The sequence below is a fragment of the Nicotiana sylvestris genome, chromosome 9 (assembly GCF_000393655.2).
Source record: "Nicotiana sylvestris chromosome 9, ASM39365v2, whole genome shotgun sequence".
NCBI lineage: Eukaryota > Viridiplantae > Streptophyta > Magnoliopsida > Solanales > Solanaceae > Nicotiana > Nicotiana sylvestris.
This window is the reverse complement of record NC_091065.1, coordinates 17,951,014-18,023,102: the sequence shown is the minus strand read 5'-3', so window position 1 is coordinate 18,023,102 and position 72,089 is coordinate 17,951,014. Positions and strand designations below refer to the sequence as shown.

The 72,089-nt window shown below is 37.5% G+C and overlaps 2 protein-coding genes across 2 annotated transcripts; both read left to right on the top strand.

The window, feature by feature from the left end:
* Window positions 1–2,789: 2,789 nt before the first annotated feature.
* On the top strand, window positions 2,790–5,553 carry LOC104220452 (G-type lectin S-receptor-like serine/threonine-protein kinase LECRK2). The gene has a single exon (XM_009771328.2). It carries the CDS (start codon window positions 2,947–2,949, stop codon window positions 5,317–5,319), a length of 2,373 nt encoding a protein of 790 aa, XP_009769630.1. The 5' UTR covers window positions 2,790–2,946; the 3' UTR covers window positions 5,320–5,553.
* A 31,911-nt stretch (window positions 5,554–37,464) lies between these two features.
* LOC104241770 (DNA topoisomerase 6 subunit B) lies at window positions 37,465–52,672 on the top strand. Its single transcript, XM_009796705.2, has 19 exons — window positions 37,465–37,747; window positions 37,862–37,914; window positions 41,672–41,769; window positions 41,882–41,987; window positions 42,106–42,240; window positions 42,397–42,448; window positions 42,708–42,772; window positions 43,156–43,262; window positions 43,340–43,442; window positions 43,577–43,662; window positions 43,794–43,990; window positions 46,515–46,630; window positions 46,772–46,857; window positions 46,958–47,030; window positions 47,864–47,955; window positions 48,269–48,407; window positions 48,479–48,573; window positions 48,651–48,825; window positions 52,223–52,672. The coding sequence occupies exons 1-19, from the start codon at window positions 37,666–37,668 to the stop codon at window positions 52,367–52,369; spliced, it is 2,007 nt and encodes a 668-aa protein (XP_009795007.1). The 5' UTR covers window positions 37,465–37,665; the 3' UTR covers window positions 52,370–52,672.
* Window positions 52,673–72,089: the final 19,417 nt, after the last annotated feature.

Below are 72,089 nucleotides of genomic sequence, written 5' to 3'. Positions count from 1 at the left end.
TTGAGCAGGAAGACAATCAGTCTGTAGTTGGATATTGTGACTCAGATTTTGCGGGTGATATGGACAAACGAAGATCAACTACTGGTTATGTGTTTACTTTTGCAAAGGCACCAGTTAGTTGGAAGTCTACTTTGCAGTCAACAGTTGCTTTGTCTACAACAGAGGCAGAGTACATGGCTATTACAGATGCTGTGAAAGAGGCAATTTGGCTTCAAGGATTGCTAAAGGAGCTTGGTGTTGAACAAAAAGGTATCACAATTTTTTGTGATAGTCAAAGTGCTATTCAATTAGCGAAGAACCAAGTTTATCATGCAAGGACGAAGCACATTGATGTTCGGTATCATTTCGTACGAGAAATCATAGAAGAAGGTGGAGTCACGGTGAAGAAAATTCATACTACAGAGAATCCTGCTGATATGCTGACAAAGGTGGTGACTGCGGTCAAGTTTCAACATTGTTTGGATTTGATCAACATTGTTGAACACTGAAGATTGAAGATGAAGACACAACCAAAATTTGTTATTGAGAGAGAATTGAAAATGTGGAATTTTGCCAAGGTGGAGATTTGTTGAAGTTTGGCAAAATGCCAAAGTCCCACATTGGTTGGGAGTTAAGTTTGGAGGGGATTTTTCCCCTATAAAAGAAGGCCTAATGTTTAGGATTGATACACACCTCTCATTTGCCTTCTCATCTGTTTAAGGCATTTGTATCTTCTCTCTTTAGTATTATTTCACTTGTATTTTTGGAGTGGAATAAAATATTTGGTTGTGTCCGAGGAGTAGGCAAAATTAGCCGAACCTCGTAAATTCTGGTGTTCCCTTTATTGTTGTTTTATTGTCTTATTTATTATTTGGTGGCTGTCATAATTTTTGGTATAGTAGTTGTGACTTATTCACACTATATACATTTGGCTTCCGCAACAGTTGGTTCTGATTTCCTATGATGATTATAAATGCATGGAAGATACCTTTTAGGGTGTAATTTTTTCCTAGAAACTTTTAGCAATGTCCACAAATGGTCAGGGCAGAGTAATCAAAATGTTACAATAAAATATACATTAAGTTTAACATCTTTTTAATATTATAAAAAAATATTAAGTGAGATACAATAACTTTGCAAACAGACGATAAATTTAAGCGATAGAGTAACTCCATTACCAAGTAGAGCCTCCCGTATATCAGACACTGATTACATGAATCAAGTTTTTTAAAAAGAAACAGTGCCAAACATCCCACAAAAATAAAAAATGTCTAACTTCTCAAAATATTGGGAGTACCTTTTAAAAGGTGTATATGGACTAATAGAGTTAGATTATTTATTTTTAGATACTAGCGACATATGAAATTGACTGCATCGTAAATAGGCCAATATTCTATTTTTATGTAATTATCCAGTAATAAACAAACAATTCGCTAGGCGTATTCTTTTAAAAAAATCAAGTGATATGAACTAAAGATAAGAAATATAAAAAAAAATATTAAAAAGAGAGATAATAGTTAATACTAAGATAGATATTAACTTAGTTCAACACAAAAATTGGTAGTGAAAAAGAAGAGAAGGAATATACCAGACCCATGCGGAAGTATAATATTTATCAATAACAAATAATTTGTTAGGGTTAATATGATTTTTGGTGTAAGTGTTTGTCATGATTTATATATTTAATTTTCCTACATTAGATGCAATATGCTCATCCATCATCTGAATATTGTATACAAATTTTTCTTGTGTAAATGTTTTCGTCACCTGGATTCCTGATCATGACAAAGAAATCAAAGGAATAAAAGGAACATATACCAAGAATTTTGTTTATAAAAAAGTATTAGGTGGGATGTTTCATTGCATGTTTATAGTTTGTATCACATAAAAATAAACTAAATAAAGTAAAAACTCATATGTATTTGATTAAACTTTGATGGTTTATCTTTGTAAGTTCAAACCATATATCTAAGCATCTTGACTTTGATAGACAAGTAACATACGATGATCTACATTGATTATTTCCGTAAATTAAATTTATACTTTATGCTTCATGCATAATTATTTACTTAATAATTTATTGTAATAATATAAATATTATTTTATAAAATCAAGTGTTACGTGACTCAGTATACACGTGCAACGCACGTGCCGAGAAATTAGTTTATTATAACCACCAGAAGCGATAAGTGTCCCTTGAAAAGCCTTTCTAATGGTCTTTTGGTTAATTAGGCTAATAACATGGGTAATTAAGTAATTTAACTTTTAGTTTAGAGGGTTCCTGGTTTTATAGTAGTATACCAAATCATGTAATACGCTGTTTTATAAAATAATATCAACAATATTTGAATAAAGAGTTGAGTAAAAACTATCCACAAATGTATAAAGTATAGGTTTATTACGTGAATGATCAATATGAATCGTTGACATACTATCCACTTTGACTCTATGTTTTGATCTACATAAAGTTAAAGACAGACATAATTATTCTCGCTTTCTGGATATATAATGCATCCTTTACTTGTCTTGATATTTCATCTACAAGGAAATCATCTAAAAATTGAGTTATTATGACTTTTCAATATCATAATCTCAGAACATAATTTAAGAAAAAGTTAACTAATTCAAGAGGAAACAAGCAATTAGTTGGAAGATTACAAAAATAAAAAAATTAGAAGGAAGATTCCAAGCAATAGTTGATTGTGAAAGCCTATGACTAAGCCTATTATTTGTACAAAAAAGTAACGGTTGGCCTGCTTTCTCTTTTTAAGTACGTCTCCTCTTGTTCTTTATAGTCCTATGCAATTCAATTTTCCCCAAAAATGAAAACAGTAAATAACATTTACTAAAAAGAATGGTAGCCATTGACCAATTCAACACTTAATTAACTCGAGACTCAGCAACGTTTTCTTTGTAATTTATAGGTGTAATTCATTGTAATTTTTCAAGAAACTATCTCTTTCTTACATGGCTTTTGCAACTGTATTTTTTCTTGCTCTCTTGCTCTTTCCCCTTTCAGCCATTTCTCAATCTTACCAAAATGTTAGTTTGGGTTCATCACTCACTACAAGTGATGTTACTACATTTTGGCCATCCCCTTCTGGAGAATTTGCTTTTGGCTTTCAAAAAATTGGAAATGGAGGATTCATACTAGCCATTTGGTTCAATAAACACCCAGAAAAAACAATAGTTTGGTCAGCCAATAGGAATAATATTGCCCCTAATGGATCCAATGTTCATTTCTCCACAGATGGAAGACTAGTCCTCTTTGATCCAAATGGTCAAGAGATATGGGCTCATGGCACGGCCGGAGTGGCCTATGGAGCCATGCTTGACACTGGAAACTTTGTGCTAGCAAACAGTAGTTCAGCCATTTTATGGCAGAGTTTCGATGAGCCAACCGATACGATTTTGCCAGGTCAAGTACTTAATCAAGGAAATAAGCTTGTCTCAAGCTTCTCTGACACGAATGTATCGCGTGGAAGGTTCGAGCTCACACTTCAAATTGATGGAAATTTGGTGCTTTACACTGTAAATTATCCACTTGATGCACCAAATCGTCCATATTGGGCGACGAATTCAGTTGGCAGTGGTTACCAGGTGATCTTCAATCAATCCGGCTTTATTTTCCTTCGAGCACAGAATGGAACACTGTTAAATTCGATATCTTCTAATGAGGCAAACTCAACAACAAGTCAATTATACCAACGAGCGATTCTTGAATATGATGGAGTTTTTAGGCACTATGTCTCTCCGAAATCTTCCAGCGGGAGGCCCATGGCATGGTCTACTTTGCATAACATACCGGATAACATTTGTACCCTCAGGCAAAGTGTTGGAGGGGGTGCCTGTGGTTTCAACAGCATTTGCTCGATGGGAACTAACCAGAGGTCAAGATGTATTTGTCCATTCGGGTATATCTTGAATGATCCGAACGACAAATTAGGTGGCTGCAGACGAAATTTCTCTGAGCAAGATTGTAACCATGAATCGAGAGAAATTGAGGCTTTCACTTTCCGAGAAATGCCCAAATCTAACTGGTTTGACGGTGATTATGAGTCTTACCGGGATGTTTCAGAGGATTGGTGCAAACAGAATTGTTTGAGTGATTGTTTTTGTGCTGTTGCTATTTACAGTTACAAAGTTTGTTGGAAGAAAAGGTATCCGCTTTCAAATGGGATTCTGAATCCGTCAGATGATGGGAAAGCTTTGATAAAAATAAGGAAAGACAACTCCACACTAGGATCATCATCAACAACTACGCCGCCTCAGTTCCAAACAAAAAGGAAAAGTCAATCTACTCTAATCATTTCTGGTTCTGTGTTGTTGGGCAGTTCACTTTTCATCTTAATGTTGTTGGCCCTTATATATTTTTTCAAGTTTAAAGGGAAAACGCCAAAGAAACGTGTGCAATATCCAACGGTCCCAGGAGTGAACCTAAGAAGTTTTAGCTACAATGAGCTAGAAGAAGCTACAAATGGATTCGAGGAAGAATTAGGAACTGGGGCCTTCTCAACAGTTTATAAAGCAGTTCTTAATGACGAAAATGGGAAAGTCGTCGCTGTCAAGAAACTACACAAGATGGAAAGAGATGGAGAAAAAGGATTCGAAGCTGAAGTGAATTCAATCAGTAGGACTAATCACAAGAACTTGGTCCAACTCCTCGGATTTTGCAACGAAGGCCAACACCGGCTTTTGGTTTATGAATACATGAAAACTGGCTCAATAGCAGACTTGCTATTCAAAGATTCTAGGCTTAGTTGGTCCCAAAGAGTACAAGTTGCCATAGACACTGCCAAAGGGCTTTGCTATATGCATGAAGAATGTAGTACCCAAATTATACATTGTGACATCAAGCCTCAGAATGTGCTTTTAGATGAAAGTTTGACAGCAAAAATAGCAGATTTTGGAATAGCCAAGCTTTTGAGGAATGATCAGACTCGAACGACCACTAAGATACGTGGCACGAGAGGGTACGTAGCCCCAGAGTGGTTCAGGAACATGCCTATAACCGTCAAAGTGGATGTGTACAGCTTCGGAATCTTGCTCTTAGAGCTGATTTGCTGCAGAAAAAGTTATGAGCAAGATGTGGCAAATGAGGATGAAATGATACTTGTGGAGTGGGCTTGTGATTGCTATAGAAGAAAAGAGTTCCGTTTACTTGCGGGTGATGATGAAGAAGCAATAGAAGATATCAAGAGGTTTGAGAATTTTTTGATGGTTGCTATTTGGTGCATTCAAGAAAATCCAGCATTAAGGCCTAACATGAAAAAAGTCATGCTAATGCTTGAAGGTTCTATTGATATCTCAGTTCCACCTGAGCCTTTTTTCCTTTATTAGTTTTGTTTAGATCAGAAGGGAAGCCTTGGCATAACTGGTAAAGTTGCTGTCATGTGATCAGCCGGGAGCTTAGTGCCTTTCAGTTCTTTTTAGATCAGCCATATTTTTTTCCCTCATACTTTTGTTTGTCCCTAAATAATATTGCAATAACCTGTGTACTCATATACAATTCAGTATCTGTATCTTCGCTAAAAAAAGTTTCTTGTAATGTATGGTTTTCATTCTCCTATCTAATCATCAATTCATAACACTTGTTATTCTAACTCAAGTTCCCCAAAACATACAAGAAATGTATAAAATCCATCAATCTTTAAGCCAGTACTATTCCAAAGTTATGTTGCAAGATGCTTCAACAAGTACAAGCATGTCTGTTCTGGTATCTCTCTCCATAACTTGGTTAAACAATGCAATATTTAATAATTATCATGGTTTTTTATTCCATATACACATGGAAATGTACTTGGTTGAGGAGGCCCTAGTTCCTTCTTTGAATCCATTTGTGCCTTCTTCTAGCTCTTTGTAGTTGAAACTTCTTTAGTTCAATCTTGGAACATACAAAATGTAAGAATTTGAAAGACCAAAATTTAGGAGATTCCTTTTTTTCTGTATCTTAACCATTCTGAAACTTTGGTATTAATACCAACATAGCAACATGTCCACTACCTATTGTCTATTGAATACAAACAAATTAATGTACTATGTCTAACTTTATACAATATTTATATACACAACTATGTCTTATTATATTTACATAATAGCATGCCTACTATCTAATGGTTTCCAGATGGGAACAACTATATTTTGTTTCCAATTTGACAGCTATTGGAAGACCAATCAGATGTTGGGCCTGGGTCCTCAATTGTTGGGCCATTTCCATGCTTCTGGACCATTTCCATGTTGGGCTGCACAGATGAGGTTCTAACACCCCTCTCAAGTTAGAGGGGAGTGTAGCGAGGCCCAACTTGCCAAGAACCAAATTATGGGATGGCCCGGATAGGGGTTTGGTGAATATATCGGCTAATTGAGAGGATGATGGGACAAAGGACAGAGAAATCAAACCAGAGAGAAATTGTTGCCTCACAAAATGGCAATCAAGGTCAACGTGCTTTGTTCGCTCATGGAATACAGGGTTCCGAGCGATGTGAATTGCAGCTTGTGAATCAGAATGAACAGAAACCGGAAGAGACGGTGGTGTATCGAGATCTGTCAAGAGTCGAGTTAGCCAAGTGACTTCAGCAACTACCCGCCTCATAGATCGATACTCTGCTTCGGCGGATGAGAGCGATACTGAAGCTTGCTTCTTGGATTTCCATGAAATTGGAGATCCGCCGAGAGTGACAAAATACCCACTTATAGATCGCCGTGTATCAACACAAGATCCCCAATCCGCATCACAAAATGCAAGTAGTGTGAGGGAGGGAGCAGAGGACATGAAAATACCCTGTCCAGGGTTGGATCTGAGATATCTAACCACCCGTAGGGCAGCATTAAAGTGAGGCACTCGGGGTTGTTGCATGAATTGACTGAGGTGTTGTACTGGATAGAACAGGTCTAGTCTTGTGTGAGTGAGATAATTCAATTTGCCTAGGAGTCGGCAATAGACAGTTGGATCAGAAAGAAGGTCACCAGATTCACCACTAAGCTTGCATGAAGGGTCCAATGGAGATGTGGCAGAGGGCAAACTACTACAATCAAATTCTTCAAGAACTTCCAAGGTAAATTTCCGTTGACTGATGATTAAACCTTGTGGCTCATGAAGAGTCTCCAGACCCAAAAAATAGTGTAAGTCACCTAAGTCCTTGATCTGAAATTCCTGGTGAAGAAATTGTTTCAATTGATGAAGTTCTTCCTTGTTATTTCCTGTAAGCAGGATGTCATCTACGTAAACTGCGACAATTGAAATTGAATCTAGTGATTTCTTGTAAAAGAGTGAGTAGTCATTAAGAGATGAATGAAACCCTTTGAAACTTAATACGGCTGTTAGCCTGGCATACCATTGGCGCGAGGCTTGCCTCAAACCATAAAGTGATTTGCGAAGTAAACACACATGGTTGGGATTAGTTGGAATTTTGCCTGCTGGAAACATCATATATACCTCTTCCTGTAATTCACCATGTAAGAATGCGTTGTTTACATCTAGCTGTGAGATTCCCCATCCTTTCTTGATTGCAACAGCTAGAAGACATCGTATGGTAGTCATTTTTACCACTGGGGAAAATGTCTCGTTAAAGTCAATCCCTTCTCTTTGAATGTCACCTCGAATAACCAGCCTAGCCTTCAACCTCTCTACACTTCCATCTGCATTATGTTTTACTTTATAAACCCATTTGCAAGGGAGAGCCTTTTTTCCATGTGGTAATTCCACAATTTCCCAAGTTTGGTTGGCTTCTAGTGCTTTAAACTCAGTGTCCATTGCTTGTTGCCAACCAGGATGCATATTAGCTTGGGAAAAACTGGTAGGTTCAACTATATTTGAAATAGAGTTAATAAGATGTTGATTGATAGTGGAAAGTCCAGCAAAGGAAAAAATGGTAGGATTAACAGGTTGATTGAAACATGAATCAGTTAAAGTAGTCAAGTAAACATTATTGCAAACATAATCATGTAAATAGGCTGGTCTAGTATGAGGTTTGTCTGATCTTCTCAAAATTAGTGGAGATGTATCCTGTTGTGAATGATCTAACTCTGATGTATGATGAATTGGAGATTCTGATCTTTGGTTTGAAGTAGGACTAGGAGGAGAAATGAGAGTAGAAGAATGAACTGGATTAGGAGCATTACAAATAGGATGAATGGAATTAAAAGGTCCATTGATGGCATCAGAACTACTGTCAACCAAATCAGTAACTGGAAAAAATCCAGGGAACATAGGATGAGAACTGGATGGTAGAGAAAATGGATAAATAGATTCATGGAATTGCACGTCTCTAGAAACAAAGATCTTCTTAGTATTAAAATCTAGCAGTTTGTAACCTTTCTTACCATAAGGATACCCAATAAACACACAAACCTTAGCCCTTGCTCCTAACTTGTCCCTGTTGTGAGAAAGAGTTGAGGCATAACACAAACAACCAAAGGATCTAAGGAAATCATAATTAGGAGCTTTACCAAACAAAATCTCATAAGGTGTTTTGTTCCTGATGACTCTTGAAGGAAATCTATTGATCAAAAAAGTGGCAGTGAGTAAGCATTCTCCCCAATATGAAATAGGAAGTTTAGATTGGTGCAATAGAGCCCTGGATGTTTCTAAAATGTGTCTATGCTTCCTCTCAACAACTCCATTTTGTTGAGGGGTAGCAGTGCATGAAGTTTGGTGTATGATCCCTTGAGAAACTAAATATTCAGAGGTTGTTAAACTTGTACCCAATTCTAGTGCATTGTCTGATCTGATAATTTTAACTTTGGTGGAAAATTGTCTTTCTACCATGGCCAGGAAGTCCTTTAATACTGAAAAAGCGTTACTTTTTGTGCTTAACAGAAAAGTCCAAGTTCCCCTACTATAATCATCAACGATGCTAAGAAAATATCTATATCCATTATAGGTAGTTGTCTTATATGGCCCCCATGTATCAATATGAATTAGTTCAAAAATATGTTTGCTGGTGATATTGCTTGAATGAAAAGGAATTCTTGTTTGTCTAGCTAAAGGACAGATATCGCATTGATAGTGAACATTGGATATAGAAGGGAAAACAGATGGCATATTAATGTTTTTCATTGCAGAAAATGGCATATGACCTAATCTAAGATTCCATAGCCTTACATTGGAATTAACCTTTTCAGGAAAAGAAACTGAAGAAAGGGAAATAGCATGACTAGATTGTCTTGCTTTAGGTAATGAAACTACATTGTTGTCAGATGACTTCTTAAGCCTATGGCTTGAAGAATCTAGCAGATAAATGCCCCCTTTTGCTTCACCAAGACCCTGAGGGATCCTCATTGAAAGGCCATGTATCATGCATGTAGTAGCGGAGAAGATTAGAAGACAGTTGTATTGTTTGCAAATTTTTTGAACTGAAAGTAGATTGTATTTGAAAGAAGACACATATAAGACATCTTTTAGAGTCAAATTGCCTGGAATAGATACATCTCCAATGTGAGTCACTTTTATTCTATATGAATTAGGAAGATTTACCATTAAAGGTTTTGGAAGAGGTTTGAATGTGGAAAAAATTGTAGGGTCTGAAGACATATGTTCAGAAGCTCCTGAATCCAATATCCAAGAGGTGATTTTGAAATTAGAAGATATAGAAGGTGAACCATTAAATGCTTTACATGCACAGTTGGCAACATTTGCAACAACATCTGAGTTAGAAGACACTGTCTGACCACCCTTCACCTGTTGAAGAAGTTGAACCAGCTGAGAAACTTGGCTTTGTGTGAGTTGTTGACTTCCATTGCTTCCATTAACAATGCTCTGCTCTCCTACTTCACTGTCAAAATATGCTGCATTGTTCTTAACAGGTGCCTGGAACTTCTTTGACCTTGTGAACTTGAAGTCTGCTGGAAATCCAATGATCCTGTAGCATTTATCCACTGAATGCCCATGTTTTTTACAGTAAGAGCAGCTCAAATTGTTCTTCTTTCCCTGGAAATCAGAATTTCCAAATTTCTGACTTGGATGACTTTGATTTGCAACCATGAAGGATGAAGAATCTCCAGGGAATTGAGAGTTTACATAAACTTCCCTTTGCTTCTCATCTTGCATCAACAGGGAATATGCATGTCCCACAGTTGGAAGGGGTGACAACATCAAGATACTACTCTTCACTGAGGCATAGGTGTCATTCAACCCCATGAGAAACTTAATTAACCTCTCATCCTGGAGTGATTTGGACATTTTCATCTTACCTCCACAACTACATTCACATGAGCAGTTGACATGTGTATTCAAGGTATCTAGCTCATCCCATAGCCTCTTAATCTTAGTGAAATACCCTGCTATGTTGCTTGACCCCTGAACCAAATCACTCAACTCTTTCTGTAAATGATACATTTTTGCACCATTTGATTGACCAAATCATCCCACAGATGTTTGGCTGTTTTGGAATAGATGACACTTTCACCAATCTCTCTGGAAAGGGAGTTCAACAACCAAGATATGACCATGTCATTACACCTATTCCATAACTTGAAGTCAGGTGTTTCTGAGCTTGGTGCAAGGCAGGTTCCATCTATGAACCCCACCTTGTTTTTGGCAGAAAGAGCAATGAGAATGGACCTGCGCCACCCTCCATAGCTTCTACCATCAAAGTTTGTGTTTACTAAGTTCATTCCGGGTGAATCTGAGGGGTGAAGGAAGTAAGGATGACTTGAGTCCTTCATTCCACCTCCATTATTTGCAGAGGTGGTGACATTTGCTGAACTGACCTCAGCTGTTTCAAGAATAGAACCCATTGAAGAACAAGATATTGAAGATAAGAATGAACAGAAAAAAAAACTAAAGGATCGATACTTTAGAGCTACTGCTCTGATACCATGTAAGAATTTGAAAGACCAAAATTTAGGAGATTCCTTTTTTTCTGTATCTCAACCATTCTGAAACTTTGGTATTAATACCAACATAGCAACATGTCCACTACCTATTGTCTATTGAATACAAACAAATTAATGTACTATGTATAACTTTATACAATATTTATATACACAACTATGTCTTATTATATTTACATAATAGCATGCCTACTATCTAGTGGTTTCCAGATGGGAACAACTATATTTTGTTTCCAATTTGACAGCTATTGGAAGACCAATCAGATGTTGGGCCTGGGTCCTCAATTGTTGGGCCATTTCCATGCTTCTGGACCATTTCCATGTTGGGCTGCACAGATGAGGTTCTAACACAAAAAGGCAAACAAATTAACCCAAGGTTCATGAAAACGGAACTGCATGCCTAACAACACAGAATTAGAAATAATTGGAAGATACTGAATTTAACAGCATTCCATCCTTTGCTTGAAGGAATATAGAGTCAGATTGATTGAAGATCACATTATAACCACTGCTAATATTCATATATTGAACGCGGTTGATCAATACGCAGCATTTGTTGCATCACATTGGAGCATGAACTCGAACCTTACACTCGATAAATTCGTGCCACCAAGCCTGGTTTCTTGATTAATTAAGTACTTGATAAATTAGTGCAAAATTGTATCGGTGGGCTCATCAAACTTTGGATCAATTAGGACTAGTCTTCCATCTTTGTAGAGCTGAACTTTGGATCCATTAGGAGCAAAAGTATTTTCATTGGCTGATCAAATTATGATTTTTTTCTGTGAATTTATTGATCTACCTAATGGCTAGTAAAAATCCTCCATTTCAAATTTTTTTGGAACCAAAAGCAAATTCCTCAAAAGGGTATTGTCTAAAGAACATCACTTGTAGTGAGAGATGAACTTAAACTAACATTTTGGTAAAATTTAGCAATGGCTGAAAGATGAAGTAGTAAAACAGTAAGAAGAAATATATAAGGGGCAGCTGCAGAAGCCGTGTAAGAAAATTTTCTTGAAAGCATGGAAAAACTAGAATAGATGCATGTTACATCTTATGTTATGCGGACTCTCCGAAACACTGTCGTACCTGTATCTGATTCTTCAAAAATACACTGCTTTTGGAGAATCCAATACACACTCGACCGTATTTTTGGAGTGTCCGAACAACATAGGTTACATCTATAAATTACAAAATATTGCATGGGCGCCATAGTAAAATGTTGAATAACTAATTGGCTATCACATTTAAAATGTAAAAGTTGAGGACATATGGGGTCTTTACTGTTTTACCTAAAAAAAATTTTAAAAGGCAAAATTGACGCACAAGGAATCCTCCTGGAGGTTTTTGTTTATTTATTATCAGAGAAAAGAGAAGAAGAAAAAAAGAATCTGGTTTTATTTTTAAAAGCAAGACTTCTGTCTCTTGGGGCAATCATTTAGGTTCCTAGTTAATACTGTAATAAATCTCCACTGTATTTGGGCCAAGTGTCCTACTGCTAATTTCTGCCAATTTCCAATTCTGTTAAAAGTATGGTTGTCCAATAGGCCGTGCCGGCCAGGTCCCGTCCCGGCTCACTTAGTTCTAAATGGGATGAGCCCATATTAAACGGTGCACGGGATAGGATGGGACGGGCTGCCTATTTCGTCCCGTTTATCCCGTCCAGTCCAGCCTGTCCCGCCTGAATTGTAATTTTTTTTTTGAAATAGAGCCATTGGGCAACGGCCTTGTTTGCAAATTTAGCAATTTCCAACGGCTATAAACGGCCAATCCCCCCCCCCCTTCCAACTTTTAATTTAACCCCTAAGTTTATTAATTTACACTTTGTCCCTATTTTAACTATAAATACCCCCATCCTTTTTTATTTTTTCCCCAAAAAATCAATCATTCCCTCTCAAATCTCTTACATTCTATCTATATTATTCTCTTAATTTTCTCACAATAAACTACTTTTCAAGTATTTAGACAAATTTTTAGAGCAACTTTCAAGCTTCAAATTAATTCGTCAAGTATTTGGAGTAATTTTTTGGGTAATTTCTTCAAGTTTCAATAATTAATCACGGTTCGCTCGTCCCATCTCCTAATTTTAATATTTAATTTTTGTGTTTACATTACGTGTTCTATTTTCGTATTTCATTAGTGTGTTTTATTTGTGCTAACTTTTCTTATTTAATTTCATATTTAAATTATGGCTCCTAAAGTGTATTTGGCATATTTAAAAAAAAATAGTAAAGGTAATAATATTAGTAATCCTAATCCTAGTCCTAATCCTAATCCTTCTCCTAGAATAGAAAACATATAGATGAAATGACTCATATTGATGAAACTTCATTTTCCCCCCCCTTATGTTATAATATTAATTTCGGAGAACAACAAGATCATGAAACTTTACAAAGACAATTTGGCAATGATATTTTTATTGAGGACTAAGAAAATGAGGATGAAGAACTAGATGAAACCTCCACTAGTCCCGCAACACCAGCTCCAACTCATGGTCAATCTCGGTCTGAGTTTTACCCCTTATACCTCCTGTAAGGGGTACGCGTAATGTTGTACTAATGTTATGCAAACCCTCCATATAGAAAAATTCCAAAAGTTGTTTGTACTAGGTGGAATTCTACTTACGAAATGCTTAAAGTTGCTTATGATTATCGGATGCCTCATACAAAAGGTATTTAATATGCATAATGGTATTCTCGTTGATCAAATTGTTGATTCTGATTGGGATGAGATCAAAGAGCTTATTAAATTTTTAGAAAAAAATTATTATGCTAAAAAACATTTTTTCTGGTATATATATTATCTTACTGTTACACAAATATAATGGTATATTTATGGAATTTCTGTTGTATCTGGTAAGTATAAAATAAATCCAATTTATGCACCGGCCATTAATGAAATGATTGCAAAATGTAAAAAGTATTTTTCCCTATTTACTCTACTTAACCCATCTTTAAAATTAAAAGGTGCAAAAGGACTTGTTCGTAAAATTTATGAGAATTTAGAAATTCAAGAAAATGAACAACCATCTCTCGAATACTGTCAAGCTAATATATATTCTTATGCTTGATCAATGTTTGATAAAATATAAATCTATGGTAACAACAGGCGGTGAAAATGCTTCTACTACTTCTAAGACTAGATTAGAAGTTTTACGGGAAGGTATGGATGATATAACATGTTTTGATTCCTCTATGGATGATGAACTTAATTCTTATCTTAATCAAGGATTGGAAAATATTAAAGACGAAGAAGGTAACAAACAATTTTTGGCATGGTGGAGGGAGCGTGGCAAGGCATTTCCAACACTTTCAATAATGGCCCCGAGATATATTGGCTATTCTAGCATCATCAGTAGCATCGGAGAGTGCTTTTAGCGCAGCTAGATTTCAAATCGGAGATCATAGACATTCATTAGCGGAGGACAACCTAGAGATTTCCGTCTTATTCAGATATTGGATTAATTCAGAAAGAAGAATCTTGATTTTGAAAAATTAACCACTAGAGAAAAAGAAGAATACAATGAGATACTTAGCACTGGAAGCGTTGACGACATGAAACTCATGGAACATCAATCAACATGGCTAATTTCGGAACAATGTCCGAGAGACATTATAGATAAGTTACAATAAAGCTATATAAGAGCTTACAAATATTAGTATGAGAATTTGTAATTGTCTACTAAGAGGCCTAGTTCAAACATAACCCTTCCTAGAAGGTGGCTGCGTAAATTGGGTGCTCTTCAAAAGAATTGTATTTGTATGTGAAATTTAAAAGTTCTATTAATAAAATAAAAGGCTCTAAGCCTTGATTTTTTTTATGAATTGTCTTATACTCTTACTTAGTTACTTAATGGCTTGAAATTATATTAAATAAATTATAACTCTATTATAGTTACTAAAACTAGTCTTAGTGTACGCGCGTTGTGCGTGTTTCTCATCTCAATAAGTAATTTTTCGTAAGAAACTTACATATTTAAGAACACAATTGTGTTTGAGTAATAAAATAAAGTGTAAGCTTCTAAAATTGTTGAATATTGATCCTATATAGCTAACTTAATAAAAGAAAAAAAAATTATTCATGAAAGTCCTCAATCATTATTCAATATGTTCATCTTAAATTATGTTCCAATTTATAATTTTATCAGTTCAATTTCACAAGTTATCTTGCTTCCTTTTAGTTTTGGTAAAAACACATATCCTTTGAAGATTTAGAAATTTTTTGATTTTTTTTTTCAAAAGCTATTCTCAAGTTCATTCGAGAAGGCATAAACGTGATATAAACTTAAGACTTTTATTACGATTCTTTCAAAATTTGTCAAATAATATAAATTAAAAAATTAAGTCATATGTCTTCTCAATTTATTTCCCTTCAATTTAAATATTGCCCATGTAGTGAAGTTTAAGTTATTGAAACAAAAAAAATATAATACATAACTTGTCTAACGGATAAAAGATCAATTAACATTTTGTATAGAAGTTTCGTACTTTTATAATATAAATTTAGGCTTGTACGGTTTAGAGCATTGATGCATCGGTGAGGAGGTGTGAGCGACTGGCTGTAATGGACATGCGGAGAGGTAGAGGACGACCTAAGAAGTATTGGGGAGAGGTGATCAGACATGACATGGCGCGACTTAGGATTACTGAGGACATGGCCCTTGACAGAGAATTATGGAGGTCGAACATTAAGGTTGTAGGTTAGGGGAGAGTTGTGAATATTTCTACAGCACAATAGAGTGAGACTAGCCAGTTAGGAGTTAGACTAAGAATGTCATTGGTCGTCTATTGATGCAGGGCTTTACCTGCTAGTTTTACTATACCAGCCATCTATTTCGTATTTCGTATTCTGTATTTCATATCTCTTATATTGCTGTTATTTTATTATGCATTTTTATGGTACTAATATATCGTCTCCTGTTGCTTTTTTTTGAGACGAGGGTCTCCTGGAAACAGTCCCTCTACCCTTCGGGGTAGGAGTAAGGTCTGCGTACATATTACCCTCCCCAGACCCCACTTGTGGGATTATACTGGGTCGTTGTTGTTGTTGTTATTGCTTGTACGGTTTAGTATGATTGAATATGATATGAAATAATTATTTTGGGTGTTTAATTGAACACGAGTTAATTATTTTGTATGATTAAAGTAAGAACTATTAAATACATATTCAATTGTTCTACGTTGAAATAATTTTAATTTAAACATGTATTTTAATTTTAATTTTAATTTTAATTTAATATGTGACTTTATGTCCCAATATTTCAATTTCTTAATTAGAAATCAATTGGACTCACCATATAACATCGTTCTCATATTGATATATTCTACGTACACAAAGGATTTATTTTCAAATAGTACAATATATGTAAGGTAAAATATTTATTACTTTTAAATTTTTAAATATTAGGACTTCTTACATTTAAAAGATAAAATTTCCAATGACTTAAATTTAAAAGTCCTAAATATTAGGAAAATAACTTAAATTAGAATTTTGTCCATTGTAAAAGCTATTATAAAAGAGTAAAAAAGACGAACGATATTTCGCTCGAGGTGTTCGTGTTTTTAATATAGTATAGATAGATATAAATTTGTGTTAGTCAAGTACTTCTTCCTGTTCATCCTGTGATAGAATAGAATATGTTCTTGTTTCTATGTATTTTGTTAGAATTAGTTTAATATAAACAGTTATTTTAAATTAGATTAATAAAAAAGAAGAAGTGCACAATGAGAATTAAGTGAAATATTTATCATAGCAATTAACACGTTATTTAAGGACTTTAGAAAATATTTTTTTATAATGATCAATTTGGAAACGGTAAAAGAAAGTGTTAGTGTTACATTATGGTCTGTTAGCTTACTATAAGTATTTTATTGGATGTTAGCTTACTATAAGTATTTTATTGGATGCAAAAGTTTAGAAAATTAATCCAACGTTATGTTACATTATTCGAATAAGAAAGTGATTATATAAGATAAAATTTTAATTGATTTTACTTCCTAAATTGTATGATTTTATATTAATTTCAAAGTCCTAAATATTACTATAATTAAGCGATTTAATGACCTAATAATTCATTTCAATTAGCTATAATTAAGTGGATATATATATATATATATATATCATTTATTAATTAACTAATAATTTGCAAATAAAAATAGAAAAAGCTGTCTACCTCCATCCATCATTGTTACTTTCAGCTTAGAATTTTGATAAGAATTTCTGGAAATAGAAGCACTGCAACAAGAGTATAAATAGAAACATGGATCAATGGATGATTAATCTAAGGGTGTCAATGGATACTTAAAAATCGATTAAACCGACCGAACCGTACCGTACAGAATCGATTTTTAGGTTTCTTTTAATAATATCGTTGTTGACACCTAATTTTTTACCATATTTGAATTTATTCCCACTTTCCCCACTTATCTCATCAATACCTCACTTTCACCTATCTTTTCCACTTTCCCTTGCCCCACACCGGTCCCTCGTCCCACTATTCCCATATTCCCATCCCACCTTCTTTTGTCCCTCACTTTTCTTTGTCCCCTCTCACTTTATCCCTTTCCAACTCACCCACGTTACACTCCAACAACAACACAACTTTCACCTTACCCCTTCCCTCTCGTTCTTCAACTTCTTAAAAGATTTTTTAGACGGACAACACACAAGACCCATATCACTATTCATCATCTTCCTCTTCCTTTTGAACCTCTAAAAATCCAAAACCAAAACAACAGCAACAACCTTAGCGAGTCCACCAGTCCGTCGTCCCCATCTCCCCCTCGCCTGAAAACTACCTCCATAACCCCTTCGGCTTCGTCGTACACCACCCCAAACGACACGCCATCGGAGACCCCCCCTTCTCCTCTCTTCATCTTGTTCAAACCACCCTACCACTGCCCAGCTCCATCGCCAGAGAACACCCCTCCCAAAAACGCGGACAGAGTATACACTCGATATACCGCGGATATACACGGGCAGAACACCCCCTCCCCAACGTATCTCCTTCTTCTTTCTTCTCAAACCAGAAAATAACGACCCGTCCAGCAGCCATGAACAACCAGTGAAACGACCATCGCTGCGGCTGCTCAGCTCCCCAGTCGACCAGTCACGAACCTCGTCGTCCACCCAAACCACCCGTCGACCACACCACCAACAGCCCGTCGAGGTCGTTGGCAATCTTGGTTCGAGTTTTCCGTTTCCGTTGAGGTCGTCGTTGTTCGTCGAGGTCCGGTACGTCAAGGTTGCTGCCCGAGTTTCTGTTCCGTTGCGGTCATTTCCGGTTAGTATTCTAAGTTGTAATTTTGAATCGATGAAAGGTCTAATTCTTTTCCTTTCTTCTTGCGATTTTGTCTCCTAAATTTGTCGTCTAATGAAAGACTTTATGAAATGTTCTCGTGATTGACATTATCGTTTATGTGTTGATGTATTCTTAGTAAATGAATTGCTATGTTTGAATTGCTGTCTTTATTTGCAATATAAAAAATATGAACTGGTTTAATTTTGAGTTATTGGAATATAAGATTATGATTAAATCTCATGTTAAACCTTTGGATATATGCCTATCATTTTTCATTCTGAACTAGCATGCTAAGTGGTTATTTTAAATCATAATTGTGTTTTCTTGATTCACTGTGAGCATTTTATCCATAGTACAGTGAATGTATTTTGTCTTTTGTCATCTCGTTATTAATTTAGTACATTGGAATAGTGAGAGTGATTAATGAATTAATGAAAAGTTAGATTTGGTTGAATTGGTAGATGTTATTAATCAAGTTTCGTTAATTAAGTGCAATTAATAAATCATTGTGATTACGGGTACGGTTTCTGTGACGTAGTTGTGATACTTAATTTCTTAAATTCGGGTGCGCATTTATGTGACCCAAATCCCAATCTCAACGGAGTCGGAATGTATTAACAACCACGGGCGCATTGATTGCGACGTGGTTCGAGATGCATTTTCACGACGTTGCAATTCTATTAAAAAATAATAATAAAAGCGGTTTAAACTTAATAAAAGCACACAAGTTATAACATGTATTAAAATCAGATATTTAGCCATTATAACAATTTAAGTGACCGTGCTAGAACCACGGGATCCGTGAGTGCCTAACACCTTCCCTCGGGTCAACAGAATTCCTTACTTAGAATTTCTGGTTCGCAGACTTCATATGGAAAGTCGAAAATTTCCTCGATTTGGGATTCGAGATAAACCGGTGACTTGGGACACCAAAGGCCAAACCTTTCCCAAGTGGCGACTCTGAAATAAATAAATAATCCTATTTTCGAATAATGTCACTTTAAATGGAAAAACTCCCTCACGCATTTATCCTTCGGGGTAGGTGCGCCAAAAGGAGGTGTGACAGCTCTGGCGACTCTGCTGGGGAACGAACCCAGAATCTCTGGTTTAGGGTTCAAGAATTCAAGCTTAGAATAATTGTTATATTTGGCTTTATTATCTGATCTTTATTACATGTTTGGGCATAACGTGCTAGATGTTGCCTTTTACCGCTTTAATATTATCTGAACTGTATATAAATTGTGCCGAAACCCTTCTCTTCTTACCTCCGGGGAGGAGCTTGCTGGTCAAGACTCCCTATTCTGTTAGTGTCAATACCTAAAACAAGAAAGAGGTCGGACAAGTTACAAAGCCGGACGATCCCGCGGGTCCCCGGTACGTAGCCCCCTCCTTGACTCGAGTTATCTGCTCGGGTACACAGTCTAGAACATATACCCAAGATTAAACCTAGTATAACAAAATCTCATGTCGGATCCCTAGTAGGAACGCTTATTTGCATCATATTGCATTTGACATAGGGGACTCAACACAAGGGTTGAGTCCGTCTAGGACAAGCAACCTGAAATGAAAAAAGACCATCCTGCTGCATCATGTTTGTTTTGCACATTTATTTGCCGCAGACTTGCATGTTGATCGGTTTCTGAAAATATTTATTGAAAAAAAAATAGCAGTGTAGGGAGATAGCTATTTATTTTTCTAAAAATAAAATCAATGTCCAAGTAGTGTCAAAATCCTACCGAAATTTTTTTAAAAAAATTATTTAGAAAATAAAGAAAGGAGTCTTGTTTACAAGTTTAGTTTATGTTGACCGAACTACGCGGGTCTGATTCTCACCGGATATGAGATACGTAGGCAAACCTCATCAGTTCCGACCCCAATTTTCAAAAAATAATCCAAAAATATTTTCTTCCAGTCCCTTCTTTGAAAATATTTCCTTAAAAATTTTAAAAAAAAACAAAAAAAAAAAAGTAGTTTTTAAACTCAAAAAAAATGGTTTCCTTCTCTCTAATATCTTTCATACAAAAAAAAAAGAAAAATCAATAAAAATCAAAATCTAAAATACGGGTTTCCTTCATTCTGAAGTATTTTTCCAAAAAAATCAGAAACAAAAATCCAGAAAAAATTGCTCTTTAGCTGTCTTTATTTTGTAAATATCCATAAAAACTTTGAAAATATGAGTCCAAAAATATTTTTGCTTTTCTTTAGAAGTGCTTCTGTAAATAAATAAAAAAAACTCAAAAATCCAAAATATTTTCTTAAAAGTGCCTCTTTCGAAAATTAAGAAGCGACATCCAAAATCCAAAGAAAATATTTTCTTTCTTATTTAGAAAAAGAGAGAACAAATGAAAATTCAAACAAAAATATTTTCTTTTTTTTTTACTTCTAAAAATTCTCAAAGTTTCAATCAAAAGAAAATGGATTTTTAGAAGTCTTTCTTTCAAAAAATAAAAATAGAGTCAAATTCAAAAATCCAAAAAATATCCTTTTCTTTTTTTAAAGCATTTTTTTTAGAAAAATTCAAAAGAAACCAAAATCCAAAAAAAAAAAAACTTTATTCTTTTAAAGCATTTTTTTAAAAAAAATTATTCCAAAAAGAAATAAAAAAGAGAATTAGTTTACTTACTCTATTCACGATCACCCGAACTACGCAAGATCTGATTCATGCGGGGTCATGATACGTAGGCAATCCCCATCGGATTCGATCATAGCTATAAAATAAATTGAGTGAAAAAATAAACTGAAAAAAAAGAGAAAGAAAATTGAGTGAAAAAGAGAAAAAAAAAATGAAAAGAAAAAAGAAAAAAAAGAGAGATTGACAAAAAATAAAAGAGTAAAAAAAAAGAAAAAAAGAGTGCAAAAAAATAAAGTAGCGGCAAAAACAAGAGTGATTAAAGAGAGACAGAAATGAAGAAAAGAGGTACAGAGTGAAAAGGGCTAGTTAAGGCCGGGATGAAACATGCAACCGTTCAAACACACGGTAGAAACGTTTAACTATTAAGTGCATTGCATCCCAATGTGCGATTTTTTATATGTTAAATGTTTCAAAACTAACAAGGTTGTTGGATGTGTAAGCATTTAGCCAGGTTTTGGTGGTTGGTTTTGTTGGTAGTCTAGTCTCCCATCCTCACAAAGGAACATATGGCCTCCGCCGGCAATCTACCAATCATCGGTCCTGAGGATAGCCCAGCATCGACTATTCTACATCTAGAATCAGTAGATGTTGAAGAGAACAAGATGTTGCGTCTCCGCATATTGGAAATGTGGGACGCCTAGTCTAATGGTAGGGAACCGCCAAGTGCAATCCCTGGGTTCCCTGAATTGATCCCCAGGTCAGGTGAGGTTACCAATGCCCTTGTGGCTAACCCGCTCATCCCATGTGGGCACCCTCCAATACCTTCCGATGATCCTGGTATGCCTTCTGTGGTTCGCCCCCAGACATCGGCTTCAAAGGCACCGCCTCCAATGTTCATCTTTCAGGGTCCACAACTTCAACCAGAAATGACATATGTGACCCCATGCTCGGGCCATGTTGAGAATCCCGAGCAAGAGGAAATGGCTCGGAAGATGAAGAGCCTAGAACAAAGCCTGAAAAACATGCAAGGTCTGAGTGGCCAAAAGAGTGTGTCATACTCTAACCTCTATATGTTTCCCTATGTCCACGTGCCAGCTGGCTTCAAAATACCAAAATTTGAAAAGTACGATAGGCACGGAGACTCGGTCACTCATCTGAAACGATACTGTAACCAATTGAGGAGTTTTGGTGGGAAAGAGGAGCTGCTATGGCCTAGTTCGGGAAAAGCCTCACCGGAATCGCTTCTGAGTGGTATATAGATCAAGAAACTACTCATTGGCACGTGTGGGACAATATGGCCCGAGATTTTGTTCGCCAGTTCCAGTATAATATGGACATCGCTCCCAACAGAAATATTTTGTCCAATTTGAAAAAGAATATCACGGAAATCTTCCGCGAATATATTGTCAAATGGCCTGAGCAAGCTGCGAGGGTAAAGCCTTCGATGGACAAAGTTGAAATGGTCACGGTCTTTCTATAGGCCCAAGAGGCTGACTACTTCCAGAACATGATGGCCGCTATGGGTAGGCCGTTCGCTGAGGCTATCAAAATTGGGGAAATGGTTGAAAACGGTTTAAAAACGGGCCGAATCTTGAGTCATATTGCGTTTAAGGCCACATCACAGGTTGCTCAGAATGGTTTGTTGGAGGGTTTGATGAACAGAAATGGGTTCGAAGAGGGAGCCATGATGGTGTCAAGCTCGAGGGAGCCCGCAGGTCATTCAGCCAATCATATGTGCCTCCTATCGTCCCACCACATTATTATCCCCTTCAAGATGATGCTTATGTCGTGGCACCGCCTCCCTATGAGGTGATGAGTGTGCAATCTTACACGCAGCCACAACATTATACACAAAATCGAGCTCCAACTTCCATAAATGCCCATCCTTACCAAGCTCCATATAATCCCCAACCAGATCTTCCCCAGTACAATCCTCACCCAAGAGAGCCTTTCAGAAAGAATCAGTTCACCCCTATTGGTGAATCGTATTCAAGCTTGTTCCAAAAGCTGATTAGGCTAGATCTATTGCAACCAGTGGACCAAATTCGGCTGAACCCCGAGTCCCCACCGCACTGAGCTAACACTATATGTGAATACCACTCTGGAGCAGTGAGGCACAGTACAAAGGACTGTTGGACCTTCAAAAGGGCAGTTGAAGATTCGATTGAAGCTGAAAGAATCATTTTTCGGGATGAAGAAGCTCCTGATGTGATGAACAATCTGTTGCCCGCCCACAACAACAGGCCAATAGTCGAAATGATTTGTGAAGATGAGGAATTTGATCTGGCACTGAAGGCCATTACAACCATTGCCGAGATAGAAGAAAAGCCATAAAATGGTTGCCAAACATGAAAGTTCCCCATCAGACGGGAGTCTCAGTAGCCAGTCTTGCTATCCTTTTTGCATCCAGATTATCTCAAGGTATGATCCAGATGTTTTACTTTATTGTCTTACTTTCTTGTATAAACCATTCTATCTTCAAAAAATTAAAAAAAAATTCAATCAAAATCAAGAAAAAAAATGAAATTAATATTTCACTGTCTAGGAATGTCTCTTCTCTTAATCTTGTCATTTTTCTTTTTTATTCTCTTTTCAATTATCTTAAATGCAGATTTCAATAACGCGACATGCCTGCGGACTTCATGCCCGGATCCTGAAAGCCGTCAGACCTCGAAATAATGAATCAAGGATTAGATCGCAATGAAGATACATTTAAAAAAATAAAACAAAGTTTGGAAAAGCTGAAAGAAAATTGGGTCCAGATTGGAAAGGTACATACATTGCAACAAGAGTACTGCCAAAAGAGTACGTTGTACTTGGGACACATCGAAGGAAATGCCCTTGAAATAACTGTCAATGCAAATGCAGTCAAAAGGTACTATGTTGGATCCTACATATAGTTCTAATATTTTCCGGTTGAGATGACGAAGGCTTTCATTCTCGCTACCCAAACACTATCAACCCTTTGCAAACCCATTTGAGCTGGTTACTCTTCTTTGATTACCCTCTTTGGAACCTGAAAGTATTATTGAAAAATAAAATGAAAAAAAAATTGAAATGAAAAAGAAAAATGAAAAAAAGAAGAAGAAAGAATTGGAAAAATAAGAAAATATATATACAAAAAAAAGGGGAAGAAAAGACAATGAAAAAAAAAGGAATCGGAAGGGAAGAAGAAAGCGAAAAACAAAGCAAATCAGAAAAATAAAAGAAAATCAAAAACAAAATGATTTGCCTGAACTACGTCTGACTTGATTCCGAAAGGATACGTAGGCAACCTCTCCTTGGGGTTCAGTCACACCAAAATAAAATCCAAGAACCCCCCCCCCCCAAAAGTGAAACTGGGGCAAAAGTTATAGTGGTTCGGCGACAGTTCGCCAGAAAGGTTCTAAAGTTGTAATTCCATCCAAGCTCGTTTTACCCCAAATCCTGTTCAAGTCCTTCCGATCAATAGGTAAGAATGTTCAAGGATCAGAGAATGTAGTTACTTAGATCCTCGCAAGCAAAATAAGAGAAATAAAATGAGAGAGTCTTATTGGTGAAAACCCACACGGGCATCGTAAGGCGACGGTAAGTAAAGAAAAATGAAAATGAGAGAGTCTTGTTAGTGAAAACCCACACGGGCACTATAAGAAGATGGTAAGAAATGAAATGAAAAATGCCAGCTCGTTGAAAACCCACAAAGGGCGCCCATGATCGAAAATAAGATCCTCACAGCCATCGGCATCAACAGAGTCCTGGAAAGGTTCCTCGGTATTCAAGGCAAAGTTGTGATGAATTTTTTAGAGTCAGACGGTTTACACAGATCAGGCATCCAGTCCAAAAGGCATGTCATGTTCATTGAAGTCCGCATGTACTCCAGATAAGTCCTTCTCTCCTTTCCTGAAAGGGACACTTCTAGTTTTAAACTCATTCTCCATTCAATTATTTGTTTCTCTTTGAATCCCTTTTGGTCTAACACTGTTCCAAAACCAAGACAAAGAAAGGATGGCAAGACTGATTTACAGGGCTTTCGTTTGATACACGCTAATGTGCATAAGGCACCCAGCCTCAGCAGGTGCATCAAGTCGACCTCGACTGGCCATGGCGGTCGATGCTCAGGAATCAAAACTCTTGGGAGGAGAAAATCAAATTAAAGCGCCTATAAAGGCAATTGAAGTTGAAAGGGTTGAGTTTCACATGGCTAATCGCCTCAGCGAAGTTGAAGAAACCAAGGTACCCCCAAATGCTCTAAATTTGAAGTTGGAAGAAAGAAGACAGAAAAGAAAGGCCTACAAAGGTAAAATAAAGTTGGAAAGGTTAAGTTCCACGCGATTAGCCACTGCAGTTAGGTTTGAGGATCAAAAATTCCCTGATGCTCCGAAAAAAAAAACAAATGATTTGCCTGAACTACGTCTGACTTGATTCCGAAAGGATACGTAGGCAGCCTCTCTCTGGGGTTCAGTCATACTAAAACAAAAATCCAATTTTCCCTGAAGTTGAAACTGGGGCAGATGTTATAATGTTTCAACCATGGGCACACCAAATGGTTCCGAAGTTGTAATTTCATCCACAATTCTTTTTACCAAAAAACCGAGTACAAGTCTTTCGGATCAATTCCCTAAAGGAGGGGGAAACCAAGAAATAACATTTGTTGGAAGCTGATGCATTCTGAAATTGAGAGAAATAAAATGAGAGAGTCTTGTCGGTGAAAACCTTCGGGCACCATGAGGCGACGGGAGTAGAGAAACCAAGAATGAGAGAGTCGGTTTAGTGAAAACCGCAAAAGGTACTATCGGGCAACGGTGAGAAGAGAAATGAGAGAGGTCGACTAGCGAAAACCCGCAAAGGGCGTTGTTGGCCGAAAAGATGATTTCACCACAGAAAGTTCTGGCAAGATTCCCTGGTTGGGAAACATAGATCCGTTTGGGTTCATGAGGAAATGAAAGTTCGTGAGGTTCGGGCGTCCAATCCAAAAAAGCATGTCATGTCAGTTTAAAGCCAGCATGCACCTCAGATAAGTCCCTCTTTTCCCCCGAAAGGGACGCTTCTCTTTTAAATTCGTTTTTCCGCTCTTTGTTTACCTTTCCTTGAATCCCTTTCGGCTTAACCCTAAATTCCAAAATGTGTTAGAAAGAAAAGGTGGCAGGACCGGTTTCACAGAGCTTCGTCTGGCAAGAGGTGAAGAAAATACCCAGCCTCAGTGGTGCGTCAGTCCAATCTCGACTGATCATGATGTTTGATTATCTCCAAAGTAAAGGCATTGAAAAAAAAAAGAGAAGAAAGTCAAAGGCAAAGGTCTAGAAAGCGGAATGAGAACCAAAGCCTTACACAGGCGAGTCATCATGAAATCCTGAAATCTGAGTCTTATCAGTTTGAAAGGGGGTCGCCTTTGAAGCCAATCAATGGCAAAGTTTCTCAACAGAAATGAGGTCAGGACCAAGCAATTGGAATGATCAAGGCCACCGAACCAACCATCGTTTTCAAACTGACAATTGTTCTTTGTTTGGAAAATTGAAACAGGTGCAATCCAAAGCAACCGTGCAAGAAGCAGGTGCAACCAAGAGGGAAAAGAAATGCACAAGTGCAAGAAACAGCTTTGCAGCAAGGAATCAACCCAAAAGGGAAGTTTCCTCCAAATTCTTTCCTGCATTTTTACTGAACAAAAAATAATTAAAAAAAACGAAAAGAGAAATAAGAAGAAAATTCCAAAAAAAGGGTTAGTGTAGAATCCCCAATATCAACCCATTTGTCGCCAACATTAGGGCTCCAATCCCTAAGTTGAGATTTTAGACATAGGTCCTCCATTCCCTAGTCGCCTTTTGCCAACATTAGGGCTCCAATCCCTGAGTTGAGATTTTAGACATAGGGCCTCCATTCCCTAGTCACCTTTGCCAACATTAGGGCTCCAATCCCTGAGTTGAGATTTTAGACATATGGCCTCCATTCCCTAGTCACCTTTGCCAACATTAGGTCTCCAATCCCTGAGTTGAGCGATTTTTCTTTAGCCGACATCAGGGCTCCAATCCCAGAGTCGAGCGGTTTCCCCTTTTTAGCTGACATTAGGGCTCCAATCCCTGAGTTGAGCAATTTTCCGTTACCCGACATTAGGGTTCCAATCCCTGAGTTAAGCAATTTTCCTTTAGCCGACATTAGGGCTCCAATCCCTGAGTTGAGCGATTTTCGTTTAGCCGACATTAGGGCTCCAATCCCTGAGTTGAGCAATTTTCCTTTAGCCTACATTAGGGCTCCAATCCCTGAGTCGGGCAAGTTTCCTTTAGCCGACATTAGGGCTCCAATCCCTGAGTCGGGCAAGTTTCCTTTAGCCGAAATTAGGGCCCCAATCCCTGAGTTGAGCAAATTTTCCTCTAGCCGACATTAGGGCTCCAATCCCTGAGTTGAGCAAATTTTCCTTTGGCCGACATTAGGGCTCCAATCCCTGAGTTGAGCAATTTTCCTTTAGCCGACATTAGGGCTCCAATCCCTGAGTCGGGCAAGTTTCCTTTAGCCGACATTAGGGCTCCAATACCTGAGTCGGGCAAGTTTCCTTTAGCCGACATTAGGGCTCCAATCCCTGAGTTGAGCAAATTTTCCTTTAGCCGACATTAGGGCTCCAATCCCTGAGTTGAGCGATTTTCCTTTAGCCGACATTAGGGCTCCAATCCCTGAGTTGAGCAAATTTTCCTTTAGCCGACATTAGGGCTCCAATCCCTGAGTTGAGCGATTTTCCTTTAGCCGACATTAGGGCACCAATCCCTGAGTTGAGCAATTTTCTTTTAGCCGACATTAGGGCTCCAATCCCTGAGTTGAGCACTTTTCCTTTAGCCGACATTAGGGCTCCAATCCCTGAGTTGAGCAATTTTCTTTTAGCCGACATTAGGGCTCCAATCCCTGAGTTGAGCGAGTTCCCTTTAGCCAATATTAGGGCTCCAATCCCTGAGTTGAGCATTTTGCCTTTTGCAAACATTAGGGATCCAATCTCTGAGTTGCGTCTTTTAGACTTGAGGTTTCCAATCCCCTCATCAGGTATGTAGATTTTTATAGCAATTAACTCACGAAAAATTCCTAGCGAAACTGGGGCAGAAAAATTTCGTTCGTTTGTTTGTTTTGTTGCCTGAGCAGGTTTGACCTCGAGGCACAGGGATCGAGATGACCTACGGACGAGTCCCCATTCCAGAATAAAGAAAAGAATAAAAGAAAAAAAAGAAATGAGCTCAAATATTGGAGCAAACAAAGGTGCGGATTGCTTGAAATCTGATTGAAGTCACAAGCTCCGCCAATCTTGTTTTACTCAATGCCGCAGAAAGAACCAGCACCTACAGCTAACGAGCATCAAGATTCAGATCGGAGTCTGCACCAAGACCTAGCCAAGACTCAAGATCAAGCCTCAAGAAATTTATAAATAGGAATCTTGTAACTCGTAGCTGATAGGCTTAGTTAGTCTTTTTAATTTTGATTTATGTAATAAACGGGACCGCGGACCGGAACATCGACGGCACCTCGCTCGGATATCAACCTCGACACTTCAACGCCTCATTCACTTCTGAACTACACCTGACCTGATTCCCTTATAACCCGGGATATGTAGGCCATCCAAAACCATGACTCGGTTGCGCCTTTTCTTTATTTTTTTTCTTCCTTTTTTGAATAACGATATGGTCAAAGATTAGTCACATGGTTCAATTTATCTTTGCCCGAAAACTCTTCGTGTTTTCGAGCAAAGAGGGGCAGTTGTTGACACCTAATTTTTGACCATATTTGAATTTATTCCCATTTTCCCCACTTATCTCATCAATATCTCACTTTCACCCATCTTTTCCACTTTCCCTTGCCCCCACATCGGTCCCTCATCCCACTATTCCCATATTCCCATCCCACCTTCTTTTGTCCCCCACTTTTCCTTGTCCCCTCTCACTTTATCCCTTTCCAACTCACCCACGTTACACTCCAACAACAGCACAACTTTCACCTTACCCCTTCCATCTCGTTCTTCAACTTCTTAAATACACACACTTCTTGGTCAGATTTTTTAGACGGACAACACACAAGACCCATATCACTATTCATCATCTTCCTCTTCCTTTTGAACCTCTAAAAATCCAAAACCAAAACAACAGCAACAACCTTAGCGAGTCCACCAGTCCGTCGTCCCCATCTCCCCCTCGCCTGAAAACCACCTCCATAACCCCTTCGACTTCGTCGTACACCACCCCAAACGACACGCCATCGGAGACCCCCCCTTCTCCTCTCTTCATCTTGTTCAAACCACCCTACCACTGCCCAGCTCCATCGCCAGAGAACACCCCTCCCAAAAACGCAGACAGAGTATACATTCGATATACATTCGATATACCACGGATATACACGGGCAGAACACCCCCTCCCCAACGTATCTCCTTCTTCTTTCTTCTCAAACCAGAAAATAACGACCCGTCCAGCAGCCATGAACGACCAGTGAAATGACCATCACTGCGGCTGCTGCCCAGCTCCCCAGTCGACCAGTCACGAACCTCGTCGTCCACCCAAACCACCCGTCGACCACACCACCAACAGCCCGTCGAGGTCGTTGGCAATCTTGGTTCGAGTTTTCCGTTTCCGTTGAGGTCGTCGTTGTTCGTCGAGGTCCGGTACCTTGAGGTTGCTGCCCGAGTTTCTGTTCCGTTGCGGTCATTTCCGGTTAGTATTCTAAGTTGTAATTTTGAATCGATGAAAGGTCTAATTCTTTTCCTTTCTTCTTGCGATTTTGTCTCCTAAACTTGTCGTCTAATGAACGACTTTATGAAATGTTCTCGTGATTGACATTATCGTTTATGTGTTGATGTATTCTTAGTAAATGAATTGCTATGTTTGAATTGCTGTCTTTATTTGGAATATAAAAAATATGAACTGGTTTAATTTTGAGTTATTGGAATATAAGATTATGATTAAATCTCATATTAAACCTTTGGATATATGCCTATCATTTTTCATTCTGAACTAGTATGCTAAGTGGTTATTTTAAATCATAATTGTGTTTCCTTGATTCACTTTGAGCATTTTATCCATAGTACGGTGAATGTATTTTGTCTTTTGTCATCTCGTTATTAATTTAGTACATTGGAATAGTGAGAGTGATTAATGAATTAATGAAAAGTTAGATTTGGTTGAATTGATAGATGTTATTAATCAATTTTCGTTAATTAGGTCAATTAATAAATCATTGTGATTACGGGTACGGTTCCCGTGACGTAGTTGTGATACTTAATTTCTTAAATTCGGGTGCGCATTTATGTGACCCAAATCCCAATCTCAACGGAGTCGGAATGTATTAACAACCACGGGCGCATTGATTGCGACGTGGTTCGAGATGCATTTTCACGACATTGCAATTCTATTAAAAAATAATAATAAAAGCGGTTTAAACTTAATAAAAGCACACAAGTTATAACATGTATTAAAATCAGATATTTAGCCATTATAACAATTTAAGCGACCGTGCTAGAACCACGGGATCCGTGGGTGCCTAACACCTTCCCTCGGGTCAACAGAATTCCTTACTTAGAATTTCTGGTTCGCAGACTTCATTTGGAAAGTCGAAAATTTCCTCGATTTGGGATTCAAGATAAACCGGTGACTTGGGACACCAAAAGCCAAACCTTTCCCAAGTGGCGACTCTGAAATAAATAAATAATCCCATTTTCGAATAATGTCACTTAAAATGGAAAAACTCCCTCACGCATTTATCCTTCGGGGTAGGTGCGCAAAAAGGAGGTGTGACAATCTTAGGTTTTTATATAAATCTATAACTGTAGCGATAATTAGGGTATATTTTTTATTTTATGAAAATAAACTGAAAAAATACCGAACCGTGCCAAATAAATTTACATGTGAAAAATATATTTATATATTAAGTTTAAAAATAATAAAATATTAAATTTTCTTGGGTTTTGAAATTATGAAAACAATTACAAACCAACAAGTAACAAACGCAAAATTATAATTCTCAAACCTATTATGCTACTCCCATCGAAAATAAATTATTTCTAGCATATTCACTAGCAAGACACAAGGCATTATAGCGATTAGGAGTAACAAACTACAATGTATTGATTATATTTCTTTCGTATGATTTAAATTTATCTTTTTGAATATTTAATCTTTTATAAACTTTATTCTTGAGTCCCAATCCCAGTTTGGTTAATATCTTTCCACTCGTGTGATTTATATTTTCTTTATATTAATTTGTTTAGTTTCTTTTACGCTATTGTAGAGTAATTGATGGATCTATACTCTAGCCATCTTTCATATTTTCTTAATTCATCACCCTTTAAAATGTAAAAATGTCTCAAGAGTTTTGCCAAGTCCTATAAAAATATGTATGTTATTGCATTCTACTTCTACTAGTGACTTTTACATGACATTTAAAAAAAAATACCGAAAATTAACCGAATCGTATCGATACCGAAGAGAAACCGATATAATTGAGACGGTTTCGAAAAGTCTAATTTTGGTTATACATAATAAATAACCGAAAAATTGGTATGGTACAAAATTTACAAAATAATCGGCCGAACCGAATCATTGACACCCCTAGGTTAATCCGGATTATCAAAGCCCTATCCTATTACATAATCCAAAAATGGATAACTTGAATTTAATAAAGCAAATACTTAATTATCATTCCAATTTAAATAGATTCTTATAAATAGTAGAAGGATTACAATTTCTGTAACAACAACGATTGAAGAATGAAAAGATTAATAGAAAAATGTTATGATAAATATCACATTATGATGGATGTCTACTCTTCTTCCATGATTTTTCATCTCAAATGCTTAATGACATATTCAATGACTTATTTTGTATGTTCAATGACATATTCCATGACATATTTTCTTCACTATTTATGCCTATATAAAGGCCTTGTAATAGATAGAAAAATACACACAATTGAAGAAGAAAATATTTTCCTTCTCTATTTCTCTCTATATCTCTTAACTTGTTTTTCTTTGTTCTATATTGTTATTTTTGAGCTACAATTCTTAACACATTATCAGCACGACTCTAGCTTTGTTGAAAGTTAAGTGCAATTCTTCATCCGAAAGGTATAACAGGTTATCTTCTACATTTCTTCTTCTCTTCTTGCCATTCTAGTGGTATTGTATTGTATGAATTAAGTCAAATTGTTATCATGACAAGTGATCATTACGAATTAATATGAATCACACTACACTGTGGCAAACATGATAAATTGCTAGTTATTGGCGTTAAAATCCATCACCTTAAACCTATATTATTATGTATATTTTGTCTTCATTTATAGAATTTGTTGTTTGATATAATATGTAACCTTTCATTCTCAAATCTGTATAAGTACTAATAAATAGATTAATGTTATCATTATCACTATATGTTTTATATGGCAACACAATTTAAACATTCGTAATGTTTATATCCATTTATTTATTTTCACTATCATCTTAATCATTTCTAATTCACTTATTTTCTTTGATAGTTTTTACTATGTTAAATTTGTCAAAGCTTGAGTTTGTGGCACTTGACATTTTTGGAAAGAATTACCTATCATGGGTTCTCGATGCTGAGAGCCGCTAAAGGCCTTGGTAATACCATTACTCAGGGTAATGAGGCATCAAGCCAGGACAAGGCGAATGCCATGATTTTCCTTCGTCATCATTTGGATGAAGGTTTGAAGGTTGAATATTTAACAGTGAAAGATCCACTTGAATTGTGGACTGACCTGAAGGAAATGTATGATCACCTTAAGGCTACGGTATTGCCAAGGGCTCGATATGAGTGGATGCACTTACGATTGCAAGATTTTAAAACCGTAAGTGAGTATAACTATGCTGTATTTCGAATAACTTCCCAATTGAAATTATGTGGGGAAGTTATGAATGATGAGAATTTGCTGAAAAAAACTCTTACAACTTTCCATGCCTCAAATATGGTATTACAACAGCAATACCGTGAAAGGGGTTTTAAAAAGTATTCTGAATTGATCTTATGCCTTCTGGTGGCTAAGCAACATAACACCCTTTTACTGAAAAATCATGAAGCTCGTCCCGCAAGGTCAGCTCCGTTTCCTGAAGCAAATATGGCAGCTAGACGTGATAAGTCTGGAAAAAGACAGAATAATAATCATGGCCATATGAATGTACGTGGGTATGGCAATGGTAAGAGACGATATGATAGTCGTCATCGTGGTGGTAATAGAAAACGAGAGAACAATATGGGTTCTCAAAACAATCCTTCAAGAGGCAAAAGTGGTAACTGTCACCGCTGTGGCATGAAAGGTCATTGGAAAATTGAATGTCGTGCACCTGAGCATTTTGTCATGCTTCATCAAAACTCCATCAAAAGAAAGGCAAATAATGTTGGAGCATCTTCTGCTAATGCCCCAGTGGAGTCACACTTGACCTTTAAAAATGATTTTGAGGCAGGGCCTTCAAACAAAAATGATGACAATGCCGAGGCAAATCTTGCTTTGAAAGATGATGATTTTCAAGGCCTCGATGATCTTACTCATTTGGAAGTTGAAGATTTCTTTGGAGATCAAAACTAAAGTTTGATCATTTTATTGGGGAATGCAATTATGTTGTTATTTTCAGTGTTTTTATCTCATCTAAAGTTGTTTTTATTTTTAAGTAGTACTTAAGTTGTCTTATGTTGTTGTTGGAGATGTTTGTTTTCCATATTTCTCATGATGTACTTTTATTCTTTTTTTTATGAAGAAATTAAAATTCCCCAGTCTTCAATTGGATCCAAGATGAGTAATGAAGATTTATGTCTTTTGGATAGTGCTACAACTCACACAATATTAAGAGAAAAGAAATTTTTCTCTTATTTGGTTATGAAAAAGGCCTATGTTAATACAATATCCGATAGTACAAAGTTGATTGAGGGCTCCGAAAGAGCGGCCTTATTATTACCCGAAGGAACGATATTAACTATTGATAATGCATTGTATTGTAGTAAGTCTCAAAGAAACTTATTGAGTTTCAAAGTTATTCGCCAAAATGGCTACCATGTTGAGACATCAAACGAAGGAAAGGTTGAATACCTTTATATTACTATAATAAAAGCGGGTAAAAGATATGTGCATGAAAAATTACCTGCATTTTCTTCTAGGTTGTACCACACAAACATTGGTGTGGTTGAATCACATGCCATAGTAAACAAAACGTTTACTACTTCTAATGATTTTATCATTTGGCATGACCGGTTGGGCCATCCCAGTTCTAACATGATGCACAGAATAATAGAGAATTCAAATAGACACACATTAAATAACAAGAAGATTCTTCAATTTAAGGAATTCTCCTGTGCTGCTTGCTCTCAAGGAAAATTGGTTATTAAACCATCAGCAACTAAAGTTGGGATTGAATCCCCTGCATTTCTGGAACGTATACAGGGTGATATATGTGGGCCTATACACCATCCATGTGGACCATTCAAGTATTTTATGGTCTTGATAGACGCATCTACAAGATGGTCATATGTGTGCTTATTGTCAACTCGTAACATGGCATTTGCAAGATTGTTGGCCCAAATAATAAGATTAAGAGCACAATTTCCAGATTATGCAATTAAGACAATTTGTCTTGATAATGCTGGTGAATTTACATCTCAAGTCTTTACTGATTATTGTATAGCCACTGGAATAAAAGTTGAGCATCTGGTTGCTCATGTTCATACTTAAAATGGTCTAGCAGAATCATTGATTAAACGCCTCCAATTAATAGCTAGACCATTACTAATGGGGACAAAACTTCCCCTTTCAGTGTGGGGACATGCTATTTTGCATGCAGTAGCACTTGTGCGCATAAGACCAACCATTTATCATGAAGTCTCCCCATTACAGTTGGTTTTTGGTCAGGAGCCAAATATTTCCCATCTAAGAATTTTTGGATGTGCGGTATATGTTTCAATTGCTCCACCACAACGCACAAAGATGGGCTCCCAAAGAAGGTTGGGAGTATATGTAGGTTATGAATCTCTTTCTATTATTAAATATCTGGAGCCTATGACAGGAGATTTGTTTACAGCCAGATATGTTGATTGTCATTTTGATGAATCAGTTTTTCCAACATTAGGGGGAGAAAATAAACAGGTGAAAAAAGGGATAGATTGGAACGTATTATCTTTATCTCATTTGGATCCTCGTACAAATCAATATGAACGAGAAGTTCAAAAGATCATTTATATGCAAAATGTTGCATATCAATTGCCAGATGCATTTACTAACCTTCCACGGGTTACTAAATCGCATATCACAGCTGTAAATGCTCCAATTCGAATTGATGTCTCAGCTGGACAGTATGATAATGAAAAAGAGTCTAGGCCACACCTTAAACGTGGTAGACCAATCGGTTCCAAGGATAAGAACCTCCGAAAGAGGAAAGAAGCGAATGATCAAGTTGATCATAACATAGAGACAATTGCTCAAGAGGAGCATAAAGACATAATAATTGATAAGATCTCACATGAGGTTCTAGTACCTGGAAATGATGAAAATAAAGAGATCTCAATAAGTTATGTCTCTACGGGAAAAAAGGTAGAACCGAAATAACATTATTGTTGACAACAATTTTGCATATAATGTTGCAGTTGAAGTAATGCAAAAAAGATGGGGATCTTGAGCCAAAATCTATCGATGAATGTAGACGGAGAAATGACTGGCCAAAATGGAAAGATGCAATTCAAGTGGAATTGGCTTCACTCGAAAAACATGAAGTTTTTGGACCAATAGTCCAAACACATGAAGGTGTCAAGCCAGTGGGGTACAAATGGATTTTTGTGCGAAAACAAAATGAAAAAGGTGAAATCATAAGGCATAAAGCACGACTTGTGGCACAAGGGTTTTCGCAAAGGCCTGACATTGATTATATGGAGACATATTCTCCTGTGGTAGATGCAATTACCTTCAGGTATTTAATAAATTTGGCAGTCCATGAAAAACTTGATATGAGGTTGATGGACGTTGTCACAACCTACTTATATGGCTCACTAGACAATGAGATTTTTATGAAAATCCATGAAGGATTTAAAGTTCCTGAAGCACATAAAAGTTCAAGAGAAACTTGTTCAATAAAACTTCAGAAATCCTTATACGGATTGAAGCAATCAAGGAGGATGTGGTTCAATCGCCTTAGCGAGTATTTGCTAAACCAAGGGTACAAAAATGACCCTATTTGCCCTTGTGTTTTTATTAAGAGGTCTGGATTTGAATTTGTCATCATAGCTGTATATGTTGATGACTTGAATATCATTGGCACTTCTAAAGAGTTTCCCAAAGCCGTAGAATGTTTAAAGAAGGAATTCGAGATGAAAGATCTCGGAAAGACAAAATTATGTCTCGGTTTGCAAATTGAACATTTGGCAAACGAAATTTTTGTTCATCAATCTGCCTACATAAAAAAGGTATTGAAACAGTTTTACATTGATGGAGCACATCCATTAAGTACTCCGATGGTTGTTCGATCACTTGATGTAAATAAGGATCCGTTCCGACCTCAAGAAAAGAATGAAGAGCTTCTTGGTCTTGAAGTACCATATCTTAGTGCAATTGGTGCACTAATATATCTTGCTAACACTACAAGGCCTGACATAACTTTTTTGGTTAATGTCTTAGCAAGATATAGCTCTGCTCCTACAAGGAGACACTGGAATGGGATCAAACACATATTGCGATATCTAAAAGGGACTACCGATATGGGCTTCTTTTATGGCAATGATTGCAATCCCGATCTTGTTGGTTATGCCGATGTTGGGTATTTATCTGACCCGCATAAGGCTCGATCTCAAACAGGTTATGTGTTTACATGTGGCGGCACTGCCACATCTTGGCGATCGACTAAGCAATCAATCGTGGCTACTTCTTCTAATCATGCTGAGATAATTGCTATTCATGAAGCAAGTCGAGAATGTATTTGGTTGAGGTCTATAATACGCCTTATCCAAGACAAATGTGTTGAAGTGTGACAAACTACCCACAATTTTGTATGAAGACAATGCAACATGCATAACCCAATTGAATGGAAGATTCATAAAAGGAGATAGGACAAAGCACATTTCACCAAAGTTCTTTTTTACGCATGATCTTCAACAAAATGGTGAAATTAGTGTTCAACAGATTCGTTCATGTGAAAATTTGGCTGATCTGTTCACTAAGGCATTACCAACCTCAACATTTGAGAAGTTGAGACAGAAGATTGGAATGTGTCGTCTTCGAGAAATAAAGTGATGTTTTCATGAGGGGGAGTAAGATACGCGATGTACTCTTTTTCCCTTAGCCTAGGTTTTGTCCCACTGGGTTTTACTGGTAAGGTTTTTAACGAGGCAACAAATAAAGCGTATTACAGATATGTGTACTCTTTTTCCTTCACTAAGATTTTTTTCCTACAGGGTTTTTTCTTAGTAAGGTTTTAACGAGGCACATTATCTATGGACATCCAAGGGGGAGTGTTATAATAAATATCACATTATGGTGGATGTCTACTCTTCTTCCATGATTTTTCATCTCAAATGCTTAATGACATATTCAATGACATATTTTGTATGTTCAATGACATATTCCATGACATATTTTCTTCACTATTTATGCCTATATAAAGGCCTTGTAATAGATAGAAAAATACACACAATTGAAGAAGAAAATCTTTTCCTTCTCTCTTTCTCTCTATATATCTTAACTTGTTTTTCCTTGTTCTATATTGTTATTTTTGAGCCACAATTCTTAACAAAAAAGAAATTATCTATCCTTTTGCATCTACTCTAGTCATATCGGGCCAAACCCCATTGTATTACGGGCATCCGAAATTGACCCGATTGGTCCTCACATTTTAACAAACTACAGTCTGCTAATGGAGCTTCAATGGTGGATGCATTTAACAGTATATACTTCCTAAATGAGCAATGAATAGAGGCTTAGTTAGAAAAGGGGAACAAAAACCCTAGCTGATTTGAAGTAAAAACCCTAGTTCAATTTTTTTTTTAATCAGTTGAAATGGAGAGTGATAGTCCAGAAATACCGAAGAAGGGCAAATCAAAAACCCCTCGAAAACCCAAAGATAGCGTTCTCAAACAGAGTTTGTTCTCTCTCTCTTTCTACGCGCGTGTGTGTGTGGGGAGACTGCTGAGCTTAATCGTTTGTAGTTTTTTTTCTTGTTTAACTTTCGGTTTATGTTTTTAATTTTATGCAGAGTCTCCAGCTGAGTTCTTTGCAGATAACAAGAACATTGCGGGTTTTGACAATGTGAGTTTCTTACATGCTTATTATCTCTCTGTATTTCTAATGATACAGATTACAATCTCAAATAGTTTAGTGCAATCATAATTATATTTAATAATTTAAGGTTGTCAATGAAATATTATTGTCTTGTTGGCATTTTAAGAGTGATATACTATGGTTCAAATTCCAGTGAAAGCAAATACAGGTTATTTTTTCACAAAAGCCTTAGTGGACAAAGTTATGTGAGGTAACAAGTACCTAGATGAATAGTCGAGGTGCACGCAAGCTGACCCAAACACCTTCGTGGTTTAAAAAAGAGTGATTATTACTTGTAACTGAAGTTGTCATTAACTAAGGTGCAGTGCTACCTGCAAAGTTAGGTATGTACCGAATGAATCTAGGTGCACGTTATTTATGCAAATGAAAACATTCCCAAGTCTAAATATGTAGAGTTTCTAGTTATTACTTATTACAAACATTAAGTCAAGATCTGCTTATAACAACACCAACAATAAACATTAAGTCAAGATCTTAAGTATCAGGTTTTATTTTGAGAAAATTTTGCGCACCCAAGGGTATGACTTAGTGGTCAATTAAGTGTGTAAAAACCTTGGAGACCAGGTTCAAATCCTACGGGGACAAAAATCACTAGGATGGCCAATTAAGTGTGTGAAAACCTTGGAGACCCGGTTCAAATCTCACAGAGACAAAAAATATTACTCCCTCCGTTCCAATTTATGTGAACCTGTTTGACTGGGCACAGAGTTTAAGAAAAAAATGAAGACTTTTGGAATTTGTGGTCCTAAATAAGTCCAAATGGGGCCCAGAGTATTTGTGTGGTTATAAAAGCTTCTCATTAAGGGTAGAGTTGTAACTTTAAGCTAAATTGTTACAAAATTTAGAAAGGGTTCATTCTTTTTGGAACGGATCAAAAAGGAAATAGGTTCACATAAACTGGAACAGAGGGAGTAGGTGATTTCTTCCAATCTACCTAAGCCTTAGTGGACGAAGTTACCCAGTAGTTGTGCTGGTGAGAGACAGCATGTATCCGATGGAATAGTTTAGATGCACGCAAGTTGGTTTGGATATCACCATTATCAAAAAAAGTTAGAATATCTTGCATGCCTCAATGTGAGAACTTAGATCAAATATGAACTACATATTTTCCAAGAGAAATAATTTTCTTATAGAGATTTTCCAAGTGAAATAGTTTGATAGAGAAGCACAATAAAAGAAATGCACAAGTCATAAAAGGATTACTGAAAAGGGAAAATGAATGCAAACTAAGGTAAAAGAGAAAAAAGAGAAACAAAGTGGTGCAAGGTCTAGGTGGGTGCAAATTGTCCTAGATACCAACAACAACAACAACCACAACATACCCAGTCTTATCCCACACCGTGGGGTCTGGGGAGGATAGTGTGTACGCAGACCTTACTCCTACCTTGTGAGGATAGCGAGACTGTTTCCAATAGACCCCCGGCTCAGGAAAGCATAAACACCACATTAATGAAAATATAGACAAGAAGGGACAGTACCAAAAAGCCATATAAAAGCAGAATAAAAACAACAAGTTAATAATAAGGTAATCCACAATGAAAGAAAACAACGGTTAGTCATAAAAACCTACTACCCACGGAAAGCGAGACTGTGTGCCAATACTACTGTTATGAACAATCTAAATTACCTACTTTACTGCCCTAATCCTCGACCTCCATACCTTCCTATCAAGGGTCATGTCCTCAGTCAGCTGAAGCTGCGCCATGTCTTGCCTAATCACCTCTCCACATCTTTTCTTTGGCCTTCCTCTACCTCTCCGTAGGCCCTCCAATGTCAACCTCTCACACCTCCTCACCGGGGCGTCTGTGCTCCTACTCCTTACATGACCAAGCCACCTAAGCTGTGCTTCCCGCATCTTGTCCTCAATAGGAGCCACACCCACCTTGTCGCGAATAACTTCATTTCTGATCCTATCTAACCTGGTGTGCCCGCACATCCATCTCAACATCGTCATCTCTGTTACCTTCATCTTCTGGGCATGAGCGATCTTGACTGGCCAACACTCAGCCCCATACAACAACGTTGTTCTGACCACCACTCTATAGAACTTACCTTTAAGTTTCGGTGGTACCTTGTCACATAAAACACCGGAAGCAAGTCTCCATATCATCCATTCCGCCCAAATACGATGTGTGACATCTTCATCAATCTCCCCATTCCCGGAATAATAGACCCAAGGTACTTAAAACTCCCTCTCCTAGGGATGACCTGCGAGTCCAGCCTCACCTCCCCTTCCCCTCCTCCCCCGAGACTCACCACTGAACTTACACTCGAGACTCACCACTGAACTTACACTCCAAGTATTCTGTCTTGGTCCTGCTCAACTCAGGGTTGTGAAAAGCGGTCGCTTAAAGCGAGGCGACCCCATTACCGCTCCTGCTATATGAAGCGACTCAGGTAGATAAAAGCGTGCGCTTCCCACTAAAAAGCGAGAAGCGAAGCGAGGCGACCGAAGCGAGCGCTTCTCTGTTTTAAACACCCGCCAACCTATTTAAGTAAAAAAGAAAGGTGTTCAGTGTTCTTTTATTAAAACACACGGCCAGCAGCAACAGGTATGTGATGATTTCTTCCAAATAGAAGCGAAATGTTGACGATTTTTTTTTTCCCTTCGGTTCTTCTTCTCAGTCTTCTCCTCTTCGTTGAAATGCTGCCCAGTTTTTCTTTCACTGTTTTTATGCTGCCCAGTTTTTAACAGAATAGTATACCGCCCTTCCTCTTATTTTAATTTTTTTTTTAAAATTCCGCTTCACTTCAAAAAAGTGAGCGCTTCTCGCTTTAAGTGAAACGGGGGTTGTCGCTTTTCCTCGCTTCACGCTCTTCACAACACTGGCTTAACTTGAAACCTTTAGATTCCAGGGTCTGCCTCCATATCTCTAATTACTACCGTAATTTAAAAAAAAAAAATGCATGCCTCAGTGTGACTACTTAGATCAAGTATGAACTAAATATTTTCCAAGAGAAATTTTTTTATATAAAGATTTTCCTAGAGAAATAGTTTGATAGAGAAGCAGAATTTTTTTAAAAAAGAAGCAGAAATCATAAATGGATTACTGAAAAGGAAAAAACGAATGCAAACGAAGGGTAAAAGCAAAAGTGAGAAACAAAGGGGTGCATGGTCTCCATAGAACTATACATTGAATCTTTAGCTTTACGAAGATATTGCACTTGGTTAACAACGGTTATATAGGAGAGGAGAAGCTGGTACCTCAAAATTGTGGGTACCTTTTAGAATAGAAAAGGTTGAAAATTTAACCTCCATATGCCCCCTGCTTAGCATGTAATCAGACTGTTGATAACTCACTGTCATCAGTTAATTAATGTACCCCTTTTCAAGAGTTGTCCCCAAAATTCATAATTATAGTAGAGTAGGTGGAGGTTTTAAGGTCAGACATTGTTGCCATCAATCGCAAAAAATTGTCCATATTGAAGGGCATGTTGAGGGCGATGAAATAGGCTCTTCATTTTTTATAGCTTAAAATTTTCATGAGGTGGAACTTACTTCAGCAATGATACACTAATGTGCTTTAAATCACGCCTCTCTTCACCCTAACCAATGTACTTGAGGTGTGGCTGTACCTTCGAACCATGCACCTTTGCCAACGGTGAAGAATACTTCTCATTTAAAGTATATTAGCCAAATTGGCCATTTCAAATGTATGAAACTCGCATAAAACGTTCCTATATTTATAGGTTGTCTATAGTTACTCTTTGTTCAATTTTTCAGCCTGGAAAATGTCTTTACACTACTGTGAGAGAACTTGTTGAGAATGCACTTGATTCTGCTGAATCCATATCTGAACTTCCTGTTGTAGAGATAACCATGTAAGTGATTATTGTTGTCTATTTTAGTAACTGCTTTAATGAGCTAACAAAAATTCATTAATGGAGAACCATTCGTCATAGCTTTGTTTTGGTTTTTGTTATGCTCCTGTAGTGAAGAGATCGGCAAAAGTAAGTTTAATTCCATGATTGGTCTGGCTGACCACGAACGAAGAGATGAAGCTCTTTATGATGATTTTGAGACAGCAAAGGCTCGTGAGGTGTGTAAGCAGTGAATTTGGTCTCACTTGGATGGCGTTCTGATTTACATCTTATGCTGACTGTTTGACATTTAGCGGATTTCAGTAGTGAACTAGTTTTCTACCTGTTGTGCTACAGAAAAGGCTTGCCAAGGAAGCTCGTCTTCTAGAGGTTCAAGCAAAGAATGCTGCTCTTGGGAAGAAAGGAAAAGACCCTGTAGCTACAAAGGCAGCTAAGGGTAGGGAGGCATCGTATTATAGGGTGACATGCAAGGTATGACCTGTTTCTCTTTGTTCTTCTATATGCTGATGCTGTTCTCAGTATGGAAGACAACAACTGTACATTGTTGAATTAAAGCAATCTCACTAGCAAGTTAGAGGGAGTTTATTTCCGGAATGACTTAACTCACTGTACTTGTTTCTAATATAGGATAATGGAAGAGGAATGCCACATGACGATATCCCGAATATGTTTGGACGAGGTTTTATATGATCTCCATATCCAGTTATTTTACCAGTCGAAATTTTTGCATATTCCTGCCTTTTGTTTTTTTCCAACTTCTTTTGTTTTCTCTTGACCTTCTATTGGGAGGAGCGGAGGTGTTTTCGAGTGGCTTTTCTAGTTTAGTTATTAGGATTAGTTTTTCCTGATATTGTTGTAGATCCAAGTGGAAATCTTTGATTCTTTTTAACTGAATATTGCTGCACATGATCCTGTTCCTAAGAAAGTGTCTTCTGCAGTTTTGTCTGGAACAAAGTATGGATTGAAACAGACACGTGGGAAATTTGGTCTTGGTGCAAAGATGGTATGTTCAGAAATTGGTCTTGACCTAATCATTTGACTTTCTTTAACAATCACCTTCTCTAAATTGTTTGCACTCATAGTACATAATTTCTGTAACATTAGGTTAGTGTTGATCTTCTATCTCTTCTGGTCTTACATTTTAGTGTCTTAGTTGCTTGTGGTATCTTCTCTGCCTTGTTGCTATTATCTGTTTTAAGAGGTGGTTGTGAGGGTGAGTGGGTGGATAATTTCTCTGAACTAAGAGAATATTCTCATACTGTTAGAGTGATCCTCCCAGTGATTTTAGCCTGTAATTCTTTTTTCCAGTTTAGTTGTGTTCATCCAGAAACGGATTTCAATGGATGTCAACATATACCTTCATTTCCTTTTCTCTCATTTCTACAGGCATTGATTTGGTCCAAGATGAGTACAGGACTTCCCATTGAGATTACATCTTCCATGAAGAGCCAAAGTTATACCTCATTCTGTAGGCTGGATATTGATATTCACAAGTAAGCTATATTTCAGAATGCATAGTAACATAGAATTTTGTTTCGTGGTACCTCACTGCATTACGCCTTTGCTTCAGGAATGTTCCTCACATTCATGTACATGAAAAACGGGAAAACAAAGAATGGTGGCATGGTGCTGAAATCCAGATTGTTATTGAAGGGAACTGGACAACCTACCGAGTATGTAGTTTTTACATTGTCATTGTGACAGATGTCCTCCCAAGTTTCACCTCATTCAGGCAGTGAAAGCAACTTAACCAACTGATGCACCTTCTATATTTCTGAAAACTGATATTTTCTTTCTTCGTTTACAGTCCAAAATATTGCATTATATGCGACAAATGGCCGTCATTACGCCGTATGCACAATTCCTTTTCCAATTCATATCAGATTCTCCAGAGTACTCTCTCTCTCCCCCTCCTTGATTGAATTAATTTGTTTGTGCAAGGCTACAAGCACATCCACTATCTTTGAGTTCATAAACCATGTCCTGAATTTCTTCGGTTTCACTTTATTTTGAATTTATTGTAGGAAAAACGTGATAATTAGGTTTGCTAGAAGAACGGACATAATGCCTCCAGTTCCTCTTGAGACCAAGTACCATCCATCAGCTGTGGATATACTTCTTATCAAACGGCTTATAACGGAGACATCAAAACAGACCCTTCTGCAGTTCCTTCAGCATGAATTTGTAAACATTGGGAAGTGTCATGCAGAGCGTTTAATCGGTGAGAACTTGAAACTGATTGCATTCATCTCTTTGAGATCCCTTGATAAAACAAAATTAGTTGGCAGTCAAGGGTGTCTGGCTAAAGATTACGTACATGCTCTATGTATTGTTGACAATGGAAAATAGTTCATCTGTTGATTGCATTCCATTCAGCCACTAGCAGACAACAGTTTGTTGTTACTGCTCACCAACTTAATAGAGTTGGAAAAAATATAAATTTTTCCTTACTATCAGACTAACAGAAGATAAGTTTGCATTTCAATTGGCTTTTTATGCACGGAGATTGTATTTTTAATAATTGGCTTTTATATGGAACTCCAATGTTTATGATAAGCCTATTTTCCGTGGTTGCCACTTCTAGTGCTAATCTCATTATGTTTTTGGTTATTTCATATACATTTTTTTTGGGTTAAGATTCATTCTCTTTGGTTGTAGCAAAAAGTTTGAGAATGAAATCTTTGATTTGTCGATCGAAATTCAAATTCTAGGACACAAAAATGCATCGCTTCATTAAATCACAATGCAAAGTTTCTTTTAAAAAAAATTTAGATATCAATATACTCCTTCCTTCAGGCTTGACAAGATATAGATTTAAAATATTAAGTTGATCTGTAAAAAGTAATTGGAGATTTGGATTATAATATGGTTGCAAAGATAGATTGAAAAGAAAGATATCACGTCAAAGAGTAAATTAAATGGTTAAATGTAGCTAAATTCAAGAAATCCGAACATCGTATAATATAACATTGTAAAATATTCTTCTCAAAAAGTGTCTCAAATATTTTGGGATATTTAAAATTGTATTAAACAAATTGTGATGGATGTAGGTTTTATAGTGTTTCTAGTACCTTTTTGTAGTGAACACCATAGTATGGTGTTTCCTCTTTGAGGGAAGAGATGTAGTCTATTCATCCAGGTCTTATTAAGTTATTCAAAATTTTAAATTTAAGTCTTACAGTAAACTAAGCTTCTTAAACACAACCAACAATTTTTTTTTTTTGCCTTAATGGGTGTCACTACTCGTCGACAACAAAAAAGTTATAGATCCTTTCCTCTATAACTAAAGAATGATAACCAAAATGTAATACTCTTCCATTTTAATTTATATGATACTCTTTCTGTTTTAAGACGTTCTAAAATGTTTGACATGGTTTCTTTATTAAGGTAAGCCTTGGGCTAAGCAGGAATGCCCTATCCAATAGCCTACTTCTGATCTCTCTGCGCTTTGGACATCACTCTTTATTATGTCAAGATGGAATTCCGACATTACTGTCTACAACTCTTGCAATTTTCAAAAATTCAAATTCTTTTTACTATTCGAATTTTAAATTTTGATGTGATGTTATCTTTATTTCCCCAACTTCCCAATCATTACTTATTTACCTAATAAAAAAATTCATTCATTTGGTTTTTACTATCACTAGTATAATTAAAAAGTCAAATTAATATTTCAATTCTATGTCCAGTAAACCACTGTCATATAAAGTGACCCTGAGCGGCTTTTCGGTTATATAAATAAAAATGAAACTGAGGGAGTAGTAAATTTTTCCATATTTCTCATTATGAAAGACTCCTTTTGAATTAATTGAGTAGCAAGATTTCATAGTTGAATAATGTTGAAGTGTGTGACCGCCTCATCTAAAAGATTAAGTTGATTGAAAGAGGATACTTTTATTTACTTAATATTATGCCTTCAACATGCTCCTTCATGTGCGGGCATGATTATTTTTCATGGTGAAGCATGTGGAGTTCTTTTTCATAATGAGTGGCAGTGAGAGACTTTTGTCCCCTCTGATACCATGTTGAAGTGTGTGACAAACTCATCCAAAAGTTTAAGCTGATAGAGGGAGTACACTTTCAGTAAACTCAAAAGTTTAATATTATGTCTCCTACAAATAATAACATAGAGAGGAAAAACTTAAATGGAAGACTGGTGGCAGGTAAGAATACAGATTACACAACAGTAAAAGAAATTGACGAGGTCAAATGTAGTTTTATTTTGAGCATTAAGGTCCTTAGAAGCTACTACAGTAAAATCAGACAAGCAAATTTGAAACATAAGTTGGGATTTTCACGAGAGAATGTGAATTACATGAATGTTACGTTCAGGCTAATTCTGGGTCCGGAAATTCCTCTGGCAAGTGTGGCTAGGCATGTGAAATATGAACTATGCTGAGAACTATGCTCCTACTGCTAGGTTGTGTGGCATTGTAAAAATTCAAGTTTGATTTTGGTACTGTAGTAAAAAATTAATGTGATATGCTGAACACTGCCTTGCTAGAGTTGCATTTCGAATATGTTTTTGTGCTTTGTGCTCTCTTGAAAACCTTATTACCATTAAAACTACTTGTTGATACACCAATCTCTCATCATGGATATTGGAATTTCCATAATGAACATTTCTATCCCTTGTTACTTATGTACTTATATCTGTAGCATACTACTCATTCACTTACATAACAATAAAATGCCCTCGGTCATTGTACATTATAACTAAAGAAGGATGTTCTTTCACATTCTAGGGGAGATGGGTCCCGATTTTAACCCTAAAATGCCAGTTAAATCTCTAACACCACAGCAAATAGTTCGCATCCATCAGTTGTTTCGTCAAGCCAAATTTGATGATCCCAGTGGTGATGTAAGTTCCTCTTTTGAAGTTCTTGCCTCTTTTCCATTTGCTTTTAGCGACACCAAATTATAAATGTTATGTCGATTCCCAGTTTTATTGTGTATATGTTTTGTACTAATTTTTGCATGTCAATAACAAGCCATATTGCAGATTCTAAGTCCTGCTGGAGAATATAATCTACGTCTTGGTATTATAAAAGAACTGCATCCAGATATGGTTGCTACCTTTTCTGGAAGGTTAGTATATAAAGCTTTTCATCTACTTTTATCTTTTGAATCCTTTGATTTTATCATACAAATCATAGAAGTATTAAAAGTTACTACGACTTCTGTCCAGTGCTCAAGTATTCGAAGGCCATCCATTTATCGTGGAAGCTGGAGTTAGTGTTGGTGGGAAAGATGTTAAACAAGTGAGAAATCTCCCTTATGGTAAAGTATATAAAAGATAGAGAATGAAGCACGTCTAGTCCCGATACTGATTGTGGCTATACAATATGTTGTATCACCAATGTTATAAGCAAAGGACCCATCAGAATGTGTCTTAATCTGCATTCGTTCAGTAGTGAATTATGATTTGATTTCATTGGACAAACCTAATCAAATGATTGTGGAAGCACTATATGATGGTCAAATTCTTTTTCTTCGCTTTTGAGCTTGAAGTTACCGCATGGTGAGGTTCTTGAGGGTCACTTGGTGATAAGGATATACTTTCTAGGAGCTGTAAGAAGTAAATATTTGCCTGCAGAGGACATCATCTGGTCTTCCCATATTCTCGAACAAGGGGTCGTTTGGTACAATGGTTGGATAAATAAGGATATCCCATGGAATTAGCTATCCTACCTTCTATAAGGGATAGCTAATCCCACTATTTTACTGTAAAATTTATCCCGAGATTAGCTAATACCTATAACCAAACATGGGATAAATACAATCCCAAATTCTATTCCAGGATTATTATCCTTATCCCTGGTACCAAACGACCCCTAAATAGATGTTGAAGTTCTATTCATTGGATGACAGTGTTTCCTTTCTTTTGATAATAACGGACATGGAAAAGAAATAGAAGAAAAGAGAAGCAAATGTCAGTGTTAGAAAATTCTGATCCATAGAACTTTTGTTGCTTCTCCTAGCTTATTGCCTCATGATTCATCAGTTGGTGTTAGCCCTATTATTACAACTTTTATATCTTCTGAATTTCTTTATCTCATATTGTTGCACTTACTATGCCTGACCAAAATTTTAGGGGCTGAATATATTCCGATTTGCTAATCGGATTCCGCTTCTTTTTGAGCAAGGTGCTGATGTTGTTACCAGGACTGCTTTGAAGAGAATCAAGTAAGCATTTAAAGCCTACGAAGTTGCTCGTAATTCTCATTCGCTAAGAAATCAAGAAACTCTGCTTGTTCTCTCATAGAAAATGTTTTCTCCTTTTCCTAAATTTCTTGTGAGCAAGTACTATAGAAGATGTTATCTTCTGTGGGCTCCCCTTTTTGCCACCCTAGAACAGGGGAGAAATAATTTCCTACGAGGCTCCTTTTCTCTTTCTCATATTCTTTTGTCGCTTTTAGTTGGTTTTTCCCTTTTTATGTGAGGGTGGGGAAAATTTCTGCAAATTGAACTGCAGACTGTAATAAGATGTCATTTATAGTTGGAACAGTTACAAGATAAACCAGACACAAGACAAGATTGGTGTCTTTGTCAGCATCGTTAGCACCAAAATTCCCTTCAAGGGGACTGGGAAGGAGTATATCGGAGATGACATAAGTGAGATAGCTTCTGCTGTCAAGGTAACTCCTATTGTCCTTGGTTCATAAATCGCTGAGTGGCTTTTTCATAGGCTAATAAATCAGTATTGCAGACAGCCATTCAGCAGTGTTGCAATCAGCTCAAAGCAAAGATTGTAAAAAGGATTCAGGCTCGTGAGCAGCAGGAAAGGAAGCGGAATTTGAGCAAGTAAGCTTGATCATTTAGGCTGATAATAGTTTGAGTTTCATCAGTCAAATTCAATGCTAATTTTCTACTGGACGCAGGTATATCCCTGATTCTACTAATGCTATATATATCGTCCTAAAAGAGATGGCAAATCTGCATGCGTCAAAAAGGAAACGCTACGGGAATGACGAAACAGACATACTAAAACAAGTTTCAGTTAATTCAATAACGAAAGATACATTGAGAGAAAAGCTTGCTCAGCATGTTGAAAAGGTAAGCATCCCTGTGTATATGTTATTCTAGTGCAGAGAAGTTTGTATCGCATTATGGTCAAATACTGCTACCATTAACTTGATTGGATGCTTCTAGCCTCTTATGAATTTGAGAAAGAAAATGGTTGTAAACCTGCTTGCCACTGTAAGGAAAAATTTACCCGCACCAATTGTTTGCACCAAATGAATGAATGCAACACATATATCTAACACCGGGTGCAAGTAAGTTAATTGATATGTGTCACGACCCAAAATCTCACCTGTCGTGATGGCGCCTATCGTGGTACTAGGCAAGCCTCAACTCAACATCTCAACACAATAGAACTTTTAAATAAAGGCGGAAGCAGTTAATATTAAATAAAACCTTTTAGAATAGAATATAACTCCAAAAGTACTAAACAATCCATCCCCAAAACCTGGTGTCACTGAGTGCATGAGCATCTAAATGATAACAACATCCGACTGATAAAATACTGTCTGAAAATATAGAACAGTACAACATGAAAGGAAAGGAGAGTCAAGGTCAGCGAACACCATACAGCTACCTCAATAGTCTCCTGAGTCTGACTCCTCAATCAGCAACCGCCGTGACCAGAAGTGTCTAGATCTGTACACGAGGTACAGGGGTAACGTGAGTACACCAACTCAGTAAGTAACAGAAATAAATAAGGAACTGAGAAGTAGTGACGAGCTATGCAAATACAGTTATCTCAATAACTTTCAATAAGAATAGCCATACTTTCAATTTAATAGTTTAAGTCTCATCAGTGCATACTCAAATAACTCATATCAAATATTCCATAAATATGTACGACAAGGATAAATAGCAACTAAGTGTAGCAATTAACTGAAAACAAATACAACCTCTCAAGGCAACAGTCACTCAGCTCATCTCATAACTTAAAAATCTCAGTGGAAATAACAAAACCAAATCAATAATTTAATTCCAAACATCTAAAAAAAAACTCCGGTTCGAATGAAAGTTGTTCAAAACATTTGTTTAACATTTTCAATAGAGGCTCAGTATAAAGATGAGTGAAGACAGTAATTTCACAAAACAAGCCCCTCGGGCAAAGCGTCACTCGTATGTATGTATATATAGCCCCTCAGGCAAGCCTCTCAGTCCCTCATGACTCAACTCTCATCAATCAGCACTCACACTCAGCAGGTACCTCATAATAACCGCTGCGGCGTGCAGCCCGATCCATATATGTAGTCGACTGCGCTCACTGGGGGTGTGCAGACTTCGGAGGGGCTCCTTCAGCCCAAGCGCTATAAACTGTACGGATAACTCACGTGCTATAATAATATCTGGATCTGCACGGACAACTCACGTGCTGCACGGACAACTCACGTGCTATAATATAATATTTGGATCCGCACGGACAACTCACGCGCTATAATATAATATTTGGATCCGCACGGACAACTCACGTGCTATAGTATCAATAACCTCATATTTAGGCCCTCGGCCTCACTCAGTCATCAATCTCTCCAGTCTCTTGGGCTCTCAGAAATCATATAAACGGCCCAAACATAAGTAATATCATATATCAACAATGAACAGTAAGAGGCAGAGGCATAATAAGCAAGAAAAGCTATGACTGAGTACAAAACAATAACTTAGCAGCTAATTCAGCAAGTACACGACCTCGCAGGTCTCAACAATGATCACATAAGGCCTAAACATGATTTCTAACATGAAGTACAGTCAATTTCTATGAAAACAGAGGAAACATGTATTAAACAGTTGGCCAATTAATTCCACAGTCTCGCGGGACGGACCAAGTCACAATCCCGTAGCACGCCCACACGCCCGTCACCTAGCACGTGCATCACTTCCAAAATAGTCATACGTCACAATGTCCGGGGTTTTATACCCTCAGGACCAGATTTATAACCGTTACTTACCTCAATTCGAGCAAAATTCTACTCCGCAATGCCTTTTCCTTTCAAATCGACCTCCAAATGCCTCGAATCTAGCCACAATAATTCGATTCAGTCAATAAAAATTATAGGAATTAATTCCACATGAAATTCTACATTTTCCATTAAAAATCCGAAATTGCACTAAAAATTTGCCCGTGGGGCCCATGTCTCGGAACCCGACAAAAATTATGGAATATGAACCCCCATCCAATTACAATTATGGAATATGAACCCCCATCCAATCACGAGTCTAACCATACCAAAATTACTAAATTTCGATAACATTTCGATCCTCAAATCTATCCGAGAGGGTTTTCCAACTTTTCCAACTAAATTCACAGATTTAATGCCAAAACTAGTAATAGCTTAGGTAATCTAACCAAAATTAAGTTAAGAACATTTACCCCGTTGTTTTCTCTAAAAATCTCCCGAAAATCGCCTCTCCCTAGCTCCAATTTGGTCCCATTTTCAGAACTCAACATTTTGTCCAGAATTTCCGTGGATACTGTTCATGGTTACTGTACACGGATACTGTTCACGCAGGTGCAGTCACTGTTCACACGTGCGAAAAATGCAAAAACTGCCCAGAAAATTTCAGCAGCCTTTTATATCCGTTAACCTTCCGAAATCCACCCGAGGCCCTCGGGACCTCGACAAAAATGCATCAACCAGTCCTAAAACATCATACGAACTTAGTCGAAACCTCAAATCACATCAAATAACGCTAAAATCGCGAATCACACCCCAATTCAAGCCTAATGAAACTAGGAACGTCCAACTTCTATATTCGATGCAAAAACCTATCAAATCAAATCCGATTGACTTCAAATTTTGCACACAAGTCATAAATGACATAACAAAGCTATGAAAAATTTCAGAACTGGATTTCGACCCCGATATCAAAAAGTCAAATCTCCGGTCAAACTTAAGAAATCTTTAGCCTTAGATTTCTAGATTCCGTTAAATGACGATAATTTGATCTAGGGAACTCTGAATTCGATTTCGGGGGATATGACCAAGTCCCAAATCACGATAAGAAACTACTAGAATGGTCAAAACTCGGATCCAGGTTCGTTTGCTCAAAATATTGACCGAAGTCAACTCAATTGAGTTTTAAAGCTCTAATTCATATTTTAATCCATCTTTTCACATAAAAGCCTTCCAGAAAATTATACGGACTGCACACGCAAGTCGAGGAATTATTGATAGCGCTTTTCAAGGTCTTAAAATACCGAGATAATTATTTAATTCCAAGATGACATTTTGGGTCATCACAATATGTATTCTCACTTAATTTGTGAATGTGGTGTAAACACCGGGTGCGATTAAGTATTTTCCCAGCTGTAAAGTTGGAAAACTGAGATGATTCCATAGAGCCAGCCAATATTGCTAATCTTTTTTCTGGAAAACCCACAAGAAAGGGTCTGTAACAACGAACTACTATGTCGTTTGACTATTTTGTTTTGCAGGTGGACTATGAAATGGCCTTGGAGTATGCCACACAGAGCGGAGTGAATGAAGAACCCCGAGAAGACATATACATAGAGTCACTGGATGAAGATAAGAACTTCATCGACTTCAAAAGCCCCGTATTTGTTTTCAGACTCTATCACTAGTTATTTTCTAGCTGGCTTGTCACAGGAATGTGTTTTTTTCTGATATCATTTTTCATTGGTTTGTATCAATCTGAATTATAGAAATTTAAAGGTGAACAAGGCCACGACAATTATGTGGTGACATAGGGAGAGATAATGTTACTCATTGCAACGATGTTTACTGAATCGTCGTCGCACATTGTAAATTTGAGGTCAAAGATTCATTTTCCCATTCTCTGAGTATGTTAGTGACGACTTTGTAGCTTAAAAGTTTGTCTTTAAGTACCATTTGTATGTTGGAATATTGGCTGACGATTTCTCTGATGATCTTTTGGTTTTTCTCTCCTTGAATCAGTTAAGGGAACAAAAGGACGATGATGAAAAAATTGCTACTCAGATAGAAGTCCATAAGTTCTTTGAACTTGCAAAGTTTAATTAAGCTTGATGCTAGTATACGTTATAACCCACGAGTTGAGATGCTTTGAACAACTAGAAAGAAAAATTGTTGAAAATTATAAACTCTAGAACATGAAATTCGATTTCCTACTTACGTTTGTTTACTCCACCTATTAGTCTGCAACAAGCAGAATGTGACACAAACAAAGTCAATGCCTTGGACCCTCCAACTAACAGATGAATCCTTTACCCTTGATGATAGATGGATGATCATGTGCCCCAAGGGTGTGGCCTAGCAGCGAGACAATAAACACAAGGTAATTTCTTTCCATCTGCCTAAAACTTTTGTAGGCAAAGTTACCTAGTATTGATGTGACAAGGTACCTACAAATAGTTGAGGTGCATCCAAGCTGGTCAAACATCACTTTTATTTTACAAAAATAAGAAATTAGATGTCTATGTGAGGAGGGTGTTTTGGTTTCTTGCTGTAGTGCCAAATTCCAATGAAGAAAAGGTAAAGAAATATTATGAGAGCAGTTCAGGGCAAATGACTTGTATTACAAACAGGCACATGAATTAGAATGGTGCTGAAAGGGTTCTTCCAATAGCAATCTGATGAAACCGTGCATGTTCAACCGCCATACAGACCATGTACCATGGCTCTTGTCTCCAAGCTATACTATCTCATCGATCTGTCTTGAACTCATATTTAGTGCTAAGATAACGAGTTAATTTCATAGATGATCATTCAACTTGTAGTTTATTGTACCAAGTTAAAGTCATAAAATTAATTTTTGCAGCGAAAAAATAACCCTACTATTTTTATAGACCATCTGAAAATGCTAAAATTTGGCCTTAAAAAAAACACAAATAGGCTACAACATGTGTAGAATTGCTATGTAATTACAGCCACGTCAACAAAAATTTACTTTGGCATTACATAAAAAAACAAAAAAATCTGTTTTTGCAACTTCACCTGATAACCGCAGCATGTGGCACGTGATCATTAAGTTTTTTTATTTTTTTTACGAGGATAAAAAAAAGGGCTTTTAAATCCTTTTTAAGTATCTCACATCAATATGAAGGGTGAGTTGATGAAGTAGTAGTCTGCTTGTGTTTCAGGACCAAACTTAACATTTATCGCATTCTTTATTTTATGTTATAGTATGACATATAGATATAGTTGAATTATAATTCCGTTAAGTGAATGAGTTTTATGAGTTTGATACAATAGATTAAAACTTGGATAAATATCCATGAATCTAACCCACAATATATAAGTCACAAGATACAATCAACAACTAATAATTATTTCAATAAAAGCAGTTATTTGAAATATGCTTCTTGTAGTGTAGACCACATTTTTAATTTCCTGAAGGTTGATTATTTGCTACTTGCTATTATTTTCTTACTGGATGTTTGGTAGCCGTTTTAAGTCACGATTAATTGGGATTCGCGTCGTCTAAGGCTCGTTAAAGAGGAAAACATAGACTGAGACTAGCTAGACCAATTGGGACACCTCAACCTTTTCAATTGGCCTACTGAAATCAATCACGAAGAATTAACCTGGCTCTTCCATTAGTTCCTTTGATCCGTTGTTTCATGTTTGACCTTTTTAATTAATTAAAAATTTCATTATTTTTCTTGTTTAATGAAGGAAATGCAATAACTATTGAGTGAGTAAAAACTTCATTATTTTCTTGCATTGCGACATAATAAAACCAATAAATCTCTTTTTGAAGTTACCTAAGTTTTTATTCTAATTTTTCAAATTCAAAAAAAAATAAAAAAAATAAAAGAGAAACATTCCCAAACAGAACCTACATTTTTTTCGTTTTTCTAAATCTTTAATTACATTAACTTTTATAGGATGAAAACTTAAAATATTATTAATTTTGATAATATTTTTTACTAATTATCATGAGATATATGTGTTGTTATGTGTTGGTGAAATAGAGACTAGTTAAATTAAAAATCATGAACCACTATAGATTATGGTGAGAATAATAAATACCACTTTATTTTTAATGTTAAGTCTCGAATTTGAAATCAAAGAATGTAAATCACAATAGATTATGTGAGAATGATAAGTACCGTTTTTTCGTTGATAATAAGTATTGAATTTGAACTCAAATAACGTGAGATTTTCATGCGCGAATTCGGAATATTAGTAGGAGCGGCCCAAAGCAAGTGGTAGGCATGCATGCATGTTCTTGTAGCTGATAGCACAAATACATTGAATGTAGACATATCTGAAGTTCCCTATGGCACAAACGTGGTCTCCTTTCATATAAAAGACAAACAACGAGGTAAAAGACCCAAATAAATCTCTGATCTTAAGGTTGTAAACGTGTTTTATTTGCCACGTCATATTTATTTCTTCCCATTTTCTTCTCCTTTTTTTGTTTGGGTGTGAATTATTCCAGAATCCTTTTCTGTTTCCTTTTGGAATTACTGAGAAGCCAAATTTGCATCTTTATCATATTCTGAATCATATAAAGCACTTCGCTATAAAATTGTAACTTGATATACAAGAAGCTGCATACCGGACATTGTTATGCATTTCGAGTTGGATTTTCTATCCCTTCAGAAGATCTAATTGAAAATAATACTCCCTGGCCACATTTTATTGATCGTTTAATTAATGCAGAGTATTAGATGTTTATGTGGAAGCAGTAATAAAAAATGAAAGAAATGATTGATGACTTAATAAAAAAAAATTCATTTTATAAGTTTCAACTTTGGAAAGGTAAATGAACTTGAATTATTGAAAGTTGTGAGTGTTTTGGTGGAAAAATAGACTCGACACGTAGATTAATGATATGCTGACATGCGACACAAGAGTTAGAACAATAAAGAAGAACGAAAGTTAGAATAAAAGCATAGAAAAACACCCACGGGGTTGGGGTTGTTACAAAGAAACCGTATCTGAGAACTGAGAAAGAAGAGATACGCGCAATCGAAGACTATAAGGAAGGAAGATTCATTAATAGCCATGAATATGAAAAAAATCAATATAATCCCTCATTATGTGCGATTGTTTATTATTACCATAGACGTTACAAATTACCCAAGTAACGAGCAATTAATGTAATAAATATTAGTAACAGACGCGAATTAATTAGGGGAAAGCAGTTACGTATTCTACCCTCGTATAAACACACCTTACCATATTTTATAAGATCATCACAGAATTCCTGAAATAATATTGTCAGTCGCTTACATTTTACTTTCTGCTATTTGAAGATCTTGTTCTAGGAAGAAGCTGCGATCATCAATAAGATTCCTTTTTCCTTATTCTCTCAATATTTTATTTTCTTTATTTCTACGTTTGACTAAATTAGAGAAAAGTGAAGTAAAATTGGTTATTAGAAACCCGAATTATTCTATTATTTGCTTTAACCACAAAAACTATTTTTTGGTTAATTAAACAAATTGATTCCTTTATCAGAAAATCTAGTAATCTTTTCACTTTTCATATTTTTCCTTTAGCAACGAATTATATCTACTACTAATAAAATATTTCAGGTGAGTGATGGAGAACAAGGAAGACAACAAGGAGGAACTCCTCCATACCACACACCCACAACTACTCCACCGCATTCATGAGAAAATTCACCTGACAGATCTGCTAATCGTAACGCTGGACAACAGATTGACAAACAGTCAAATGAGCAAGATAATTTGAAGCAGTTTATTGCTCAATAGATTGGTGAAGCCTTGCGTGCTTTTGCAAGTGGGTTGCCAAGTGTTATACAAGCTCCACCACCAGTGAACAGAACTATGGAAAACCCTCATTCAGGGCTTGAAAAGTCTGAAAGTGGGGAAATACCAAATAATTTTGGAGCCAGAGGGTCAAGTACGCCATATGATTCTAAGTTGTATAATTTAGTACTGACCTTGCAGAAATAGCCAAAGGAATAAAACGAATGGATAGAGCAGATAGCGGGGTACCGCCCATGATTAAAGGAGTGGATATTGACAAGTATTCACTATAGCCTTGGAAACCAAGTGCAACACTGTTACCAATACCTAAAAAGTTCAAGATGACCAATATTCCTAAAAATGACGGGACTACTGACCCGTGAGATCATGTTACTGTATTTACTACAAGATTCAAGGGTAACAATTTAACCATGCAAGAAAACGAATCAGTATTGATGAAGAAATTTGGCGAAACCCTTACAAAAGGAGCATTAACATAGCATTCACTTTTACATGAAAATTAGAAATATTCTTTTCCCAAGTTTGCAGATTCATTTGCAAAAGCGCATTCGGGAGCTTAAAAGGTAGAAAATAGAATGGAAGATATCTTCAAAGTAAAAAAAAAACAAAAAGAGTACAAACTTGCTCACAGAATTCATGGATCTATTCCAGCGGGAGAGAATGATGTTACCGTGTATACCTAATAATTGGACAGCTATGACATTTACTAGCAATTTGAATAAGAAAAGTTCAGAAGCCACGAAAAGATTGAAAGAAAGCATGTGGGAATTTCCTGCTACAACTTGGCATGATGTTTATAATATGTACAATACAAAGTTGCGAATATAAGAAGATATAGTGTCTCAGCCGAAGGTGGAGGAAAAGGTTCGGACTTAGACGTTCAGAATCAGAAAAGAGATCTGGAAAAAATAGGTATTAATCTTGCATGGGACCCACGAGACAAAATCCTAGATCAAAACAAGAACAAGCATGGTTTGATCAAAGATTAAGACAAAAGGAGGCAAGTTCTTCTTCCCGATTCGAAAAAGAACGGGATACAACAAGGAGCAGTGATCAAAATTCTTGATAAAAAATAGGAGATTATAATTTCAGCATTAGTACGTCTGAGTTGGTAGCTATGATAAGAGGTATGAGTAATAAGGTACGATGGTCGAAAGAGATGAGAACTGATCCTAGCAAAACAAACTAGGAATTTTGGTGTGAATTCCATGATGATCATGGTCACAGAACAGCCGATTACAGGCTCTTACAAGTAGAGGTTGACTATTACTGAAAAAGGTTATCTCACTGACCTATTTAGTGAGAAAGGAAAGCAGTCTTATACGAAAAATAGACAAGAACTATCAAAACCCTCATCGACAAAGAGGACGGTGAATGTTATAATTGGGGATAAGAAGGTCAATGGAGTGACAAACACTGCAACAAAAAGGACATCCAAGATCTCAATTACCCACGGGAAGTGGGTTCATCAAGTCCTGGAAAGAGAAAGCATAACATTTGACGATAAGGATACGAATGGCTTGATCATCCCTCATAATGATGCTTTGGTAATATCTTTAATTGTTCATGATTCTAATGTCAAGCGAGTTTTGATTGATCCATCAGCTCTGTAAATATCATAATGTTAAAAGTGGTGACTGAGATCCAAACAACTGATCCTATCATACCCAAGGCTCGATCTTTATCTGGGTTTGATAATTTAAGTGTTGAAATAAAAGGAGAAATTATGTTAGCAACGTTCCCGAAGGGTGTCATCAAAGATACCAAGTTTCAAGTAGTGGATGCAGACATGGTTTACAATATAATTTTAGAAAGGCTGTAAAATCATGATATGGATGTGGTGCCATCAACATTGCATTAGGTAATCAAATTTTCACCGTAATATGAAATTCGTCAGATCAAGGGAGATCAACAGGCGGTGCGAGAAATCAACGCAGTTGTGACGGCAAGTGGAGCACCCATAGACGGAGATGAAAAATAGCAATTACTGAATTCAATTAAGGAGAATTTACTTTCTACCTCAACTAAAAATTCAAAGAGTGAAGTGGATATAAATGTGAGGCCCGATGTGATCCAAGAGCCGAAAGAGAATGAAACTATTAAAACAACTACGGAAGAGCTTGAAGCTGTTGAACTATTCGAACATTGGCCTAACAGAATAGTCTATATTGGAACAAACTTAAGCACAGAACTGAAAAGTAAGTTATTTGTGTTTTTTTACGCACTAACGTTGATTGTTTTGCCTGGTCACACTCAGATATGATCGGTATCCCACCGGAGGCAATGGCTCACAAATTAAATGAAGTTCCATTACATCCCCCAGTGAAACAAAAGAAGCAAAAGTAAGGAGCATTCAAAAATCAGGTAATTCAAGAGGAAGTGCAAAAACTTCTGAAAATCGATTCAATTCGAGAGGTAAAGTACCCTTAATGCTAGCTAATACTGTTTTACTACCAAAGTAAAATGAAAAATGACGAGTGTGTGTAGATTATACTAAGCTAAATAAAGCATGTCCTAAAGATTCATTCCTCTTACCGCATATAGATCAACTAATTGATTTCACCACTGGTCATGAACTTCTAAATTTTTTGGATGCATACTTTGGATATAGTCAAATAAAAACAGATCCCCTAGATGAGGAAAAAACTTCTTTCATTACAGATAGGGGGGACTTATCGATACAAAGTTATGCCTTTTGGTTTGAAGATTGCTGGAGCTACATATCAGAGATTGCTAACAAAAATATTCCAAGAACATTTGGGGAAACCATGGAAGTCTACACCGATGATATATTCTTGAAGTCAACACAAGCAAGGGATCATCTCACACATTTGAATGAAAATTTTGAAATACTTTGCATGTACAACATGAAGCTGAACCCGGAGAAATATGCCTTTGGTGCAGCCTCAGGTAAATTTTTAGGTTTACTTATTTCTAACAGGGGGATTGAAGTGAATCCGGCTCAAATAAAAGCGATCGAAGAAATATCAGATGAACTCATGAGTAAGAAGGAAGTACAAAGTTTGACAGGGAGAGTCGCGACTCTGGAGAGATTCATATCTAGATCCTCAGAGAAGTGTTTCATTTTCTTTTTGTTATTGAAAAAACAAAATCAATTCGAATGGACTAATGACTGTCAACAAGCTTTGAAGGATTTGAAAGCATATATATCAAAACTGCCTCTATTATCGAAGCCCAGTGATGGAGAGAGATTGCTCATTTATGTAGCCATATAAGAAGTAGTGGTAAGTGCGGTATTGGTGTGAGAATAAAATTATACGCAATATCCAATTTACTATGTTAGTAAATCACCATTATATACTGAGACACGGTATCCTCATCTAGAAAAACTAGCATTAGCATTAATAATGGCTTCAAGAAAGTTACGACCCTATATTCAGTGTCATCCTATTTCTGTCATAACTGCTTTCATGTTAAGGAATATTTTACATAAACATAGATTATCTAGAAGATTAGCTAAATGGGCGACAAAACTTAGTGAATATGATATTGTTTATTAGCCTAGAACTGCTATAAAGTCATAGGTATTAGCAGATTTCAGCTCAAGCTTACTCGCTAAAGCTAAAAATGAGGTACGAATATTTATCGAATCTAATCCAGGGACTTGGACATTAAATACAGATGTATCCTCGAACGTAAAAGGAGCAGGTTTGGGTATTATTTAATTTCATCTCTGGGGAAAATTATTAGGCAAACAATAAAATATTATTCGATAACTAATAATGAAGCCGAATATGAGGCAGTAATTGCAGGTTTGGAACTTGCAGAAGAGGTGGGGATTGAACAAGTTGAAATCAAAAGCGACTCACAACTTATGGTAAGTCAAATGCAAGGAAATCACGTTGCTAAAGAGACATGAATGCAATAGTATTTGGAAAAGGTGCGAGAACTACTGCGCCAGTTTCAAGTATGGAAAGTTGTTCAAATACCAAGAGAAGAGAACATGGAAGCTGATGCATTAACAAACCTGGGAGTAGTAGCTGATGTGTCAAACACGAAAAATGCAATGGTGGTGCAATTATTTCACTCAGCGCTTGATCAAATAAAAGAATGAGGTAAATTTCAACAATCTAGCTAACTTGGGATTGGAGAAATGAATTTGTGAATTTTCTACAATATGGAATTTTACCTGAGGATAAGAAGCAGTCCCAATTGTTGTAAATAAAAGTAGCTCGATATTGTTTAGTAGAAGGCAATTTGTACCTCAAGATATTTGGAGGAGCTTTAGCTCGGTGCCTCGGACCCTCACAAACTGAATACGTGGTGCGAGAGGTGCATGAAGGATATTGTGGAAATGATGCTGGTAAAGGGTCACTAGTAAAAAAGCTAATAAGAGTAGGGTATTATTGGCTAAAAATGAAAGACTAGGCAAAAAACTTCGTGAAAAGGTGCAATAAATGCCAACAGTATGAAAATAATATGCATCAACGGGCAGATTTGCTATATTCAATTATCGCACCGTGGTTATTTATGAAATAAGGAATGAATATGGTAGATCCTCTGCCTCAAACACTAGGAAAGATACGGTTTTACTAATCTTAACTGATTATTTTTCTAAGTGGGTGAAAGCAGATGCCTTTAAACAGGTACGAGAGAATGAGGTTGACGACTTCATTTAGAGGAATATAGTATATCGATTTGGGGGAGGAAAGTTTACTGATTTTCTCAAAAGTTAGAAAACTAAATAAATTACTTCGGCACCATATCATCCCGTAGCTAATGGACAAGCAGAGTCGACAAATGAAGTTATTGTCAATAATATAAAAAATAGTTAGAAGAATCAAAAGGCAACTGGCCGGAAGTGCTGCCTAGGGTATTATGGGCCTATAGGACAACGACAAAAATTAGCACGGTAGAAACTCCATTTTTGCTTGTTTATGGTACCGAGGCATTTATTCCAGAGGATATAGGGGAGCCAAGCACGAGGTTCAAGCATGCAAATGAAGCATCGGATGAGGAAGAATTTCGTACAAATTTAGATTTGATAGAGGAACGAAGGGAAATAGTCTTGATATGGATGGCAATGCAAAAGCAAAGGAATGAGCGCTATTACAATAGAAGTACAAATCTTCGATACTTTAAGATTTGGGACTTTGTCCTTAAGAAGGTGCTTCGATCAACACATGCGGCAAATGTGGGAAAATTGAGTCCGAATTGGGAAAGTCCATATCGAGTTAAAGACATTACTGGAAAAGGAGCGTATGAGTTGGACACCATGGATGGAAAAATGTTACCTTCCAATTAGAATGCGGTACACTCGAAGAAATACTACTTTTGAGCAAGAATCCATGGCCAGGTATCTTAAAGTTCATTTCTTATTTGTTCATTTAAATTTTACTAACATATATCTCAAAATTCATTTCTTATTTATTCATTTAAATTTTATTAACCATTTTAAATGATAGGCAAATAGCTAGCCCGTACCAAATGATGATATTAGACCCAAAAGACACGTGGAATACTTAATTATTCTCGGTCTAGGTTACAACAATTCTGATGGAAAGGATTAAGCAGTCATCATCTAAAAAGTTACCTCCAAGTCCCGAATGTATTTCCTTTTTAATGGAAATGATCGCAGAAAGGAGTTGGTCCAGTGTTCAAGTTTTCATACTTCAAAGTTCAAGCACTGGGGGACTATGCATATGGAAGAAGTACACCACAAAAACATAGTTCAACAAAAAACTCTCAATAGTTGTTAGGTTAATGCTATAAATATCACGGGATAATTATACCTGTACTTATAAACCTGCTAAGCAGTTATAAAAATGATGTACATGAATATTTGTTTTGAAAGTTCAAATAAAACTTCTTCAAATTACTTCATATTTCATATTTATACACCAATATGAAGATGATACGTCATTTTCATTAGTGTTGTTTATGTAAAAGGGCGCTCATATATAAATAAGACCATTTGTATTTAATCATGGCATATTAAAGCATTCATTCTACTTGGATAATTCAGGAAAAAGCTCAAAAGTTAAAGAGCAAAAACATATATAAGATATGTTGAAGGTTAACATTGAGGTTGATATTCAAAAAAGAAGTTTCCTAGGAGCAACTTAAAAAATATCCAAAAAGCATTTGAGTGATATCCAAAACCATTAAAAGAAATAAAAACTAGGGAGAATCTGTAGAAGAATCATCTTCAAAAGGAGCATAATGATCAACTCGAGGAGAAGACGAAGGCTGAGGATCAGCATGATCAGCCTCTTAACCGCCTTTGCTCAATTCACCTTGGGAACTGTCATCCTCGGGTGTTGAGAAACTTTGACGTTGCTATGTACTTTCGATTGCATCCTTAGCTTAGGTAATCTCAGCCTCGAGGTCAAAGCCTTCCTGGCTAACCTCATTCAAAGTTTCAAGACGCGTGTTCAAGAAGGCCCAACTAACAGCAAGAGTTAGTTTATCTTCGAGAGCCTCGTAATCTTTCTCCAATTGTTCCACTCTAGCCCTCAAGTCTTCTTTGTCAGCCTCATAAGACACCTTTAAAGGTTCAACAGTGGTGATTTTAAGTCGTTGGTCCAAGGTTTTCTTCTCACCAGTCAAAACATCCTTCTCTAGTTGAAGACTTTCAAATTGCTCCTTCCAGTTGTCAGCCTCCGTGTTCAACTCCAGACTTGCTACTTAGTCCAAGCAATTCTCCTCATCAGCTCTGTGTCTGTTAAATTGATCTATGAAGAAGCAATGGGAAAGTGTTAGAAACTTAAAGAAAAGGTAAGTGAAGGAGGTAAGAGAAGAAGAATATAATTTAAGAGTAGAATAAATAGCATCATTCATCAGAGTGATGGAGGAGTGGCATTTAAGTGTCTCTCTTTCAAGAGGGCCAATTAATGGCTTCAAAGAAATCGTGGAACGGTTTGGTTTCTTCAATAAATTCATACCCTTGGGGACTTCAATAATGAATTGTTTCATACTTCTCCCACTGCAAGGGTCAACCTCATCACGAGGAACTATAACAGGAATGGCAGCAGGAGTAGTAGTAGGAGTAGTAGCAGGAGCAGTGGAAAGAGCAACGGGACTCATAGGAAGGGTTGCAAGAGGTGGCTCTTCAGAAACAAAGCCAAACTCCTCTTCTTTGCTTTCAAATCCTTGAGCAAAAAGCCTTTCAGTAGGACTTGAGGGGAGATTCAAGGTAGGACCAACATTCTCATCCTCTGAAATAGCTAGAGGGAGATTTTCAGGCTCATCAGCTAGGTGGAAAGGCATGGAGTCTAAAGGTTGGTTCTAAGGAGTGTTGGATTCATCATCTAAGACAAGGCGCCTTCTGACTCGTGGCTTCTTCACAAGGGAGCCTTTATCTTCTTCCTCCTCGTCAGAGGCACATGATTCTTTGTTTTTCCTTTTTGAAGAGAACACACTTAAAATATGCTCCTAAGTAATGTCGACAGTGTGTCTAGCTACAGGAGTGGAAGCAGGACGGACTCCACGGATAGAAAATCCTGAAAATAACAAAGGTTGTCAAAATAAGAAGTGTAAAGAGAAAAATTCACTCTAAAGTAAAGTAATATACCTTGGGAACTGTCATCCTCGGGTGTTGAGAAACTTTGACGTTGCTATGTACTTTCGATTGCATCCTTAGCTTAGGTAATCTCAGCCTCGAGGTCAAAGCCTTCCTGGCTAACCTCATTCAAAGTTTCAAGACGCGTGTTCAAGAAGGCCCAACTAACATCAAGAGTTAGTTTATCTTCGAGAGCCTCGTAATCTTTCTCCAATTGTTCCACTCTAGCCCTCAAGTCTTCTTTGTCAGCCTCATAAGACACCTTTAAAGGTTCAACAGTGGTGATTTTAAGTCGTTGGTCCAAGGTTTTCTTCTCACCAGTCAAAACATCCTTCTCTAGTTGAAGACTTTCAAATTGCTCCTTCCAGTTGTCAGCCTCCGTGTTCAACTCCAGACTTGCTACTTAGTCCAAGCAATTCTCCTCATCAGCTCTGTGTCTGTTAAATTGATCTATGAAGAAGCAATGGGAAAGTGTTAGAAACTTAAAGAAAAGGTAAGTGAAGGAGGTAAGAGAAGAAGAATATAATTTAAGAGTAGAATAAATAGCATCATTCATCAGAGTGATGGAGGAGTGGCATTTAAGTGTCTCTCTTTCAAGAGGGCCAATTAATGGCTTCAAAGAAATCGTGGAACGGTTTGGTTTCTTCAATAAATTCATACCCTCGGGGACTTCAATAATGAATTGTTTCATACTTCTCCCACTGCAAGGGTTAGCCTCATCACGAGGAACTATAACAGGAATGGCAGCAGGAGTAGTAGCAGGAGCAGTGGAAAGAGCAACGGGACTCATAAGAAGGGTTGCAAGAGGTGGCTCTTCAGAAACAAAGCCAAACTCCTCTTCTTTGCTTTCAAATCCTTGAGCAAAAAGCCTTCAGTAGGACTTGAGGGGAGATTCAAGGCAGGACCAACATTCTCATCCTCTGAAATAGCTAGAGGGAGATTTTCAGGCTCATTAGCTAGGTGGAAAGGCATGGAGTCTAAAGGTTGGTTCTGAGGAGTGTTGGATTCATCATCTAAGACAAGGCGCCTTCTGACTCGTGGCTTCTTCACAAGGGAGCCTTTATCTTCTTCCTCCTCGTCAGAGGCACATGATTCTTTGTTTTTCCTTTTTGAAGAGAGCACACTTAAAATATGCTCCTAAGTAATGTCGGCAGTGTGTAGCTATAGGAGTGGAAGCAGGACGGACTCCACGGATAGAAAATCCTGAAAATAACAAAGGTTGTAAAAATAAGAAGTGTAAAGAGAAAAATTCACTCTAAAGTAAAGTAATATACCGTGGATTTTTACTTTCCACCCAAACTTTTGGGGAAAAAACTTCTAGGATCTTTGCTCTATAAGAGCGAAACACAATAATTTTCTACCCAATCATGAAAGTCGGAAGATCACCGAAAACTTCTATAATTGTTGAAAAAAAAAGAAAATATGGAAGAGAAAGTCAGTATGCTAAAGAGAAAATGACGTATAAAGAGGCAAAGGAAAATACTCACGTGCAAATTTTCACTTCTCAGGAAAATGCATGTTTCTATTTCCCACTAAGGTACGAGTAGGAACAACTATAAATTGAGCATACCAGCCTCGATCACGGTCATATTCAAGACTGACCAAGACCCTTTTGCTTCTTACTGCAAGTGTAAAAACACCTTCATGGAAAAGCTTCGGGGAATACATATGGAGGAGATGACGAAAAGAGAAAGGGGTTGAAACTAAACTTGATAAGTGGAAAAGGCAAGCTACTACACTCCACATTATCAGGCCGCTTTGGCGAAGACAAACATTGAAGTAATGGTAGAACTCAATGATCACTAGATCTATAGGAGGCTTGAATCCTAACATGAATAGATAAGTGTAGACGAATGAATAACTTTCATGATAAGAGATTATTCGATCGTCAGCACTAGGAGCTATAATAGGAAAGTCAGGGTTCAGTAACATTCACGAAGTACTAAAGAAAGAAGACCAGAGCTGATTAAAGAAGGATAGTGATCAGTAGGTTTAAGTGCTGCTATGGAAAAAACTACTTTCTTCCATGCTTCACAATCCGATTTGAAAGAAAATTCCTAAGGAACGATATCAGAAATTACGGGTTTAGGTAATGGTTCATTATGATCTCTGACTTTAGAAGAAGATATAGGAGTGGATGGGGATTTAGTTTTGGAAGAAGAAGAAGAAGGTTTTGAAGAAGTCTTCTGAGAAGAAGAAGAAGAAGAAGAAGAAGAAGAAGTGGTACTTCAGCTCGATATGGAGCCTAGGCTATGAAGCCTTCCACCTCTATTTCTATTCCCGACTGGAGCTGTAGAAGGAGGAAGTTCATGTACTATGATAGTTTTTCGGGGATCCGACGATGAAGAGGGATTTGAGGATCGTGATGCCATTGTTGGTTAATAGCAGAAGCATGAAGAATTATAGAGAAAGCTTGGAATGGAATAAAAGAGAGTAGAAGAAATTTTGGAGAATGTGTGATGCAATATTTACTGGAAAAAGGCGTCATTTTGAACCATCTTCATAAACTTGTCACTTTAATTGACACAGCCGCAGAAGCCCTAAAAAGACGCTGCAAATTATAGAGCCAATTACAATGAAATACGTGTCTTGGGCATTAAATGAAGGAAACATACGACTTTTCGTTTCTGAAATAACTCATAATGATATGGGGAAAGGGCGACAAGACATTTTCGCCATAAATATACTTATCAGTTTTCGAATATTCAGTTGAGAATATTCAGAAAATGGAGGGACTATCTGTATTGGTGAAAAAATAGACTCGACACATGCATTAATGATATGCTGACATGTGGCACAAGAATTAGAACAATAAATAAGAACAAAGGTTAAAATAAAAGCATGGAAAAACACCCAGGGGTTGTTGAGAAAGAAGAGATAGGAACGGAATTCACAATTGAAGATTATAATGAAGGAAGATTCATTAATAGCCATGATTAGCCCTTATATAAACACCCCTTACCATTTTTTGTAGGATCATCACAGAATCCCCAAATAATATTGTTAATTGCTTATATTTTACTTTCTGTTATTTGAAGATCATGTTCTAGGAAGAAGCTGTGATCATCAATAAGATTCTTTTTTCCTTATTCTCTCAATATTTTATTTTCTTTATTTCAAAATTTTACTGTATTAGGAAAAGTAAAGTAAAATTAGTTATTAGAAATTCAAATTATTTTATTATTTGCTTTGACCACAGAAACTATTTTTTGGTTAAATAGTGAGCGTTATATGTAGGGGTTATTTTGCTTGTTGGTGTTTTCCTTTCTTTTCGACTTTCTCTCTCTTCGACTACTTTCTCACGCTTCGACTAACGGTCGACTTCGACCATCTCCATCACTCTCCGATGAATGCCCTCCACAGGCGAGCCGGCTCCGGCCTCTTGGAGCAGCAGCCCAGGTAGTTCGTTTTTCATTTCTCTCACACCTCTCTCTTCTCTTCTCCCCCCTACCCTCTCTGTAAACCCTAGTTCTCAACGCCAGCGACAGCTCCGTCCGGCGACCCTCCCTTTACGCCTCGCCCTTGCCCTCCTACCTACTTCTTCTCTCTTTCCCCCATTTCTCCTCTTCTTCTACTTGCAGCTTTTTTTTGGGGTTAACTACTCTGGCGTCGTGTAGTGGGTAGTTAGGGCTGTCGGGTTAGTGGGTCACCAGGTTCGGTGGTGACATCCCCCTTCCCCGTTTGGTTTTCGTGGTTCTGCTGTAATTTTTCAGGTGGATAGTCGCGGCGTACGGGCAAGCAGCACGGGTCCCCTCCGACTGGCATTAGCAAAGGACGGCAGGGATTTGGAAGGGAGCGCGACAGGTTCCTCAGCCTCGGGTGTACACATCCAGGTTCTATTTTCGGGAGTTGGTACCTCTCGTTCTCTGCTTTCCCTTCCTCTTTTGTTAGCTTCTTGTAGTCATATTAGTCGATACTAGTATAGTCATAATATTAGCGGGTCTGTAGTTACAACCTGTTTTCTTCGAGTTTGGTCAGTCACTTGTCCTGTGGTAGCGATTTCCCTTTGTCTATGTATTCCATTTGTATTTACTGTTTCTTCATTCTCTAAGGTAGATTTCAGTTCAGATTCGTTAGGGTTTTCGGAGCTGCTCTTTTATGTACTGTTTCTAAGGTAGATTTCAGTTCATTTTCTAAATTTGAGGATTCCCTTCCCGCTCGTAGCCAAAATAAATAAAACAGGAGGATTCACCTATATTCTCGTTTTCTTCTTCTCTTTTCCTGGTACATTGTATTGTGAGGGCTATACCAGTGGTAGCGGTGATAGCTCCTTCTGGTTTGTGGGTCGTGGTATTCTCTGTGTTTTCAGGAACAAGCAGAGTATTAGAGACAGGTGGGGCGCACGAGCACTGGCAAAGGAGAGCAACTTGGGCGAGTGTTAGCAGAAGGCGGTAGGAAGTGGTGCGTGAGCGTACAAATAAATCGAGTACAACAAATCAGCCACAGGTTTTGTTATTGGGAGTTGGTACCTCCTGTTTTACCGTTTCCCTTTTGGTGTTAGCTAAATAACTGTTACTTTACTTCGCAATAGTTAAAGCTTTTTAACTAAGGTACTAGTTACCACTTGTTTCCTTCTAGTTTGATTTGTGTACGTTGTGCACTAGCGAGTCTTCTCTAAGACTGTTGTAGGTGTAGTGGCTGCAGTCTATGATGATAGAATAAGGGCATGTCCTCGGGTGGGGCAGAGTGTGGGGCTAGGGTCGGGTAGAAGGGGAGGTAGAGGGGGAAAGGGAGCCTATAGGTTGAGAGTCGAGTCATGGAACATAGGTTCACTAACGAGTAAATTCATAGAGTTGGCGAAAATCATGCAGAAGAGGAGGATTAATATAGCGTGTGTCCAGGAAACTAGGTGGGTCGGATCGAGGGCGAAAATCGTGGATGGGTATAAGTTGTGGTACTCTGGTGTCCTGAGGGGTAAAAATAGAGTGGGTATCCTGGTAGATAGCCATCTTAGAGAGTCCGTAGTAGAGGTCAGGTGGGTGAATGATAGACTAATGACTATTAAGTTGGTGGTGGGTGAGGGTATTTTAAATGTCATTAGCGCGTACGCACCGCAAACAGGTTTGGATGAGGATATTAATAGGCACTTTTGGGAGGGGTTGGATGAGATTGTTCGTAGTATACCGCCTTCTGAGAGGTTATTCATAGGAGGAGATTTCAATGGTCATATTGGGTCATCTGCAGGTGGGTACAATGAGGTGCATGGCGGCTTTGGTTTCGGGGAGCGGAACGGAGGGGGCATTTCGCTGTTGGACTTTGCCTAGGCTTTCGATCTAGTCATTGCGAACTCGAGTTTTACGAAGCGGGATGAACATTTGATTATTTACCAAAGTTCGGTGGCAAAGACTCAGATTGACTATCTCCTCCTCAGGAGATGCGACAGGAGGTTGTGCGAGGACTGCAAGGTTATCCCAGGTGAGACCCTCTCGACGCAGCATAGGTTTTTGGTGATGGACATTTGTATTAGGATAAGGAGGAAGAAGATGTCAGTACAAGGACGCCCCAGGATTAGGTGGGGCGCCTTAACTGAGGATAAAGCTAAGGAGTTGGAAGAAAGGTTAGCGACAATGGGAGCTTGGAGAAGTAGTGGGGACGCAAACACAATGTGGTCGACGACGGCGGACTGTATAAGAAAGGTGGCGAGAGAGGTGTTAGGGATATCTACGGGCCACAATGGTGGCCACAAAGGGGATTGGTGGTGGAATGCAGTTGTCCAAGGTAAAGTGGAAGCAAAGAAGGCGGCTTACCTGCGGTTAGTAGGGAGCACTGACGAGGAGGAGAAGAGAGAGAACAGTCAAAGGTATAAGGTAGCTAGGAAGGAGGCGAAGATGGCAGTGACGGAGGCTAAGACGATAGCTTTTGCTCGTCTGTATGAGGAACTAAGGAACAAAGGTGGGGAGAAGAAGATATTCTGACTCGCTAAGGCGAGAGAGAGGAAGACTCGGGATCTGGACCAAGTGAGGTGCATAAAAGATGATGACGACAAAGTTTTGATGGGAGATGACCAGATTAAGAGGAGGTGGCAGACCTACTTTCATAAACTTCTAAGTGAAGAAGGGGATCAGGATATTATACTTGGGGAATCGAGGAATGCCGACAGTCACCATGAATTAAGTAATTGTAGGGACATTGAGATCGATGAAGTCATGGAGGCAATGCGTAAGATGAGAAGGGGCAGAGCTACCGGGCCAGACGAAATTCCGGTTGAACTGTGGAGGTGTGTGGGTAGAGCAGGCTTGGAATGGCTTACTGCATTGTTTAGTGTTATATTCAAGACTAATAGGATGCCTGAAGAGTGGAGGTGGAGTACAATGGTCCCGTTGTATAAGAACAAAGGTGATGTCCAGAGCTGTAACAACTATAGGGGCATCAAATTACTAAGTCATACCATGAAAGTTTGGGAGAGAGTGGTAGAAATGAGAGTGCGAAGGACGGTGTCTATTTCAGACAACCAGTTCGGGTTCATGCCGGGACGATCTACCACAGAAGCTATCCACCTTATTAGGAGGATGGTGGAACAGTACAGAGATAAGAAGAAGGATCTCCACATGGTGTTTATTGATCTGGAGAAAGCGTACGATAAGGTTCCTAGGAAGGTCTTATGGAGCTGCTTAGAGGATAAAGGGGTCCCGAGTAACTATATTAGGGTGATTAAAGACATGTATGATGGAGCTAAGACTCGGGTTAGGACAGTAGGAGGCGACTCTGAACACTTTCCAGTTATTACGGGGTTGCACCAAGGGTCTGCGCTCAGCCCATTCCTATTTGCCCTGGTGATGGATGCACTGACTCATCATATTCAAGGGGAGGTGCCATGGTGCATGCTATTTGCTGATGACATTATTCTAATTGACGAGACACGAGGCGGCGTCAACGAGAGGCTAGAGATTTGGAGACATGCTCTTGAGTCTAAAGGTTTCAAGTTGAGCAGGACGAAGACGGAATACCTCGAGTGCAAATTTGGAGTTGAGCCGACGGAAGCGGGAGTTGAAGTGAGGCTTGACTCTCAAGTCATTCCCAAGAGGGGTAGTTTCAAGTACCTTGGATCGGTTATTCAGGGGATCGGGGAGATTGACGAGGATGTCACACACCGTATAGGGGTGGGGTGGATGAAGTGGAGGTTAGCGTCGGGAGTCTTGTGTGACAAGAAAGTGCCACCGTTACTAAAAGGTAAGTTTTATAGAGCAGTGGTTAGGCCTGCCATGTTGTATGGAACTGAATGTTGGCCGGTAAAGAACTCACACATCCAGAAGATGAAAGTAGCAGAGATGAGGATGTTGAGGTGGATGTGCGGGCATACAAGGATGGATAAGATTAGGAATGAAGATATTCGAGAGAAGGTGGACGTGACCCCCATGGAGGACAAGATGCGGGAAGTGAGACTCAGATGGTTCGGGCACATTCAGAGGAGGAGCACTGATGCACCGGTGAGGAGGTGTGAGCGACTGGCTGTAGTGGGCATGCGGAGAGGTAGAGGGCGACCTAAGAAGTATTGGGGAGAGGTGATCAGACAGGACATGACGCGACTTAGGATTACTGAGGACATGGCCCTTGACAGGGAATTATGGAGGTCGAGCATTAAGGTTGTAGGTTAGGGGAAAGTTGTGAATATTTCTACATCACAATAGAGTGAAACTAGCTAGTTAGGAGTTATACTAAGAATGTCATTGGTCGTCTTTTGATGCAGGGCTTTACCTGATAGTTTTACTATACCAGCCATCTATTTCGTATTTCGTATTTCGTATTTTGTATTTCATATCCCTTATATTGCTGTTATTTACTATGCATTTTTATGGTACTAATATATCGGCTCCTATTACCTTTTTGAGCTGAGGGTCTCCTGGAAACAGTCTCTCTACCCTTCGAGGTAGGGGTAAGGTCTGCGTACATATTACCCTCCCCAGACCCCACTTGTGAGATAATACTGGGTCGTTATTGTTGTTGTTGTAGGGAGCGTTATATGTATGGCAATAAGTATTTCCAAAATTTGTTCAATTGATGACTTAATTTCCAAAATCTGTGGAAATTCATGCACTCTCCTAAGTCATCCCATATGGAGGCTGCACTTAGGGGTGGTGAAGTATTTGAAGCAAGCTC

Coding starts and splice junctions, on each gene's coding strand:
- LOC104241770 (XM_009796705.2), top strand. CDS start 37,666: ATGGAGAGTGATAGTCCAGAAATACCGAAGAAGGGCAAATCAAAAACC. Junction 43,663..43,793: donor TTCATATCAGATTCTCCAGA/GTACTCTCTCTC, acceptor AATTTATTGTAG/GAAAAACGTGATAATTAGGT. Junction 47,956..48,268: donor ACTGCTTTGAAGAGAATCAA/GTAAGCATTTAA, acceptor TGTCATTTATAG/TTGGAACAGTTACAAGATAA.
- LOC104220452 (XM_009771328.2), top strand. CDS start 2,947: ATGGCTTTTGCAACTGTATTTTTTCTTGCTCTCTTGCTCTTTCCCCTT.